The 60,948-nt window shown below is 54.3% G+C and overlaps 3 protein-coding genes across 7 annotated transcripts; 1 reads left to right on the plus strand and 2 right to left on the minus strand.

Moving 5' to 3' along the window:
- The first annotated feature begins 9,497 nt into the window (after positions 1-9,497).
- Positions 9,498-22,411, plus strand: Zfp92 (ZFP92 zinc finger protein). Of its 3 annotated transcripts, XM_004875027.3 has the most exons (5): positions 9,501-9,746; positions 14,561-14,608; positions 14,750-14,876; positions 16,505-16,588; positions 16,774-22,408. In XM_004875027.3, the coding sequence occupies exons 2-5, from the start codon at positions 14,576-14,578 to the stop codon at positions 17,907-17,909; spliced, it is 1,380 nt and encodes a 459-aa protein (XP_004875084.1). In that variant the 5' UTR covers positions 9,501-9,746; positions 14,561-14,575; the 3' UTR covers positions 17,910-22,408. The 3 variants fall into 3 exon arrangements, with proteins under 3 accessions (XP_021107990.1, XP_004875084.1, XP_087060173.1); XM_021252331.2 differs by lacking the exon at positions 16,505-16,588 and having other exon boundaries at positions 9,498-9,746; positions 16,774-22,411; XM_087204047.1 differs by lacking the exon at positions 9,501-9,746 and having other exon boundaries at positions 9,766-14,608.
- An 8,884-nt stretch (positions 22,412-31,295) lies between these two features.
- Positions 31,296-32,232, minus strand: Trex2 (three prime repair exonuclease 2). Its single transcript, XM_087204116.1, has one exon. It carries the CDS (start codon positions 32,230-32,232, stop codon positions 31,522-31,524), a length of 711 nt encoding a protein of 236 aa, XP_087060242.1. The 3' UTR covers positions 31,296-31,521.
- Haus7 (HAUS augmin like complex subunit 7) lies at positions 31,296-54,116 on the minus strand. 3 transcript variants are annotated; one of them, XM_013069352.3, is made up of 11 exons: positions 53,986-54,116; positions 53,232-53,347; positions 52,560-52,627; positions 51,483-51,544; positions 46,461-46,552; positions 45,839-45,997; positions 45,661-45,757; positions 44,873-45,097; positions 43,733-43,847; positions 32,764-34,343; positions 31,296-32,266 (listed from the first exon to the last, which is right to left on the minus strand). In XM_013069352.3, exons 1-10 carry the CDS (start codon positions 53,992-53,994, stop codon positions 34,273-34,275), a joined length of 1,014 nt encoding a protein of 337 aa, XP_012924806.1. In that variant the 5' UTR covers positions 53,995-54,116; the 3' UTR covers positions 31,296-32,266; positions 32,764-34,272. The 3 variants fall into 3 exon arrangements, with proteins under 3 accessions (XP_012924806.1, XP_004874974.1, XP_012924807.1); XM_004874917.4 differs by having other exon boundaries at positions 53,884-54,116; XM_013069353.3 differs by lacking the exons at positions 53,232-53,347; positions 53,986-54,116 and adding an exon at positions 52,747-52,928.
- Between the last annotated feature and the right edge of the window lie 6,832 nt (positions 54,117-60,948).

A 60,948-nucleotide genomic window follows, 5' to 3' on the forward strand; every position in this document is an offset into this window, starting at 1 on the left:
AAGAAGAGCTATTCATGCTCCAACCCTTTTGCAGGGTCAGGGGGCAACCTGGGTGGCCTCGGACATTGCCACATCCCATCCACTGCCCCCCCCACTGTCTCCTGCGCCCAGTGCTTTGACGTCCCCCCCCCCACTTCTCCAGTCCAGCCACACAGCCTGTCCACGTAGGTGCTGCGCTAGTAACTCTCACTGCTGGAACACATTACCCAACACCCATAACTGTAAGGAGGAAAGCTTCATTTTGGCTCCTCATTTTTCATTAGTCCATCTTTGCAGTACATAATGATTACATTTATGGTGAGGAGTTGGTACATAACACATCATCTTAATTCTTCTTCTTTTTTATTTATTTATTGGGGGGGTCGGGGGTTACCGGGGATCGAACTCAGGACCTCGCGCTTGTGAGGCAGGCGCCGGAACCGCTGAGCTAAATCCCCGGCCCTCTTCTTCTTTAATTCACCCTTGCCATTCCCCTCCCTTCCCAGTCCCTCCAACTCTTGGTCCCCTTCCCATTCAAAAAACTTTATTTTTATCATTGTTCCCTTCAATTCCTTTTTCTCATCCCCTTTCCCTACCTTCTCTCACCTCTCTCCCCCTCTTGTTCCCTTGTTCCGTTGAAAAAAATATCCCTACTTCCTATTTATCTGTCTTCTATTTTACCCTTCCTTATATAAGGGAGTTTACAGCAGTGCTCCACTGTGTGTAATACCACACTTTCCTTCTCCATCCATCTGCTGATGGGCATATAGGCCGCTTCCAAGATGTAGCTATTGTGAGCTGTGCTTGGCTCACAGTGTGTAGAGCTTTCAGTCCATAGCCAACTGGCTCCAAGGCAGGACAGCATGGCAGAGGAGAAACAGCTCATGGCAAGGCAATGGGAAACAGAGAGATCAGGGAGGAAGGAGGGAGAGAGACCCTTCCAGGCCTCACCCTAAAGACCCACCTCCTCCAACCAGGCTCCATTCCCAACATCCGATTTAGCAATAAGTTCATCAGTGGACTAATCCACTGATGGATATCAGACACCCATGACCCAATCAGCTCCCAAAAGCCCCACCTATGAGCACTTGAGGCTTTGGGAGAACATCCAAATACAAATCGTAACATTCCCCACTGTGGCCCCTAAGAGATTCATGGGAATTCCTTTACGCAAAAGGCATTTGGTCCATCTCTAAGAGTTGCCAAAGTCCTAAAGTTTCAGTATTGCTAAGAAGTCCAAGTTCAAATTCTCCTCTGAGATTTAAACAAACTCTTAGCTGTGACCCCTGTGAAAATGAAAAGAAAGCTAAACACTACCGACATACAGACGCAAGGTAAACCTTCCCATTCCAAAAGGGAGAAATAGGAGGATAGAAAGAAATAGGGCCAAAGGAAGACCAAAACCCAACAGGGCAAACATTAAATCCTGCATTTCCATGTCCAGCACCCAGGGCCAATTGTGGAGAGATTTGAATTCCAGAAGCCTTGGGCAGCCCCGTCTTCTATGGCTCCACAGGTGGTTGTGACCCTTGTGTCCTCTCTTGGGCCAGCCTTGCCCACTCCTTAGGGGTTTCCTCAGACATCCCATGTTCCTGGCTTTTCTTACATCCTGGGGTCTCCACTGCACCTTCGGCTTCATACTCACAGCTTCACATACCACCTGGCCTCCCAGGCTTTCTGAAGGCTGGATAGAAGCCTTCCTGACCCCACAACTCTAGCATTCTGCATGTGCTTAAAACCAGCACCACATGAATGACACCAAGGTCTGCCGCCAGCGGGCACAGTAGCCAGGCTTCCTTCTATTGTGGCTGTAGGAGACTCTGAGTGCTTGGATGACTGACTGCTATGAACCATATCTGGAGAAACGAATGCCCCAGGAAGCTGCCATTCTGGAGCATGGTGCCCTGGGGCTCTCTTCTCAGAGCAAAGTCTTTCACTTTTTCCATTTTGAGCCTATGGGGCTGGGGGGGACTTACTAGTTCCTCACATACCCTCAGGTGTCCTTTCTATTTTCCTGTTGTAAAGTGCTTGTCTTCTTTTTAATGCTAATCTTTTTAGCAACCAACTTCTCCTCTCTTCCACCTTTACAAGCTCCAAATTTACCAGAGCTTCCTTTCTGGCAAAACTCAAAACTTTTAAAATCATTCTGTAGGGTAGTTTGCTCTTGATTCTCAGTGTGGAGCTGACTAAAAGCCCCCAACAGTGTAACAGGAATTAGTGAGCAAGAGTTAGGATTCTATTAGGCAGTAAGGACAGCAGCCTCAAATGTTGAGTCTCTGCCTCCAGGGATCTCACACAAACAAGCCAAGCCAGAAGGTAAAAAAGAACCCTATATCTTCCTGTCTCATCTTAATTGTCTGATTACACTCTTTCGGGGACAGTCAGATAGTTAAAGGCCATTAGGGCATCAGGGAGTCTTTGTCACATGATCTTTTCCTACACCCTGAATGTTTTTCCCTGGTTGCTTCTGAGTTCGAGGGCCTCGCCTATAATTCTTCATCCCTCTTCTGAGTCATGTTCTTCATGTCACTCAAACTCTTCTCCTATCACTCCCACCTGCTAAATTACTCTCCTAGCCTCCTGAATGTGAGATAAACTGATGCTTTTAGACAAAGGGTATGGCTTTTATTTCTGAGGTTCCATGAGGCCAATTTACAAAGCTAGGTATTGGACTGGGAAAATGGCTCTTCAACAGTAGCAATGTGCAGTGGGTCCTAATGGATAACAAGGTTAAGACTGATTCCCCTCCAGGGTTACCAAAGGGAGGAACAAGCCTTCATGGCAACCTTTGAGGAGTTAACAAGAATCTACTGGGACAAATCTTGGCTGATTAATAAAGTTGCTTTTAGATTCCAATTTAAATTGATATTTTTGTCTAATTGGCATGTTTAAAGCATTTCTTGTACATTGGGATAGTTCTTAGGCTACAATAACATGGTTTACTTGCTCTTCTGCTGCTTTCTGTTCTGGCTAAGATAAAGACACTACTGAAGGCCACTTGGAGGTCTGTTGGACAGCCAGTCCTAAGTGGAATGTTAATACCTATAAACTCACTCTGAGACCAAAGGAGGGAAAAAGTGCCCTAGGGACATTTTAAAATCCAAGCAGCTACTAGGCTTGTTACAAAAAGAAACCAGTAAGTAGAACAGAGAAGGAAATATAAAGTTATAAGTCTGAAGATATATTTTTGTATGAGAGGATTTTATATGATAAGGTTTTACCCTACCAGGATGAAAAAAAAAAAAAACAAGAAAGATCGTGGCAAAAGTAGGAGTCCCAAGTATGTTGAGGAAGGTTTGGAAAGGATGAGTTAGGAGAGGAAATGTGTATGTTTGGTTATCTTCAGTTGGGCTCTTATTGGGTTGGTTGAACCTAGGCTATTCCTTCTAACCCTGCTTGGTGCTCAAAGGTGGCCAAAGGGCCACAGGACTAGCTCTTAAATCGTCAGTCGCTCCTCCCCAGTCTCAACTCCCTCCCGGTCTGAGTGTTAGCAGTGGTCCTTCTTTACTGTCTCTTGTGCTGAAGATACGAGAACAAGGGACACCACTACTGGGCAAGATTCTCTGTCTTCTTAGATGGAGATAATGTAAGGGGTACGTAAGGGGGTGGCAATGGCCACCTAGATCTAGTTGAGATCTCCACTTTAAATTCAGGTCTGATGCCAATATGGCCCTAAAAAATGTTTAAGCAACTATTTTTCCCAGCTTCATGGATGCCAGGACCCTGCCCCACATTAGCCTTGATTGCCCTTCACCACACAACAGAGTGTCTGGCAGTCGATGTTCGGCTTCACTTCCAGAGGTATTTTAGTTGTTTGGGTGAAGGAAGTCCAACTTCCGGTCACAACCAAAGGGCTTTAGGGACACAAGAGAGGGTGAAGGGCACACTGGTCAGAGTGACTAATCCAGTAGCCTTGCCCCCTCTTGGTCCTAGTTTGTGGTCACTAGCAACCAGGACCTCACAGGCAGCCAAGGGATGTGTTGGACCGGGAATACCTCAGTAGGGAAAGCAAGAAGTGCCCTCTCTCCCTTTGATGATTTTTCAGAAAAATGGGAAGCTCTGTCTCAGGTTCCATTACCCCTTTGGATTGCATCCTCAAAACCTGGGCCCCAGGCCCAAAAGGCACTGTCTGACCTTCTTTTACACTCATGCCTGGCCCATGTACCCCTGGGGAGCCTAAATTAGAGCACCACCTCAGCCTCAATTCCCCAGTTGGAAATATACTCACATGGGGCAAAACTATCCGTCTGTGGGTCAGGTTACATCTGTACTTCTTAAGTCTTCTCATTGCTTCTCTGACCCTAATGATACAAGAGCAGTGTGAGGTTCCTTGGACTCTCTGTCTGTAATGTCTCCTTCCAACATGTTTGGGACTATGATAAAAAAGATGGCAGCCCTCACTGGGAATGCAAAAGAGAGCAGAGTGATGGGTACTACCGAGCACCTCAACTTCTCTTACCCCTCCTTTTGGTGGGGAAACAAACAAGGTAACTATTCAGGAACATGGACAGGATCCATGTTAAAAGTAAATGACCCCGGGGGTGATCTTTCCCAGTGTTTGGGCCTTGTACTCAATGAGACAGGACATTACCTTGTCTCTAGGTTTTCTCTTTTCACTCTCCTCAACCCAACACGTTACATGTGTAGTCCCCCACCCACAACCATACCACTGGCGAACCCCCTCTGGGCATAAATGGCTGGTTTTCTGCAGCCAGACCTTCCTCCACAGGCCCATGGTCACCCTGAGACCCTGGAATCTCCGCACTGGCTTAGGCTGACAGTCTACCTTGAAGTCTGCCTGGCTACGGGCCAAAACCACCCCTGTCTCCCTTGCAGGAACTGGCCTCTACTTCCCTATGGGAAACTCAGGCTGTGCCTCCCTCACAGAGGGGAGATAAACTGTTGCCAGTGCCCTCCCTGACTTCTGATTCTTTAACCAAACCACCTTCCCAACATCGAAATCCATCCCTAATCTGGACTTCATAGAACCATCTCTCACCCAGCCTAGGCTCAGAAGGTCTCTGAAGGGGTCCCAGTTAAGTCTCCCTCTTTAAATCCCTATGGGTGTGGCCTGGACCCTTTGGGGACCCTTCATACCAGCCACTGCTCTCGCTCCTCCCTACATTGTCAGACCCTGCTTACTCAGCCTCCTCATTGACTATCCTCTCACCTAGAGTCTACCAGCACGTTCCCGCTGCCTTAGACCATTAGTGCCACATGCATGTCTGTCCCATCGGGTGGTTTGTCCCACTAATGGTACAAACAGATCTAATCACTTTTTGGGGGGGGGGGGGCGTACCAGGGATTGAACTTGGGTCCTTGCACTTGTGCAGCAGGTGGCAAAACCACTGAGCTAAATCCCCAGCCCCTCTAATCACTTTTATAGTTCTTTTGACTACTAAAATTAATACGAAATCTATAAATGGGCCGAATCTAATTAGTTGCTTGAATTTAAATAATTATTGCCCAAATATAAATATTAATTAATACTATTCATAGCAATTTAAAAATTATTACAATACTCAACAAATTTATTTCATTAAATTCAAAGAAATTCATTTATATTTGTCAATTTCTTTAAAACATCATTTACATAAAGGCAGCTTATTTGAGCAGAGTGCGCAGAATGTCATTACACACTTGGCTTTTTTGTGGCCACAGTGGCACCCATTTTTTCTGACAGTCATGCCCCATCTCTGGTGGTTCAAGGTGGTGGGACATTCAAATTCAAATCAGATCTGCCTGGCAGCGGGACACATGAACTATGATGGCCCTGTCTTGCACATGCGAAACTTCAGATGGCCGTGAAGATAAGGCCCACCCAGGAGCTCCCACCTGCCATCTATCACAGGCCACTGGGCAAGCCTCCGGAGGCTGCTCCTGGCTGCTGACCCATTCTCACCACCAGCAGCTAGATTATTCATTGTCCCTTTTCCCTGATGGCAGGTAGTATCACCTCTTCAGAGGCGGGAATGTAACGAGAACTAGTGAATCAGGAGTTAGGGCTCTATTAGGCAGTGAGGACCGCAACCCCAAAATGGAGTCTGCTGAATCCCAACCTCCAGGGACCTCACATAAACATCTTCCACTGTCCTTAGCTGTCTGGAACACACACACACACACACACACACCACACCGGCCCCTGGCCCCCACAGCATGCTCAGGCGACAATGGACTCCAAGACACGTAGGCCACACGTGGACACTGCATAAACAGTGCATAGATTGGACCTGAAAAGTGCGTAGTCTCCTCTAGGGCAGAGACTCTATTTCTTACGCAAAAGCCCAAGCTCCCCTTAAAAGCTCCTAGACAAAGAGCAAAGACTTACCTCCCTGTTTCCTTCCAGGAGTCCTTCGTTTTGCTCTTTGTTTATACTTTGCCCTACTCAAATGAGAGATACCACACGGTATTTAGGCTTGTGTATCTGATTTGTTTCACTTAATATTATATTTTCAGGTGCATCCATTTTCCTACAAATGTCTCAAATTTATCCTTCTTTATAGCCAAGTAGTATCCCATTATGTATGGATACCACATTTTTTCATCCATTCATTTGTTGATGGTCATACAGGCTGCTTCCAGAATTTAGCCATTATGGATTGTGCTGCTATAAACACTGCTATGCATGTATTGGTGTAATATGATGTCTTTAGCTCTTTTGGGAAGATACTTAGAAGGGGAACAGCTGGGTCAATGGAATTTCTAATTTTAGTTCTTTGAGAAATCTCCATATTGATTTCCATAATGGATGTACTAGGCTACATTTCCACCAACAGGGAGGTGTTCCTTTCTCACCACAGCTAAGTCAAACTATAGCACTCTGAAAAAAGAGACTGAAGAGGAGAACAGAAAATGGAAAGATGTCCCCTGTTCCTGGATAGGCAGAACAAATATTGTCAAAATGGCCATACTCTCAAAACTGTTATATAAATTCAAGACAATCACAATCAAAATACCACAGCATTCCTTACAGAACTAGAAAAAGGAATCCTAAAATTACATGGACACCCAGAATAGTACAAGGCATCCTGGGCAACAAGGGCAAGGCAGGGGACATCACATTCCTGGACTTTAAGTTATACTACAATGCTACAGTGATAAAAACAGTATGGTACTGCCACAAAATAGACTTGTCTTAGTTACTTTCTCGTCTCTGACACAAGACCTGACACCCACAATTTAAAGAAGTCTAGTTTGGCTTATAGTTTGTAGAGGTGTCAGTCCATAGTCAGCTGGTTCCAAGGCAGGGCACCATGGCAAAGGAGCAAGGTGGGCAGGAAGCAGCAGCCAGCAAGGGAAGAGGGATCATCGCTCCCAGATATAAACCCATCAGTGGACTAATCCAGTATCACACACCTACGATCCAGTCACCTCCCAAAAGCACCACCTATGAGCTCATGAATGAGGCTTTAGGGGGACATCTAGACATAAACCATAACTCATGTGGATCAGTGGAACAGAACAGAGGATACAGAAACATTCTCTGACATATTCTGCTATCTGACCTTTGACAGGGATTAAAAACATACGCTGAAGGAAAGATAGTCTATTTAACAAATGGTGCTGGGAAAACTGACTGTCTATATGCAGAAGATTAAAGCTGGGAGTTTATCTCTTTAAATTTTATTTTTATTAGTCCACGTTTGCAGCACATAACAATTACATTCATCATGAAGACTCAGTACATGTAAACAACACATCTTCATTCTTTTATGTCTCCTCTCCCTCCCCTCCCTCTCCTCACCCTGTATCTCTTGGTCCCCTTCCTTCTGGCAAATGATCTGTCCTGCCTTGCCTATAGGGGTGAGGCCATCTCTCTCAGAGAAGGTCCTGGGCTTCTTGACCAAAGTAAGGGCAGGAGGCCCACAAGAGAGGTGAGGCGAGGTGGCCACACCAGGGTCACGGTGGGAGGTGACAGTGGGTCCTGGGCACTCCTCCAAAGATAGCCACAGGTTGGAATTTCTCCCTGCTCAAACACTGAACAGCTTCTAGAAAGAGCCTATTCACTCCATACAGCTATGGCTTTGTCCACGTCCCCTTGGTTTGGCTTCAGTTGTGACAGGTGCTGATAGGCACTGCAGGCTGGCTACCGCAGATCCACAGGGTCACCCCAAGTGGCTGCAGATGGTGGCACACACGGGCTCCTGCTCCCCCACTTTCAGAGTTGTGCTAGATGAGAGCCCCGGCCACAACCAGCCCGCACAGTGGATGCAGACAGGGAGCGCCCGGTCCCCGGGTTGAAGGGGCTGGCCTTGCCAAGATCCGTCCCCCAACCTTGGTCTGCGTGTCTCTCTCCTGTCCTTAGGGGAGCCTGTCCTTGGGGCTAGGGCCACCCAGACAAGGTCGGGCATCTTCTCCATATCCTTCACTCTGCTACAACCCCTGTCCTATAAGGGCCCTTTCACAGGGGCTGGGTGTGAGGATGCAGATGTACCTTTCAGAGGCCCCCTCACCCCACTACATCCAGGAGCCCAGGCCTGGGCCTGCCCAGCCAAGGCCCCAACAAGGGGACCCCTCAGGCACCAGGGTCCACAGCTCAGGGTCCCCGGGGGCCTCCCTGCCTCTGCTGCAGGGCAGGGCCGAAGCTGAGACCTGTGCTCCCCACAGCTGGAAAGAAGCCCACTGAAGGGCGTCCAGGCCCCCCTCACCCGCCCCATTACCTGGGCCAGGCAGGAACAGGCTGCTTTGTCCTGGGAGCGTAGGCCAGCACTAGCTCCATGCTGAAGGCCAGGCTGTGCTGCTCAGGCCCAGGGTCCCCTGAGGACCAGACAGGAGCCTGGGGAGTCTTGTAAGGGAAGGTCTGGCTCAGAGCCCACCTGGCACAGCCAAGCCTGGGAGGGCAGGGTGGGGACAGGCAAGACAGCTGTTTCTCCTTGTTATCCTCCTTGGAAGTTTCTTCCTCCTCCTCGATTTTCCTCAAGGAGCTCATCATTGTCAAGACAGCCCTGGGAGTCCAGCCTGGATCCACCTCGGATCACTACCTGTCAGAAAGTGGCAACCCAGTGCCCTCTCTGGGGCCGGCTTCCACGTCCCTGCGTCTCGAACCCACGTCTTTTCTTCTTGCACTTCCTGCCCCCTTGTCCCCTCCAGCTGTATCTATCCCCCATGTCCCGTCTCACATCCCCCACTTGCTGAGCCTTGCCCTCCCGGTGTATGCAAGCTGGTGCTTTACTAGGTGACCATGGCCCTGCCACTTGGTGCTAACACCCCACAGGGTCCCCAAGGGCCTCCGGGGGATGGGCAGATGCAAGGATGGACGTAACGCCCAGGGGCATGGCCCAAGGGAAGTGCTCAGCCAACCCTGGCCCCTCCCCTGTCCTCTTCAGGGACTGCAGCCCCGAGACCACTGAGACCCAAGTCCAAGTCCTCGGAGCAGCGCAGACGGGAAGCGGAAGTGCCCCGGGGTCCGTGGTGAGCGAGGCCAGAAGCCCCAGTGGGGCTGGCGCGGGCCGGGCCGCCCTCCGGCCGCGCCGCGCATGCTCCGTGCTCCCCCCCTCGCGCCCCGTTCCCACGCCGCAGCCGCCCCAGCCCCGCCCGCTCGCTCGCGGTCCCGCTCCGCAGCGCGGCCCGCGGGATCGACGACAGCCGCGCAGCACGGCCTCCAAGCCAGCGGTGCCGGACGCAAGGCCGGACAGGCTGGGAACCCCACCCGGCCTGCCTCCTGGGGACGCCGCCCCCGAGGGCTTCTCGGAGGCGGTGGCCTTGGCCTCAGGCCTGCCAGAGGGCGGGAGGGGAGGCCGGCAGCACCGGCCGCCTGAGGAGCCCAGGTACACCGGCCCCGGTGGGGACGCGGGGAGCCCCTCTCGGCAGGGGTGCGGAAGGGCGGGCACAGGTGGCCCAGAGGGTCCATGGGGCAGGGACAGTGGCAACAGTTGAGGACGCCCTGGGAGGCAGGCAAGCAGGGAGAGCAGCTGGGCTGGCTGTAGGGGCGCCACGGAAAGGGGCCTCCTGGGCTGGGCACGAGCTTCCTGGTTGCTCTCGTCTGGTTGCTTTCAGCCGCTAGTCCTGGCGCTGGCACGGAGTGGCCCATCCTGATGCCCCCGGGAAGTTGGGAATGGAAACGCCAGGCAAGCTGCCGTTGTGAGGTCATGGCACTGTTCTCAGGGGGGCCCTAGCAGACTTCCACAGGCTCAGGCCCTGGTCGTGCCCCACATTGTGCCCCTGCAGCTGTGATCGGGGTTAGGGTGGTGGCCCTCTGAGGCACATGTTGATACAAGGCGAAGCTCAACCAAGGCTGGGAAGAGGAGGGGAAGGGCTGGATGGAAGATGGGGAAGGGACAAGAGGGAACAAGCCTTCCCTACAGGGCTAGTTCTGCCTGCTTCAGTCCACCCAGTATCTGCTGGGTGCCCTCTAGGCACTGGGTTGCTGCTGACATCCAAGATCTATTTGGGAAGAGGCAGCAAAAAATGTGCTCTGTGGTTCTAGCTCAAGTGGCAAAGCACAGGCAATAAACAGTGTTTTAAATGAGAAATTAGAGAATATGTCAAACAATGAGAAGAGGCAGGGAAGGGAGGTCCAGTTCCAAGTCAAGTAGTACGCTTAGAATAGATCTCATTTCAAAGGCTCGGTTTCTGCAAACACTGGAAGTTGGCAAAAGAGCACAGCATGTGCTAATGTTTTGGAAGTGCACTCCAGGCAGAGGGAACAGCTGTGCCAAGGTGCTGAGGCAGGAGCAGCCTGGCTCTGTGGAAGCCAGCACTTCAGGAGCAGAGGGCAGGGCAGGGCTGGGCGAGGTCAGGAAGGGCCCGTGGCTTTACTCCCAGTGATGAGGGAAGAAGGATCCCTTGGCCGACAGCCTGGGCGGCCCTCTGGATATCCAGGTCAGCCTCTGTCCCCTCAGGAAAGGCCTGGAGAAAGCAGTTTGCAGGGGGCCTACCCAGTCCTGGGTGGGCTGAGGGGCCCCCTGGGGATCCCCCTCCCAGGCCATCCACCAGGAGATGGCAGGTAATAGGGCCTCTGGGCCGGAGCAGCTGGGCCTCAGGCTGCTGGACCCCACAGGAAGTTCCACCCAAAGTGTCCCTGCCTGTCCGTCCTTTTGAGGGAAAGGCCCCCAATTCCTGATCCCCAAGGCTAGCCAGGGTCCTGAAGGCTGTGTGACTTTGTTTGGTTTCTGGGTTGTTTTTTCTTCCGGGGAATGCACCCCACCTAGTGGTCCCCAAGCAGGACGGCACCGAGGCGTGGGCAGGCTCCCCCTTTGCTTCGCTCCCTGGGAGGGCTCCCCCCCCACACCTCTTCCCCTCCACACCCCTGCTGAGGCTGCCTGGCGCCCCCAGGCCCACTGTGAGCTGGGCCCACCGCGACACAGGCTGCTGGGCCTTCCTGGCTTCTCCTCGAGTGCAGGTCTCATGACCTTTTGCCCCTCGTGCCCAGAGGCAGGTTGCTGCCAGCCTGAGCTTCAGGCCCAGCTCACCCTTCAGCTTGCCCTGGGCTGTGGCGGCCCACGAGGGCCAGGGAGTCTTGGCAGGAGTTGCCATAAGGCTGACTTTCGGGGGGTCAGTCTCAGGACAGACCCTGCGGCGTGGCCCCTGCACCTCCGCTGGGTCTTCTGCTCTCCGACTCCAGCCCATGCCTGCAGGCCGACTGTTTGGGGATCCCACGGGGGATGGGAGACAAGACCGTCCCAGCCACCACGGCCTCCATCCAGCTCCGGAACACTCCATCCCCTCAGCAGTCACTTGATGTCCACCAGCCCCTCCCCTACTGGTGGGCTTTTGACATGATGGATTTACTTCTTCCGGACATGCCATGTATTTTCTAAGATTTAAAGGGCTTTTTTGAATGGCCACTCAGCACACAGTGATGCTGAGATGCCCGAAAGACAGAACTCTTGTTACTTGTAGCTCTGAGCATGGGAAGAGTGCCCTGTGGGGCCACACAAGGAGTTACGCTTGGGGACAGGATGGCAGCAAGCTGGAGCTGTAAGGACAGATTATGCAGAGCCAGTGAGTGGGGTGGCAAATGTGAACAATGACATGGGCTCTGGGTCTTCGGGGCTGTCCCTCATCTGTCAGCTGGCCTTGGAGTGTGGGACCCAGTAAGGAGTCAAGTGGCTGTGTGTTTAGTAGGCTGAGGACTGTGACCCTGACGAAAGAAGTAGGGGAATGGGGGCCCAGCAAACTGCCTATGAAGGACAGGGACAAGGGACGTTCAGCCACAACTGGAAAACTAGGTCAAAACAGCTCTTGTGAAACATGATGTTACATCATAGAAGTGGAATCCTACATCCTACAAGATGTGGCCTTTTGTGTCTGTGTCTGGCTTTTTCACTTGAGTGAAAAGTCCCTAGGGTTCATGCACACTGTAGCCTGTGTCGCAATTTCCTTCCTTTTTATGGCCAAGTAATATTCCATCGTTTATATAGATCACACTTGGTTTCTCTGTTCATCTGAGATGGACATTTGGGCTGTTTCCACCTCTTGACTATTACGACCATGAGTGTGCACATGTTTGTGTGAACACCTATTTTCAATTCTTCCTGAGTGTATACTCAGGAGTAGAACTGCTGTGTCATGTTGAAGTCTATGCTTGACTCACTGAGGAATCACCCAAATGGTTTCCACCATTTTTTCCTTTTCATTATGAACACTGTTAGTCAGCTTTCTGTTACTATAGCAAAATATCTGAGATAATCAACCTGTAAAGAGGATTGGAGCACCCAGCCTGTGCCTTGTCGGCCCTGCAGCTTGGGCCTGTGGCCGGACACCAGAGAACAGGCAAACATTGGGACATGGTGGAGGGATGGCAGAAAGAAAGGAAGGGCCATCCTCGGGGACCTGAAAACCTCTCCACCACCCTGGGGACCAAGCCTTTGAGTGGGGGACATTTGGGATCCACACCATAGCAACTACTGCTGGGGTGCAGACAGGTAAAGACCCAGGTCGCTTCCGCCTGTGGTCTCTTCCTCCTGGTATAGTGTCTGGGTTTTCCTGGAACATTTCAAGAGAGTTGCAGACCCTTTCCTGCTAGTGTGCTTCAGTGTGCATTTTAAGGGGACATGTTCTTCCATGAGCCAGTGCCATCCTCCACCTCGCCCATCCACACCAGCAGTACCCTGCTGGCCACATAGTTGCCATCCTCCTGTCATCTGTCCCACCCTCTGCTCCATGGTCAGCATGGGCTCCTTGAGTATGACCAGCAAAGGACCAGTGCATGACACTGTGATGTGTGATGTCCTGCTCTCCCTTGGTCTTTCACCTAATGGTTCTAGGATCCATTCCACCACTCGGGGATCCTTTTTTCTGCTTCATATAAACTTCTCCACCAGAAGCATGACTCCATTCTTGGTCACCATAGCCGACAAGGGATTTGAGGTGATTTAAATCCCGGGTGAATATGACAGCTGTCTCCATGCTCCCAGGGCCCTGTCCCCCTCACTCTCTCCTGCAGCCTTGGCCTTGACACAAACGAGGTGTAATGCCCCATCAAAACAAGAGTCAGCACTCCCTTGAGCCACTTCCCCTAGCAGCTGTTGCCTGCTGCTCTGTTCCTCCATCAGGGACTTCCCTGTCGTTGGTCTCCTGTTGGACAGAAATGGCATTCTTGGAGTCAATGTTCCTTCCCCTGTCAATGTTCCTGGCATTGAAAAAGGACATGGGGAAGTCTGAGGCCAAGATGGTTTTGTCCACTTTGTCTATGCCATGCTCTTTCTGCCCTTCGTGTGAGGCCGATTCCCTGCTGTCCCCACTTGGTCCCATCTTCTGGGCCCATCCTCCCATCTTTAGCATCATGAGCATCAAGCTCAGCCTGACCGAAGGCCAGGGCATGTGCCCTTGGCCTGCCCCTCAACCAGAGTGCCACCCTATGAGAGAGCACTCTGCACCCTCCTGTAGATCCCTCCTACCCTGGGCACCACACCAACCAATCCTCTGCACATGCATGCTTGGACTCTTCTATAGGAACTCACCCCCGAGGGGAGTGAAAGGCTGGAAAGCTGGGGTCCGGGGTGCTGGGCAGATGGAAAGAGAGCTAAGAAAAGAAGGAAATGGGGAGTGGAGACAAGAAAGAACAGGCTCCCTGGAAAGGCGGGTCAGGCAGGCCCTGGTGGGAAAAGTGGATGTAGGATCCTGGCTGATTTCACGGACAGAAGAGGGCTCAGGAGCCCTCAGTGCTGGGGGCTGCAATGCAGCCCCCAAGGCTACACTGAAGCCCCACCCCACAGGAGCCCGGGTCTCCGCAGGTGCTGCAGGTAAGATGAAGTCCGGCCTCACCCAAGCACTGGTGTTCTGCGAGGCGAGGTGAGGGAAACCTGGAGCCAGGCACACGGAGGGCAGGCAGCGAGTGCCAGGAGCCAGAAGGGCCAGGGAGGGGGCCCCAGGCTCTGACCGGAAGCAGAGAGGATGGGTGTGAGGATCCGAGCCCCCCAGCAGGCTCTGTTCCTCCCCGCAGGCCCAGGAAAGCACACAGGAGGAGGGACGGTCTGTGGCCTCAGGGAGGCCACAGGAAGGACAGAGCCCATCAGCTGGCCCTACACGGAGGCCTGGGCTCTGGGGGACGCAGGGCGCTGAGCCTGAGCCCCCAGGGAAAGGCCACTCGCCGACACTGGCCTTCCTGGCTGCTTTTGACTCTTGCCTGCTTCCCCAGGGTGCCCGACTGGTGATGGCGGGGATCCTCCTGTGGGCGAGGCCCAAGGTGAGCAGCCCCAGACTCCTCTGCCCTGCTAGTGCGCGGCTGGCTCTCCTGGGGGTGGGGGGACCCTGTGACTCATGGCTGCTACCCCTCTGGGAACCCGGGGCTCAAATCCGTGACAGCCACAGGAATGGCATATTGCAGGTACAGATATCTTTCGAGGATGTGTCTGTGTACTTCACGAAGGCAGAATGGAAGTTTCTGGACTTCAAACAAAAAGCTCTCTACAAACAGGTGATGCTGGAGAACTACAGTAACTTGGCATCACTGGGTAAGTGACCCACTGAGCGCACACCCAGGCCCACCTGCTAAGTCTGGGCTCCATTTATTTCTGACTTTCCTGGTTTGTTGGTTACACTGAGCGCAAGCATAGCTGTGTCCCTCCAGCAGCAATCCCTTGTGGGGCCGCCATTGTGTCAGTGGGAGTTTTCAGCTGATGTCAAATGGTTGGGATCTGTAAACGTTGAGGTAAATGCGTGAGTCTGTACTAATTTTGCATATGAATTTGTAGGCTGACCAAACATCTTTCTACTTAAAAGTGTCAATTATAGTGGGACACACACACACATACACACACACACAGTCTGCCCAAAAAATGTATACAAGCTTCAGGAAAAGAAAAACTTGTATAAATATTTTGATACTTTTATCTGTGGGCCCCTAGAAGACTTCATCAAGCATCACAGACAATCCACTGCCCTGCCAGCCCTCAGAGAAGAAACTGAAAGTGCAGGTGCAGTAACCTCAGTGTCCAAGGCTACCCAGGCAGCAGTGTGCCATACTCATAACTGTCTGGAAGCCGATGGCCACCACTCTGAGCACCTCTTGTCATTGTAGAGGCCAAAGGTAACTTGGATGAATCTCATGAGGCCTCAATAAATTTAGTATTAAAATATGTATACAAGTTTTTCTTTTCCTGAAATGTGGCGAATACATTTTGATTATATATATATATATGTGTGTGTGTGTGTGTGTGTGTGGAGAGAGAGAGAGAGAGCCTCCTCGAACTCACAGTACCCTCCTGCCTCAGCCTCCTATGTGCCAGAATGACAGGCATGCACCACCATGCCCAGGTATACTAGAATATTTAAATGCACTATTTCAGACCTAGGTTGTACTTACAACACTTGTGTTTTATAGTTGTGCACCATGATGCACACCTATCACCCCAGCGCTCAGGAGGCTGAGGCAGGAGGATTGCCATGAGTTCAAGGCCAGCCTAGGCTACATAGTGAGTTCAAGGCCAGCCCAGACTACAGAGCAAGATCCTGCCTCAGAACAAACAAACAAACAAAAACCACTTGAGTTTTCTATGCATCTCACTTGACAGAATTTAGCAGTGTCTCTTCCCTGCACCAGATATACTGGGATGGGGCAGGCAGCTTTTTGCTTCCCTCACCAACGCATGCCCAGCCTCCCATCTTTTGGACACCCAGAAGGGGAGCCTGTCCTGCCACTTAAAGGGCAAAGCTGAGGGCCGGGAATGTAGCTCAGTGGTGCCGCCACCTGCCTCACAAGTGCAAGGTCCTGAGTTTGATCCCTGGTACCAGAAAAAAAGGACAAAGCTGAGAGTCACAGGCTAGAGCTCTGGAACGCCTGTGATGTGCCTGCCTCCACTCTCCGAGCATGGGTGCTGAGGACTCTGGTGTGGTGCCCACTGCCAGGTTCAGGCTTCCTGGGAGTGAGTGTCGCCTCTGTGACCCAGCCCATCGCAGAGGACTAGCTCTTCCTGGGCTCTTGCTGACCCTCTCCAGGCAGCTTCGGGAATTCCCCAGCTCGCGGGCATGCGGCTGGGGGTGGCCTTTCCCTGCACCTGTGCATGATGCCCTGTTACCTGAGGCTGTCAGGACTGCAGTGTGCTCGGTGGTGACTCTGTCCCTGCTTCATTTCCCGGCACAGGACTCGCCTCTGCCAAGCCGCACTTGGTGTCCCAGCTTGAGCGAGGGGAAGGGCCCTGGGTGGCCGATGTGCACTCGAAGGCGGGTGAGTGAGCCACCACCTGGCCTCCTGTGCCCCTTCTTTCCGGGTCATGCTGCCTGCCCCATGCTTTTCTGCTTGGCATCACCTTGCTCCTGGCGGCCCTCAGGTCTGGTTCATCTCACTTCGGCCTCGGCGTCCCCTGGAGCCCCAGGAAGCAGTGACACGGGTTTCCTTCTCTGTCTTTGCAGATGCCAAGATCGAGAGACCAGGGGCGGCCAGGAGGGCCAGGCAGCAGGGAGACACCACGGCGGCAGGAGCTTTGGCGCACAGAGGTCCTCAGGGACGCGGTCTCGCTCCAAGGCCACAGCATCCCAAGGGTGCTGAGAAGCGGTACCTGTGCCACCAGTGCGGGAAGTCATTCAGCCGCAGCTCCAACCTCATCAAGCACCGCATCATCCACAGCGGCGAGAAGCCCTATGCTTGCCGGGAGTGCGGAAAGCTGTTCCGCCGCAACTTCGCGCTGCTGGAGCACCAGCGCATCCACAGCGGCGAGAAGCCTTTCGCGTGCGAGGAGTGCGGCAAGACCTTCACACGCAGCTCCAATCTCATCAAGCACCAGATCATCCACAGCGGCGAAAAGCCCTTCTCCTGCGCCGAGTGCGGGAAGCTGTTCCGGCGCAGCTTCGCCCTGGTCGAGCACGTGCGCATCCACAGCGGCGAGCGGCCCTACGTGTGCATCCACTGCGGCAAGGCCTTCAGCCGCAGCTCCAATCTCATCGAGCACGAGCGCACGCACAGCGGCTTCAAGCCCTACGCGTGCGACCAGTGCCCCAAGGCCTTCACGGGCATCTCGCAGCTCATCCACCACCAGCTTAGCCACAGCGGCGAGAAGCCCTTCACGTGCCGGGAGTGCGGCAAGGCATTCCGCGGCCGCTCCGGCCTCAGCCAGCACCTGCGGGTGCACAGCGGCGAGAAGCCCTACGAGTGCAGTGAGTGCGGCAAGGCCTTCGGCCGCCGGGCCAACCTCTTCAAGCACCAGGCGGTGCACGGCGATGTGCAGCCCTCCCGGCGCCGCGGCCGCAACAGGGGGCCCAGGCGAGGCTGCGTGCTCCTGCTCAAGCGCCGGCGGGGGCCCGGGCGGCGGTCCCAGGAGGGCGGCGAGGGCGGCGAGGGCAGCGAGGGCAGCTCGGGAAGCCACGGGGGCCAGGCGCCCCACGCGTGTGAGCACTGCGACCAGGCCTCCGAGAGCAAGGCGCAGCTGGACAGTGGGAAATCGTCGCTCAGCCACTGTCCCCAAGCTCAGCCCGTCGGAGGGGGCGACAGCGGAGGCCCCCATGCCAGCGTCCCGAGGCCAGTGAAGCCGCAGGATCCAGCCTCGCCCTGAGGCCGAGAAACAGGGCAGCGACTCCGGTGGGGAGCACACGCCCTTTCCGGGTCCCCCTATGGGCAGTGCTGGCTGCAGACCGAGCAGCCTTCCCGCTCCTTCTAAACCCTTGGAGACATGACTGGCGGAGAGCTGCTGCTCCTCCTCCGCCAGCCCCGTCGTCCCTTGGCCAGCACAGGGCACTCGCATGTGCGTCTGGCGGGTGCGGGCAGAGCTGTGGGAAGGGTTGCTGGCCACGCCCTCTCTCACGGGGTGGGCGCCTTTGCCTCCCTGAAGAGTTTAGTGTTTCTGGGTAGAAGATATACTAAAAGCACTTTAATCCTTTCAGAGCTGACAGGTGGAAGGAAGGGGCTCTGGAATCACCCCGCTGCTCCTGGGAAGGCACTGGGCACCCTGCTGTCCTGCGCAAGAAGCAGCCGGTGGTGCAGGGAGGGGAACGGCTGAAAACTCTCGCCCTTCCGGGGCGCCCCCTGCTGATTGTTTGAGGCGCTGTGCCCGATCTCGTGGGAGCCGAGGAGAGACGCCCTTTTTCTCTGGTCTCACAGGAGTGGGCTCTGGGCCAGACGTGGCAACATGGGCACCCCCGCCACCCTGCCAGCTTCAGTCTCCTTCCTACACCTGGCGCCCTCTGCCCCCTCCCGCCCCTTAGTGCCTGAAGCTTTAAAATTACCTGCTCCTCCCCTTCGGGAAGTGCCCCCTTGTGGCAATGACAGGTAGGAGGCAAGCAAGCCAGGTTAGAATTTGTGCTTGTGTGGCCCTGAATTGAATGTGAGCTACTGGGCAGCTGCTTTCCGTGTGATATTTCTTAGAATACTGAAAGTGCCATTGCTTTGAATGTCTTTGTATTCAGGAGTAACGTAGTGGAGATGTTTTCCATATGTCAGGGAATGACTCCTTAAATAAGAATCCCCCCATCTGCTGAAGGGACCTCAGGTGGCAAAAAGGGGCCATCCCAGGCCCACGTTTGAGAAGCTGTCCCCTCCTGTCCCTGCTACAATGCAATGCCCCCTTCCCCTCAGCCCTTCAAATGGCACTTTACAAAAACCCCAGGATGTTCTCCTGGGAAAAGCTCACAGCTAGCTGGTGCCACTGTTCGCAGAGGACCAGGAGATCTGTCCCCTAGTCCTTTCAGCCCAGCGTCCCGGCCTACTGGCCACCTCCCTTCAGCCCTCTCCACTACCAAGGGAGAGCAGGGCTTTGTCACCCATGCCACCCCGAGGGCAGGCAGGTGATAGATGTCATTGAGACGCCCCCTGGGGACACATGCTCCACCAGGAGAGTGTGGGGAGACTGGGAATCCAGGCTTCCTTCTAAGGATGATGCTTGGAGCTCCAGGCATTTCATACACAGCTACCCACGCGCACGCGCGTGCATGCACACACACACAGATACACTTAAACACACATATACATGTTATATATAAAAGTTAGCCAATGGAACATTCCAGTGTTTTTGTAACTTGCTCTTGACTCAGCCGCTTCTAGTGGATCCCTGTCCCCGTGCCCTGTGGTCGACTTCATGCCCATCAGCCTGCCCTGTAGCCTGCAGCTGTGTGTAATGTGTGGCTCTGTGTGCTATGCCAAGCCCAGTGTTGCCACTGGCAAGTACATGTGAAAGGGTTGTCGCCCACTGGACTCTGGCTCTGTTGGAGTCAATTCTGGACGTACCTGGAGGCAATGCGAAGTATCTGCAAGTTGGGGTTTTCTCCTCAAAAAGAAAGCATTAAGAATGCTATCTTTGGAGTCCCTGGTGAGGTCATTAGGAAGCTTGGGGTTTCTGAGGCTCCGACCATCTCTGCTAGGGCTGCCACGAATGCAGGAAGCCCGTCCTCATGTGGGGCAGATGCATGAACCAGGAGGCTGTTATGGCCTCCTCCCCAGCCACTCTTGGGTCCCTTTCATCACTGGGAAGTGAATGACTCCATTCCTCTAAGCCAGGCAGTCAGCAGCTCTCCCGAGTGTGTGCCGTTCCCTTGGTGCCAGTGTAGACACTAACTCTTGCTTTAACCCTCGAACCTTTATTCCCCATCCTGTACCCCCAGGGGCCTTGTGTGCAGGCACATTCAGCACGAAGTGGTCAGCAGGGGAGATGTGGGCCCCCGCACCCATATGTCACTGAAGTGCCCTGAAAAGCTTCAGCATTGCCAGCATTTGTCTGGGTAAATGACACTGAAAGGAGCAACAGCAGATCTTTTTGTTTGTCAGTTCTCAGTGTAATTTAGCACCTGTCAATTCAGTGTTTGCTAAAAAGTGATCAGGAGCTGCATTTTCTTTCAGGTATGCAGCATGGACAGCGGGTTTTGCATGGACCCAGGCGGAGTGCCTGGGAAGGACACTTGTCTCTTGCTTCTGTGCTGCCCACAAGTGGGGCTCTGTGCCTCCTGCTGCGTGGACCTTTTGAGGGACAACTAGCTCACAAAGCTTAAGCTACCAGTGGGGTCTGTGGAAAACTGCGTGGGCTGGGCCATGTGGGGAAAGAAGGGAGGATGTGTGGTGTGCTGGGGGAAGCAGTTCCAGGTTAAAAAGTCAATAAGAAGCAGAGTGGAGAGCCTGGAATCTCGCACACAAAATCTGGATTCTAGTTGGTTCCAGATGAGGAGCAGTTTTTCAGAATGTGAAAAAATTGGCCTATGAGTGAGGAAAGGAAGTTATTGTAAATGATTGCATTTGAATTTGACAATCGCCAGCATCACAGTGTAGTCATCTAATACCGATCTGATGTCTCGGAGTGTCAGCATCCGGCCCATAAGGCCGCCGCATGAGAAGGAGCTTGGGAGTCCCACCTGCTTTCATCGTGAGCTCCACTCACCGTGCTGTTGGAGCTGGTTTCATCTTTTGCCAGCCCCAGCGCACCTTCGACTTCACAAAGCGAGGCCTCCAGGGTTCCCGGACAGCTGCTCTGCAGAGGTTTCTACCCTCACTCTGGAACACCTTCAAGTTCAAGCAAGGCCTTGGGCCTTCCCAGTGGCCCCAGGGCCTCCTTGGTGTTCAGGAAAGTTCCCCTTGGTCCTCTCCCACCTGGCAACTTTCAGGCCGGAAATGAAGGCCTGCTGCGGGTCTGGAGCTCCTGATGGTTTTGACCTTTCTTTGATAGCTTTACGGAGATGTAATAGAAATATAACAGCCGGCATGCATGTAAGCTGTGTAATTGGCAAGTTCTGACAGGAGTGTACACCTGTAAAACCACCCCACTATCAAGCCAGTGAATATATCCATCACCTCCCAAAGTGGCCTTGTGTCCCCCATCCCCACAACCGCTGCTCCACTTTCTGTCACTATAGGTAAACTTGCATTTTCTAGAGCTCTGTGTAAATGAGTCTGCCCACTACCCGTGTGACCGCTTTCCTGCCATAGCTCTTTTGAGGCTCACCCTGCAGTTCACTCTCTCCCAGCAGTAGTGGCCACAGTACTGCCAAATACCTGGTGATGGTATCTGCATTGTTTCCAGGTGGGACAGTGACAAATAAAGCTGCTATGAACATTTGTGTCCGAGTTTCAATGTGGTCCTATGTTCTCATTTCTCTTGCGTACAGAGCTAGGAGTGGCATTTCTGGGCCAAAAGGTGCCACACTGCTTAACTCTTCTGTTTTTCTTTTTTGACAGCTGGCCTTGAACTCATAGTGATCCTCTTGCCTCAGCCATCTGAGTGACACCTGGCTAAAGGGTGGCTGCCTCCCTGTTGGGGAATCAAACCCCAGTGCCCCAAGTGACAGGTGGGAATACTCACCACTGCACCAACAAGGACGGCCTCACTTCTTGAGGAACCACCAAACTGTCTTCCAAAGCAGTTGCCCTGCTGTATGTTCCTGCCAGCAGTGTTTGTCCAGGTTCTCCAAACCTCACTGATGCTTGTGATTGGCTGTCTTTTCACTCGGCCATCCAGTGGGCGTGGAGTGGTAGCCTTTCCCTAGTGACTAACGATGCTGAGCATTTGTCCATGGGCTGTCTGCTGGGATGAAGTGCGTTCATCCCTTGCCTGATTTCCTTATAAACTTGGGACAAGTTCCAGGCACGAGTGCTTTGTCAGAGAGGGGCGTTTCCCTCTTCATAATAGTGGCTTTTGATGAGCAGAAGTTGTCTATCTTGATGAAGTCCATTTTGTGGACTTGAGATTTTTATAGGCTGTGCTTTGTGTGTCATAGCTAAGAAATCTTTACGAAACTCAAGCCACCAAGACTTTATCTGGTGTTTTCTCATAGAAGTTTGGCAGTTTCTCTCCTACCTGTGGATCCGTGGCCCAATTTGTGCATGCTGTGAGGCAGATCCAAAATTCGCTTTTGCTTAGCTAGGTCTCCCATGTGCCCAGCGCCAGTTGTCCCAAATCCCCAGGCACCTTGCAGAGTCTCCATGTGACTACACAATGCCACATCAGTAAGTGCTACGGACCGAATATCTGTGTCTCCCAAAGTCGAGTGGAGAAGCCCTGGCCTCCCCTGGGCTAAGTACTAGGAGGCAGGGCCGCATCTGTGGCTTAAGAGGCCCGGGCCTGTGGTGTTTTGTTATTGTAGTCCATGGTGACTGAGACAGCTTGTCTGTCTTCATGGCAGTGCCAACTCTCGGTTTCCAGTGTCAGGAGCCTGGAGACGGGGCAATATGAGTTCTCTGTTGTTGCTCCATCCACGTTGTTTTGTCTGCTCTGGGTCGATAGATTTGCACACGAGTTGGAGAATATCTTTGTCCTCGGGAACTCTCTTGTTGCCAGGACACAATACTCGATACCCACACATCAAAGGAGAGGTTGATTTGGGCTCACAGTTGTAAGCCTCGCTGAGTGCCCTGGGCAGAAAAGCCCGCTGAGCTTGTGGCTGGTCTCTGTCAGATCTAGGAATCATTTGGGGGAGGACTGACCCCTTGGAACCCATCACTGTGCCAGGCCCCCTCGTGTTGAGTTGCCCGGGTCTCTTATGTGTGTTGTCACACTTGTCCCTACGTGTGCTCATTGATTTTGAGTTTATAAGTTTAACCATCCTTAGGAACCCGGCATCCTCGTTTGTCATTCAGGCGAGAGGGTACCCTGAACAGTGTCACTCACACACAAGTGTCCTGATGCCTCCAACACCACAAAGGTGACCTTGGCAAATAGCAGCCTTGCAGGTGTAACAAGTTAAGAAGAGGTCCTGGTGCAGCAGAATGGGACCTTAGTATCATCTGCCTGCTGTCTTTACAAAGCAAGGAGCAGCCGGGTGTGGTGGTGCACACCTGTCATCCCAGAACTTGGGAGGCTGAGGCAGGAGGATCACCACAAGTTCAAAGCCAGCCTGGGCTACAAAGCAAGACTTTGTCAAAAGAAAGAAAGAAAGAGAAGAACAGAAAGAGGAGGATGCCATATGAAGCACAGAGACCTAGAGGAGGAGATGTGAGCTCAGGTACAGGGGTTGGAGGGACGCAGGGATCTGCACAGGCACGCCGGAGGGTCCTCCCTAGGTGGCTGGACAGAAGTGGTCCTGCAGGTTCCTGGTCCCTCCCCTCAGCAGAGTGCTTCACACACCACCTCTTCCTCTCACACTTGGTTAGGGCTGAGGAAACAGGAATGGCCTCCTCCCCACAACCGGGAAGCAGCAGCAAATCCGTGCCCAGGCTGGGCTCCAGCACAGGCCGTCTCGCCCCTCCAGCCACCAGAGCCCAGTCGGCTTCCCTAGTGTCCTAACTCTGCCCATCTGGGAACAGCTCTGACAGGAGGCAGAGAGGCCTAGTGGCTGGAATACTACATACTGGGAAGGAAAAGAAAGCAGGGAAGTGGCGTGTGGGAACGGAGGGGCTCCCACAGCATCCCTTTGCGGGAGAAGAGCAATCCCTGCCACGGGCTCAGCCAGTGCAAAGGCACTCAGGTAGCGTCACAAACCACCCAAGTGGGGTAGGGGATTTTGCTCTAAACAAGAGAAACTTAGCCTCTCGTTATCCTGGAGGCTGGAAGTCCAAGTTCCAGGTGTGGGCAGCTGCGCTCTTTCCAAAGTCTCCAGGAGAGACTCTTTCCTTACCTCGTCCAGCATCTGGTAACCAGAGCAACTCTTGGCTTGTGGCCATTTCACTACAAGCCCTCATCCCTGTCCCCTTGGGGACTCTTTCAAAGTCATTTGTCACCGGACGTGGGACTCACCCGGGTAACCCGGATTCATCCCGAGCTCTTTCATGTAATTCTACCCCTTTTTCTCCATGAGGATGCAGAGTGATCCAGGGTCCCCCACTCATCTGTGACTGGATGGGATCTGAGGAGGTCCCCAAAGAGCAGGGGACCTCAACTCACCCTCACAGAACAGCTCTGGCAACGCCCGTCACAGGAAAAGACTTTCAGGACACATCCGGGAGAGGCAGGGGACAGATGCACCTCCGAGGGGACTGTGAGGCCATGGCACAGGAGAAGGACACAGGCCAGCATATTCCATTTGTGCTGGCTCAATTGCCCAGGCTAGGTTCGAACTTGCAATCTCCTGTCTTAGCCTCCCAGAGTGCTGGGATTACAGGTGTGTGCCACCACACCTGGCTCTATTTTTTTTTTTTTAATTTAAGAATTTAGAAGTGAAGAGCCTGGGAGGGAAAAATAATTCTCACTTTGGGTAACTTTGATGGTGCCCTGAAGCTGTAAGGCTTTTCTCTTGTCTCCTTTCTACCTATTTCCTTCCCATCTCCAGTCTACTACAGGCAGGTACAGGCTTGGTGTGTTGGAGGCCTGTGTAGCTGGAGCCCAGCGAGCCAGGGGCAGTGAGGAAGGGTGGGAATGGCAGGATCCAGGCAGCCCTCTAGGGCTCAGAGGCAGTGGCAAGAAGAGTACAATGCCTTGTGTCTAGTACAAGGGCTCAAAAGGAAGATAGCTACAGGCCCAAGCAGTGGTCACTGCACTTCACCGTGTTCTGGGCCCTCCCACCAACTGTGTTGTTACCATTTCACAGAGGAGGTAACTGCCATTGGTCAGAGTTGAGGGACAGAGGCTGGGCCTGGCACCCACCTCTCACTACAAAGCCCGTGCACATACCAGCCACTAGCTGAGCCTTCCCAACTGCCAGGTCCCTCCCGGCCCTGGTGCTGGCCTCCCACAAGCAGAGTTTGCACTGCTCCCGGCAATGGCAGTGCTGCTACCCGTACCCACGCTGCCAGGCTCAGAGGCCAGATGGGACCTTTGCTGTCCTCCCCGCTGCCGCCATTCTGCATGGCTGGGCTCTGGGGTGGCCGTGTGCTCTTCCTCACTGGGGCTGAGGCCAGGCCTCGACCAAACCACCACCCCTGCGCCCCAGGTGCACGCCCCACATGCTCATGAGGTCCCCAAATAGCCCACAGGACTGCTGTCACTTGCTGCCTCAGGTGACAGACAGCTTTGTTGTTGTTGTTGTTGTTGTTGCTGTTGAGACAGGATCTCCCTGTGCAGCCCAGGCTGCCCTTGAACTCGCTGCAATCCTCCTGCCTCAGCCTCCTGAGTACTGGGATGGCAGGCGTGTGCTTCCACACCCAGCAAGGCCAAGGTGGCAGTACCACCCAGCAGGGATGCTGAGCACACTTGCCAGGAGCCCTGGTGTCATCCAGGCTCACAGCAGTGGGTGGGGCTGGGGGACCAGGCAGGCAAGGCAGAGCATGCTGGGCAGGGGAGACCCTGGTTCTATCCAGCCACATCTTGGGGTCTGGGGGTGCAGGGGAAGATCACTCCTCGTGCAGCCGATAGCTGCCCCAGCACGAGCCCAGGCAGTTTCCAGGGCACGAGTGTGCCCCGAGGCATGAGAAGCAGGCACCCTGCCTCCAGCCATCCACCTCTGCCAAGAGCATTTCCCAGAGAGCCCGTGAGCCTCTGCACATCGCTGCTGTGCGCTCCCATGGCCCTGCCATGCAGGACGCATTCCCCAAGTACCCAGTTCCCCAGGTTCAGGGCTTTGAAACAAGACATCGGGGAGAGGCCTCTGCCCCCTTCCCAGGCACACTCAGACCAACAGGGCAGTTTCCCTGGGGTGCTCACTGCACGTGGACCCACCCTAGCTGCTGCACCCTCGATGCCTGACTGGGCTGCCTGAGATCATAGCAGTTTGGTTCACTGTTGTCTTTTCAACGTCCCTGGGGAGGACTCTGGGTCACAGGCAAAGAGGCAAAGACTGCTGGTTCCATCACACATATCAACTCGGCCAAGCGATAGCACCTGTTTTCAGTCAGATGCCAATCTAGAGAACATATTTTTACGGGAGATAAACACTTAAACCAGTAGTTTCTCAGTAGAGTAGATTTCTCTCCAGAGTAGGGGTGGGCCTCATCTAATCAGTTGAAGGCCCTGCAAAGGAAAGACTGAAAAGTTCTGTTCTGCGGAGCCTGTGGACTTGGATTGCCATTCCTCCCCTTGGTCCCTGGCCTGCCAGACCACCCTGCAGCCTCCACAGCACATGACCCAGTGCCTTAAAGTCTCCCCATAGCTGAATGTGTTGCCTGGGATTCCAGCTACTTGAGACGCTGAGGCAGGAGGATGGTAAATTTGAGACCAATCTGGGCAACTTAGCAAGGCATGGTTTGAAAATAAAAAGGGTTAGGGATGTAAACAGGCACTTGCCTAACACATGTGAAGCCATGAGTTCAACTCCCAATACAAAAATAAAACAAAGCCGCTCAGCCAGGCATGCTGGTGCACATCTGTATTCCCAGTGCTTTTGGAGGTTCAGGCAGGAGGGTTGCAAGAAATTGAAGACCAGCCAGGGCAACTCAGCCAACCATGTCTGGGAGGTAAACAAAATAGGGCTGGGATGTAGTTCAGTATGAAGGCGGTGGATTCAATCCCAGAATGATAAAAAAAAATTTTTCTTCACTTGATTTTAGCCAAAAGGCCGAGAAGCAATAAAAAATTTTTTTTTCTTGATAGATGGATGTCACTAGAATCCTAATTAATGCAGGCATAAAGCAGTAAACACAAATATATAGCAACTAAGCGCGTAACAAAGACTACTAGATTAAAGACCTTGATAAAATGTAATTATAACAGAATATTTTCCTATATTATCATAGAATTGGACAGACATCAGATTTTGAAAAGTGAGCAAGTATGAAAAGGAACTGAATAGTTACACAATTGTCAAACTAGATTTTAGAACTATATAGAAAAGCCCACATCCCTTAAGAAGATACAATCTTTCAGCTATCTTGTGGCTGAAACACAATACCCAGCACCCATGACTTTGAGGAGGAGAGGTTTATTCGGCTCATGGTTTTAGCGGACACAGTCTCTAGTTGATTGGGTGCAAAGCAGGAAGAGCATGGTGGGAGGGTGGGGTGGGGTGGGGCGAAGCTGCTTAGCTCTAGCTCCAGAAAATGGGGCAGGGAAACACAGCCAGAAGGGAAGGGGTGAAGACTGAACACACCTCCATGGCCACCCAGGCCCACCCAGGTGTCCCTTAGTCTCATAAAGCTGACATACCAGAATTAACGTAACAGTTCCCAAACAATGTTCATTCAAAAAAGAGGTCTGTTAAGCAGCACATCCTCAGACCATTATCCATCAGCTCAAAACTCCATACTGACAGATGACCACCCAACCCTCACCACTGAGAAATTGAGATAAGCTCTATTATACTAGCATTAGGCCGGAAGGAAGTGAAGAGCGTGATCATGCGTAATCTCTGAAAAGAAGACACTGAATGGGAAACCCAGGGGCACAGTCAAACCCACCCTCGGTTAGTCCACAAGTCAGACAACAAAGGAGGCGCATCTTCGTCTCAGGAAATCAGAAACAAGAACCAAACCTAAGCCAGAGAAAAAGATGGAATTAATCAACACAAAAGCTCAAGTTAAGGAAGCAGAAAATTTTAAAGACAGAAATGATAAGCCCAAATCACGGCTTCTCTGCAAAGACAGTGTGATGTGTCGCCCTCCCACCCAGTGAGAGCAAGGTGGCTGTCACTAGAGACACCGGGCGAACAGCACTGTGTCAACGCACTTGAAGACCTACAGGAAACTGCCTATAAAGCAACCCAAGCTGCAAAGGTGTCTGGGGTTTTTAAAGAGCAATTATCTAGTAAAATCCTGTTTATGCAAAATCATTAGTGAGTATGTGGGAGTGAGCTGTATGCAGACGTATGTGTGTGTGTGCACGTGCGTGTGAATGGGTGTGGGGCGGGTGAGGGTGTGTGGTTTCAGGGTACTTGTGTGTGCAGGAAGTGGAGACTTGTATGTGTCTGTGTGTGTTAGTGTGCCATGGCCTGAGTATTTGTACTCACCAGTCAGGTGTGGTGCTGGATGCCTGTAATTCCAGCACCCTGGGAGGCTGAGGCAGGAGGACTGCAGTTTGAGCCCAGCCTGGGCAATTTAGCAATTTAGCAAGACTCTGTCTCAAGATAAAAAATAAAAAGGACCAGGGATGTAATTCAGTGCAAAGGCCCTGGGTTCAACCTCCAGTACCGACACAAAACAAACAAGAAACCCAGTCACCAAGGCAGTAGTACTGAGGCACAGCCTGTGGAAGGTGAATAGGTCAGAATGAGCATGAGCTGGTGCCCCCCCCACCCCCGCACGCAGGAAGGTACCGTGAATGAGGAGGAGCCTGCTTCCCAGGCGCTGAGCCTGCTGGCGCCTTGATCCGGGACCTCTGGGCTGCAGAATCAGGAGCAATTCGTGTGTGGCATTTCTTTTTATGATTAGTGTGTTTCTGACAATGGGAACTGGTTCTTCACCATTTTCCACGCCTTTATTCCCTCCCTCCCCTCTCCCGTCCCCCATCCCTTTCCCCACATCTAAAACTCCACCTCTTTGTTTCCTGCCATCTCTCCTTTGCTTTAGCTGTATTCTGGGCTTCTCACATGAGGGAAACCATGTTATATTTAACTTTCTGTGTCTCACTTACTTGCAAGCCATGTGGCCTGTGGCACTTTCTTTACAAACTGAGACAAGACACAAGTAACACTTCCCAGGCCCTCGTTCCAAGTGAACCCTTAGGAAATGGGAATGTTCAAGAAACTCAAAGGGAAATGAAGCCAGGTGTGGTGGTGCACATCTGTATCCCAGTACTCGGAAGGCTGAGACAGGAGGATGGAAAGTTTGAAGTCAACCTGGACCACATAGTTCAAGGCCAGTCTGGACTACACAGCCAGACCCTGTCTCAAAAACACACCCAAAAAAGAGGGGAAAAGGCAAATCAAGGGGCTGGGAGTGTAGGCCCTGAGTTCAATCCCCACCATAACAAAGAAAGGAAGAATGGAAGGATAAAAGGAAAGAGGGGAAGGAAGGTGGGAGGGTGGAAGGAAGGAATGAAGAAGAAAGGAAGGAAAGGAAAAAGGAAAGAAGGAAGAGGAAGGAAGGAAGGGAGGGAGGGAGCGAGGGAGGGGAAAGGCAAATTAAGTCCCAAAGAAGTAAGACAGTCTTCGTGTGTGAGCGTGCATGGAAGCATGTGTGCGCTTGGGTGCCACGGGAGGAGTGTGAAGGGTCTACACCATGCTGATGCCGCTACCGGGGTGGGGAGCCCCATATGAACGCCCTGCTCCCCACGATGGAAGGCCTCGATCTCCAGTGACGCTGGGTCTCCCTGTGGTGACAGGCCACGAGGGCAGCCTCCCTCACACCTGACCGCCTCCTGGGCAAGGACAAGCAGGAAACGCTAGCGGCCCTTGGGTTTCAGCATCTATGCCCATGGGTGGTTCTGTTCTCAAGTGCCTCAAGTTCAATGTCTCCCAGGGATGTTCCTGTGATCATGGCGACGTCCCCATTGACTGCACTCCCCATGGCCCGGTGGCTCTCAGTGATGTGGCTTGCCCAGGGCTGGCTGGGTGGCCAGGGACGAGCCGGAACTCTAGAGCTGCCACTTGGGACGGTGGTGCTGCCAAGTCGCTCTCCTCCACGCTGGGGCACACACCAAGTGTCCCCAGCACAGATGTGCTGCGGGATGGTTGGCACTGGAAGTGAAGCCATGGCGAGCGTTCTGGCGTGAGCCCGTATGGTCACCAGAGCGCATTTGTCATGGGTGTGTCACCTGGGAGTAGAAGCATGGCTTTTTTATTGTTGTTCTCGTGATTCTGAGGTGTGAAACATTTAAGAATGTTTAGAACTGACTGGCAAAAACTACCATTTATTAAAAATTAAATTATAGGGCCAGGGATTTAGTTCAGTGGTTCTGCTGCCTGCCCCATAAGTGCAAGGTCCTGAGTTTGATCCCCGGTACCAAAATAAATAAAGGAGAAACTCAAAACCATCCTATGTTCACTGACCACATTTCACTGTCACTGGGGGTTGACACACATCCAGAGGATGTGCATGGCAGAGACCAACGTTGGAGTGTCTCGAATCTCTCACGCAGTCACCTGTGGTGACACAGTTGGCAGCTTGAGCCTGGCCACAGTGGGTACACAGCAGTTGGCTTGAGCATCCACTGATTGTCCAGACCTAAGCAAATGGCAGGCGGCGGAAATGACTGTGACGTAGGTTAGACTTGTGAGGACCATGACACACCAGGTTCTAACACAGACCTCTGTCACTCAGCTCCCACCTGACTCCTCACGATAAGCAAGAGAACCACATTTCTGCGTGTGAGTCGTGTGAGCACGCACCCCTGCTTGCACCGTGTTCCTGGAAAGCCATGGGGCTGCGGGGAGGCAGGTCACACCCTGTCCCTACCCAGGATGGCCTTCCGGTCCCTCCCCCACCCCAGGGTGGTCTGATGTGGCCTTGCCTCATCACCCTGCCACCTCACACGGCAGCTCTAGTCACTGTGACCTATTTTGGGTTCCCTGAACAGGCCTGGGTGGCACAAGGCTGGAGGCTTTGCTCCATGAGTCACTTGGGCGTGGCCACCCACCCCTTACCTGCTGCAGGGTTTGGTGGCACAAGCGGCCCCACGAGACAAGAGTACCTCAGGGAGGAGCCTGTGACAGGCTCCCCACCAACCAGAAGCCCAGAGAGGTGGCTGGCAAGAGACTGCCTTCCCCACCGAGGCCTCCAGCACTCCCTCCAGGTCACGGGCCCAAGGCAGGCTCCTACTTCTCCCGGAGCCTCGGGTCAGTACCCTCTGAATGCCCCATGCACACACCCTTCTCTTCCCAGCGCCCTGTATCTATCAGTCCACTCTGTTGCCACTTCACAGGGGCCCTGGGTGAGCCCCCAGCAGGTAAGGGCTGGAGTGAGCTTCACACCTGGGCAGGTGCCAGCCCTGCAGACCCAGCCCCCTCCCTGCTGTCCTGGGCAAACTCAGCTCATGAACCCCAAGGCCCAGCTCATCCATTTCTTGGGCCTCAGGGTGACAGTAAGGGGCCAGCCAGGCAGGTGGCCGGTGGCTCAGGGTGTACAGTCCCAGCCCCTCACCCCTCAGAGCAGCCGAGCAGTGCTGTCTCCCCACCCATGCATCCACAGGGATGGGTCACAGTGGGGTGACCCAGGGGGCTCTGCTCAAGCCTGACACGGCTCTCTGACCCCCCCACAAGGCTCTGGCCAGTGAGTCAGCTGGTGAGAAACTGGTGATATTTATTGAGAAATGGGGAAGGGGAACCCTGGAAGAACACGTTGCTGGGGTCTACGGGCAGTCGAGACAGGGCAGGCCAGCAGCCTGGCAGGTGCACGGGCCCGGGGCTCCCCACTGGGCAGGGCCAGGCAGAGGTGCAGCAAGGCCCCAGTCTGTGCCAGCTACCGGCCTGAGCTGGGCCAGGCAGGTGAGCAAGTGAACAAGCAGGTGCTCAGGCCTCAATACTCGGGCCATCAGGTGGCGCGTACATGGGCTCGATATGTGCCCAGCTGCGGGCCTGCTCGTCAGCCCAGGCAAGCAGCTCGGCAGCACGGTGCAGGAAGATGAGCAGCAGCGTGTGCACGTCACCCTCGGCAGAGTGCGCCGCACTGGGTTCAGCCTGGAAGTAGCGATGGAATAGGCTGCCCAGGCTGTAGCCCTTGCGGCCCTGAGCCCGGGTACCGTGGCTGTGGGCACGGTCCAGGCCCCGCAGTGCCAGCAGTGTGTCCAGGCAGACAGTGTCCTGGGGCAGGTGGGCACCCAGGCGCTGCAGCTCCGTGCACAGCAGAGGGAAGTCATAATCAAAGCCATTGTGGGCCACGAGGCAGATGGGGCCCTCCTGACGGCTCAGGAAGGCCTGCAGCGTCCGCACCACTGCACCGTTGAAGCCCGCCTTCCGGCACCGCGCCAGGCCCTCACTGCTCAGGCCGGTGATCTCGCTGGCCTTAGCGGTGAAGGGGCGCTGCGGGCTCATGCACAGTGTGAGCTTGTCCAGGACGCGGGGGAGCACAGGGGCCCCGGACTCATCTCGCTCCGGGTTCTCCAGGGAGGAGCGGTCCACAGCAAAGAGGGAGATCTCGGCGATCTCAGGGTCCATGTTGGGGAGCCCAGTGGCTTCCAGGTCCAGGAAGACAAAGGTCTCAGCCCGGGGCGGCTTGGACATGGCGATCTTCTCACAGAGGTGACAAGGCCTGAAACTGCCAAAGCCAGCAGGAGGAAGCTAAAGAGACACGGACACCACCCCCCACCCCACTCCGTGCAGCCTTTGCCTCTAGCAGTGGCTTCATCTAGGGGTCTCCAAAGCACTGGGACCAGGGACCAGGGCCTGTCACTGTCCCTTCTGTCCCGGATGGAGTCTCCTAGGGACCCACTGCCCCCTTTCTGTCCCTCAACCCCACTCTCGCCACATAGCAAGGAGCAAAAGGCAGGCCCGCCGTGCCCAGAGCCCTCTGCCTTGCGCTGCCGGGCCCGTGCTTGGCACAAGCCCCAGCAGAGTTCTGGGGAGGCAGGCAGCCCACCAGCGGCACTGAAGCTGGGAGGCCCAGGGACAGTGCCCCAAGCCTCTGCCCCTGGGTGGGCTACAGGAAGCCTGCAGTGGGCCAGCCTTCCTGGCAGTGAAGTGCTGCCCTAGCCGGCCTCTGCCTGCCTCGGGAGCCTGGTGGCCGTTCTCACCAACCCCACCGCGCTGCCTTACCTGGGGCAGGTGCTGGCTGGCGTCCTGGGCTGCTGGCTGCTGGCACCTGTCTCCACATGGGCTGCTCCAGGCAGCCTTTAATCAGCGGCTGCGGCCCTCCCCCGGTGCGTGTTGGGCAACCAGGAGGCCCGAGGCCGCAGGACCTGCGCAGCCGGCTTGTTCGCACCACCTTGCCAGTGCACAGCCACGGGATACACGCCCATGTTTACACATCAGAGCAGACTCCGCACATGCCCACGCACACGAACACGCACACACAGGGCTGCCTGCCAATGAGCGATGCCCCCACCTTGGGCAGGAGGAATGCGTCCTCACAAGCATGAGGAAGCCGAGGAAGCCAGGCAGGCGAAGGCTATACCCTCCACCTAGCACTGCCTTCTGCTGATGGGGACCCGGCTGCAGCTGCCAGGCCTGGCAGACCCAGGCTCCATGCTGGGATATCACTGAAGGCAAAAGGTGCCCTACTTGAGGCCCTGGCTTCCCCTTGAAGTGAGAGAGGCGCTGCCAACCCATATCCGCCTACGAAGGGGAAGGGGTACTCTCTAAGGACAGCCTGGTAGGGATGCTGCCCAGCTGTGGGCCCATCTGCCCCCAGAAGGGGGATGGATCTGCTTCAGGCATGTGGTGACCCGAGATGTCTGAGAGGCACTTCGCAGAGGCTGTGGTAAAGACGAGAGCACTGGCAGGTGCGGGCACAAGGGGACAGGCCAGCTGGGAGGCCTGGGAGCCCAGGAACAAGGATGACACTCTTGGGCCTCCACTGCCCACCTGGCTCCAGGTGAAGGGCACCATCAAGATGGAGGGTGGCTACAAGACCATCCCCGGTTCAGAAGGCATGTGGCACCCAAGGACCTCATTCTGGAGCACGAGGTAGCAGCACTTGACAGTGGGGGCACGGGGCGGCCCTCGTGGGCCTGTCTTGTAGTTGGCTCACCTGGAAGTGGTGACTGGGCCAGAGGAGCCCTCCTGGCCTTGAATGTCCATAAGGGACTTGGGGGAGCAAGGAAGGGCGAGTCCCTGCCAGTCCTGCCCGTTCCCAGGCTCCACAGGAGGGAGGTGGCGGTGACAGGTGCAATGCTCAGGAAGATACTGGCTCACCCAGGAAGCCCAGGGAGCAGCTTCTGGGACAACCAGTCAGGCCACATCAAGAATTCCCCAGCGGATGCTGAGCACCTGGGCAGGCAGGAGGAGACAGGCCAGCTCCCGGGCACAGGGCTGAGAGGAGTGTGCCCTGGGACCCTGAGCTGTAGGGCCAAGGAGGGGCACCTGAGGGTGCAGCAAGACCGGGGCGGGGGCATGCCAAGCATCACAGGACAGCAGCGGGAAGGAGTGGGAGCAACAGGCAGAGGGGACAGAAAGGAGGCGGTGCAGCTCAGACCGCAGGAGAGAAGGGTGACATAGAGTGGCAGGGGCAAAGACCAAGCGAGAGGCAACATACTGGGGGAGCCTGAGGTTTTCTGTCCCTCCCACCCTTCCCACCCCCCGGGAGCTGAAGGCTGCAGCCCTACACTATCCCTCGCCCTCATGCAGGCTGTCGATGAAGACCTGGTATTTCTGTGTTAGTTCTTCTATTTTGGTGGCTGCAAAAGAAAGAAAAACACAAAAGCCAAGTGAAGTGAGACCTTCCAGGCCAGGAAAGGCGGGACATCATGCCGGGGCCCCTCAGGGATGGCAGGGAAGGCCCAACCTGGCCCTCGAGGAGCTCAGAGCCCAAGGGCCCAATGTCCACTGTGACCCACAGAGAGCTGCCAAGAGGGCCTCTGTGCATCCCAGGCTGTGTCACACGGACATCAAGGCCCAGGCCAGGCCATGTGTCCCCACCACTCCCTCCTGCCACTGCAGGAGCTGGAGGCTGCCCTGATTTTGATGGTGGCTTCTATTTGAATCACATGGGAACATCCTCAATGTCACGGGACAGTCCTGAGGCAACTCCTGTGGCCCAGCTTCCCAGGTGCACATGGTGCGCGCGGTACAGGTGCCCTACCTTCCATCACACCTATTTCTTCTGCTCCCCTCCCTCCTCCAGCCCCGGGCTCAGCTATGCTGCTTTTCACTGGCGAGGATATTAACACTGACCCGAGCTGCAGTGATGGCCCCAAGTCGTCAACCTCTGCCCACCCCAGAGGTGGCTCTGGAGCTCAGGACTCATGGGGTGTGCCCCAGAGTGAAGCCTGAGTGGGTGGACCTTGAACTGTGCCCTGGGACCACCCCACACGTCATCAGTGCCACCAGAGGTGTCCAGGGAGTAGACATCTCTCGATGGACGGTGCTTCCCCTTTATCACATCCGAGGTGCTCCCAGCTCCACAGGGGCCCTAGGCTCCTCGACCCCAGGCCATCCAGCTTTAGCCCTCCAGGTGCTGCCACCAGGCCAGTGCCACTCCCGAGGCCGAGTATGGCTTCCTCTTGCCAAGCTTCAGGCTGGCGCCCTGGCCCTGGCACCGCAGGTGGCAGCAGGCTGGGTCCGGGGCAGTATCCTTCAGGTTCGGATGCATTCTGGACTTGGAAGGCGGGGCCTGGCCCATTCAGCTCTGTTGGGCCAACGCTTCCCTTCCTCCCACCCGTGGGACTGTCTCCTCCCTCTGTTCTGAGAGACCGGCGGCAGCATTTTGCTTTCCTGGGCTTTCCCAGCTGTCTAGGAGTGGGCTCACGGGGTGTGTCTCCATGTTCCCGGGGTCACGCGTCCAGGTCTTCTCTCCCCCAGGTGGCAAGGGGAGCCTCTCCGAGAGGGGTTTGGAGGACAGGTGGCGTGGAGGCCAGGGCACAGAGTTAGCCCGCACAGTTTAGGGTTTGGATCCTCTGAGGCCAGGAAGACATTCGTATGCATCATTTTCTTCACAAAAAAGCAGGCGAGGGTTCCCTCCCAGAACACCTGCCAGGCCCTGTTCCCCACAGCAGACCAGCCCTCGACGCTCCCACCTTCCACTCCTGTCTACCTTACAGCAGCCGCCTACGCACAAGGAAAGGGAGGAAAACCCTAAGTTCCTCCGAAGTCAATCTGGGAAGCAGCCTACGCGTCCACTGACAGACAAAGAGATAAAGAAACTGCGATGCCTTTCTGGGGCCCAGGAATTTAGCTCAGTGGTTCTGTCGCCTGCCTCGCAAGCACAAGGTCCTGAGTTCGATCCCCGGTACCAAAAAAAGAAAGAAACTGCAGTCATACGCTCCACCACAAAGAAGGACATATTTGTATCATGGGTGCACCTTGAGACCTCAATGTTAAGTGGAAGAAATGAGACACTGAACCTTAAATATCACATGGTGTCTCTTAAATGAGAAACCCAAAGTATAAACCATCTAAAGAGCAAAATAAAAGACAGATGGTAGAAAACATGGAGGTAGATCTTTTGCAAAAGGGAAGGGGACTGAAGGATGAAGGGGAAGGGACATAAAAAGAATGAAGACGTGTCCTGTACATGTGTCACTCCCCACGAGGAATGCAATCAGTGTACACTGAAAATACGACTAAGAAAAAAATTTTAAACTCTTCACAGGAATTCCAGTTGAAGAGCTCCTCTGGCTGGGTGTGGTGGCCCATGCCTGTAAACCCGGTGCTCAGGAGGCTGAGGCAGGAGGATTGCCTGGAGTTTGAGGCCAGCCTGGGCTACACAGCAAGACCCTGTCTCAGAAAACCAAAGGGGAAAAAGTGCCTCCTTTGGTAGGCCACCGCGGCAAAGCTTCCAGTGGAGGCCCACGATTGCTTCCCAGAGGTTGGAGCCATCTTCTCTGAGAGATATGCATGGGTCTCCTCGCCAACTTCTCACCAAACCCTAAAGGCCTAGGGAAGTGGGCTTGGCAAAGCACAGCCATGAACAGCTGCCTCCCAAGGGTCTGCACGGATCCTTTCCATGTCCTCTACCCCTCAGGAAAAAGCCAACTGCTCACCCTGACTGTGTGAGTCCCCTCCAAAATGCACCTGCTGTTCCCCTTGGTAGCGTCCCTTGAGCTAAAGAAACTCGTCTTTCCCACATTCCTTATCCGTTGGGCAAAATTTTTTTCCACCACCTCTGTCACACGCCCTCCAAGGCAAACCTCTCCCCTGTGCCGGTGCCACCTGCACCCTCCCCCGCTCTCACAGGACAGACAGGGCTGCTTTGTCCTCTAAATGCGCCCACACGCCTGTGGGGCTTGGGACCCACGGGACCTAGGAATCTCACTGACACGTAGGAGGGCTCCAAGACGGCCTTCAGCATGGATTTTAAGTCAGGGCAACAGGGTGAAGGACGCTCCACATATGGTGACACCATCATCACAGTATACAGAACCAACTGGAAAGGTGCTACTTCCAATCCTTCATTTGAATCTGGGATGGTTCACAGGACCAATCAGAAGATGCTCTTTTTAATCCTTCCTTTGCATGTGAGCACAATCAAAGACACTGCTCCTGACCCTTCATTTACATATGCCAGGAAGCCAAGGTTTTCGACAGGACAGTTTGTATCAGGCGATGCCAAGTGAGTCGTTAATAGAACAACTGTTCCAATACCTTATTTGCATGAGAGGGAGATGACCCAGCAACTTTGGATATAAATGACCGCTTTCCCTGGCGCTCACTCGGGGTTCTGTGAGCCTTTTTCCCTGCCCACTCTTGCTCTGTAAAGCTTGCCTCTTTCCACCTTCAATAAATGTACACCTCCACTGCCTTTTCTGTGTATCTTGTCCAATTCTTTGTTCAGGATACCAAGGACTTGGAAAGAAGCCACATGGACTCTCTATCCAGGAATAATTTGACCCCGGTCCCTTTTTCTGGGTATGCAGAGAGCCTAAGGATTTGTCTCAAAGCAAATCAGGAAGCTGCACTGACTAGAGCGCAGGGGGCTCAAGGGCAGGCAGGGCTATCCCCAGAAAAGGTGCCTGTCTGAAAAGCCGGACCTGCTGCCAGCCCAACTGTGTGCTGGCCACCGTGACTTGAAACATGTTAAGAATATTAATGGTCATTATTATGATAACACGGGGTGGTTGATATACAGTTGATTCCCATCAATTACAGAGGATTCTGCTGCCGTCCCATCAGCAAGGCTCAGACTGCTGAGGCTGGTCTGCATGTGCCGAGCCATGTGAAAGCTGGCTGCCAAGGGACTTTGTCCAAAGACAGCCTCCCAAGGGAGGGGGCGCCAAGGCCCCACCACCTAGGCCACTACCCGGTGATGTGCTGGTGGAAAGCAGTTACAAGCAGGTGCTTTAGCTCCTTCTGCTTGAGGCAGTGGATAACAGTGTGACAAACAAGAGATTACCAAAAGGCTGAGGAGGCAACTATGAGGAAGGAGTGAGTTAGTCCCTAGCAAGTGAGAAGGCCACGTGCAAGACCCAGGAAGGCTCTGGGCTCTCACCTCTGGCTAACCTAGAAACTCTGAGCCAGCAAGTCAAGTAGAAGGAAGAGTTGGCAATTGCCTGGTTGAGTGTTGATGAGAAACAAGAATCGAAAAAGTCCAGAGAGCACCAATGAGATAAACTCAAAGATTCATTATAAGCAAACTGTCATAAGCCAGAGACCAACAGAAATATGAAAACAAGAAAGTGAAAACACTCATCCCATATAAGAATCCTCAGTAAGATTAAAAGCTAGTTCCATGGCAGAAGCTGTAAAAACCAAGTGAGAGTGGGATGACATATTAAAAGTACAAAAGAGGCCGGGGATTTAGCTCAGTGGTTTCGCCGCCTGCTGCACAAGCGCAAGGACCCAAGTTTGATCCCCGGTACCAAAAAAAAAAAAAAAATTAAAAGTACAAAAGAAAAGAACTGTTAACCAGGAATTCCATACCCAGCAAAACTATCCTTCAAAAAATAATGGCAAAATTAAGACATTCCCAGATTAACAAAAACCAAGAGAGTCTGTCACTGGTGGCCCTGCCCTGCAGAAAATACTAAAGGTGGTTCTCTAGGCTGAAATGAAAGAACACTAGATAATAATTCCAGTCCACAGGAAGAAATACAGAACCCCAATGAAGGTAACAATATAGGCAAATATAAAAGTGTGTATAAGTGTATTTTTGTGACTTTTCTACTCCTATTTTAAAGGCAATTGCATGAACCAATAATCATAAGTCTGTTTTAATGGGAATACAATTTATAAAGTTGTAATATGTAAAAAAGAATACTACAAAAAAGGAGAGAAGGAAAGAAGTTTTATTAGAGCAAAGCTTTTGTATACTATTGAAATTAACTGGGCACTAGGTTGTTCTAAGATGCTAGCTGTAATCCTGAAAGCAACTACTAAGAAAATAAACGATAAGGAAATTAACCACTTAACAGTTTACACCAAGTGTCACTCAGGCAGTGTGTTTGTCTCTATACTGACTATCCTGAGCGTCACTCGGGCACATGTCATTTCAACCAGTCAATTCCTATACTGAATAAATTTGATAAACTTGTCACTTTTATATTTCCCGTTATATTATCTTATAAAAATTAACCAAAAAATGCAATTTTTGGTCATCCTATATGTACACAATTGGACTGGTAAATGGTTAAAATGGTATACTAGAAAATAGCTATGTAATACTAAAGAAGCAATAGAGGAAGAGAGGATTAAATAAGAGTTAAGAATTACAGAAAACAAAGAACAAAATGGCAGATGTAAATTCTACCTCATCAGTAACTACATTAAATGTAAAATAATTTAAAACCCCTATCAAAAGGTACAGATTGGCAGAATGGATAAAACAGGCTAGCAGTCGTTCAGGAAGTTAAGCATGAAGTCACTATATGAGCCAGCAATTCTCCTAGGTGTAGACTTGAGAAGTGAAAACATTCACACACAGACTCACATGCAGTGCTCACAGCAGCATTACTCGGGACAGACATAAACAACCCACATGCCTATCAATCAAGGGGTGATAATCAATGTACTGTCAACCACACGATGGAGCTTATTCAGCCATGAAGTGGAATGCACCGTGTGAATGAACCTTGAAAGCGGTATGCTCAATAAGAGAGGCCAGATGCAGGTGGCCACATTATTTCATGTGTCTATTCATAGGGTGACCAGAAGAGGTTGGGGCTGGAGGAGCAGCAAGTGACTGCTAATCGTATGGGATTTCCTTTCGGGTGATAAAAAATATCATGGACTTGGGAGTGATGGTTGTACAATTCTGCAAATAGCCTAAAAAATTGGATTGCACACTTTTAAAAGGGTGAATTTATGTTATGTGAATTATAACTCAGTAAAAATATCACTAAAAATGGGGCTGGGCGGCTGGGGATTTAGCTCAGTGGTTCCACTGCCTGCCTCACAAGCACAAGGACCCAAGTTCGATCCCCAGTACCAAAAAATAAAAATAAAAATAAATAAAAATAGGGCTGGGGTGAGGCTCTGTGGTAGAGCAATTGCCTAGTGTGTGAAGGCCCTGGGCTGTATCTCCAACACAAGAGAGACAGAGACAGGGACAGAGATGTGAAGAACAAGCTAAAGAAACTATCTTTACCTTCTTTCTTTGACCTTATTTTGCCGTTTATTTTCTACTCTTCTAAAATACAGTGAAAGTGCGAGGATAGGGAAACAGAGAGAAACAGAATAGAGAACCCAGAGACCCACGTATGTATGCATACTTAACTTCAAGAGCTGACGGGATTTTAAACCGACGAGGCAAAGAATAGATTCCCATTAAATGGTGCTAGGGCACGGTATCTGTACAGGATAAGCTGAAGTTGGATCCCCATACCACATCATACACAAAAATCAACTCTGGAAAGATTACTAACCCAGCCACAGACAGTAATGCTCTAAAGGATTTGGAACATTGTATCACTGGAGTAGGAAAGTCTACATTTTAATTAAAATCTACTAGCTGTGCATTGCTAGCACATGCCTATAATCCCAGCACTCAGGAGGCTGAGGCAGGAGGATCACCAAGAGTTTGATGTCAGTCAGCCTGGGCTACATAGTGAGTTCAAGGCCAGTCTGAACTACATAGCGAGACCCTGTCTCAAAAAAAAATTTTTTTTAATAAATTAAAATCTCCTAGATATACAATGGAGTACTACTCTGCCATAAAGAAGGATGAGCTTCAGACATTTACAGCTAAATAGATGGAACTTGAGACCATACTCTTAAGTGAAGTAAATCAGACACCCCTATTTAAATACCACATTGTTTCTCTGGTGGGAGAAACCTAAAGTGGAAATAAGGACTGAGACGTATAATGGATGCTGGGCAATGGGAAGGGGAACAAGGTGGAGGGACGGAGAAAAGAAGGGACAAGAAAAACTGCGAAAATAGAAGGACAAAATGGAAACAAAGCTCTTGTACATAGGGAGGGGAGGGGGCTTGAGGGGGGAATGGGATAAAATAAAATAAAATTTATCAAAAAAATCTACTATAGGCCAGGGATTTAGCTCAGAGGTTTCGCCCCCTGCTGCACAAGCGCAAGGACCCGAGTTCGATCCCTGATACCAAAAAAGTCTACTATATATGAAAACACCACATAAAAGGTCTTCAGGGATACCAGGGAAATATGAGCACCTCAGGGTTGTATACCCATGAGATAAGATGAGTAAGCCCAATAGAAAAACGAGAAAAACTCAAACAGGCAATCCATGAAAGAGAAAATTTCAATGGTCAGTAAGTGTATGAAAAGCTACAACCCCGTTAGAAATTAGAGAAATGCCAAAGATGGAATGAAATACCTTTTATGCCTACCCAATAGGCACCAATTAGAAAGAGGCCACAGCCAGGGTCACTGAGGGTGTGGCACCACGGCTGCCTGCTATCCTGCACAGCCAGGTGACAACACAGCAGGAGCAAGTGCTTCTACTCCCAGGAAGAACCCTAGAGAAGCTGGCCGCGCATGCACCAGGGCCTCGGCCAGCACGCTCACACAGCGGTCCCCGCAGACCACCCGCACATCCGGGCAGAGCAGCACAGAAAGCCAGCACCGCGCAGGCCAGTGGCAGAACACGACGGGCAGGAGGCGACACACAACAGCCAGCCCATCACCTGGTTCCACACTCCTTCACTTACATTCCTCTGCCCATTGCCACAGTCGGGCTGCGTAGTGCCAAAGACGCCGCCGCATGGCCCTCCGGGCTAAAATACTTACTGCCTAATCCTTGGCTTAAAAAGCTGGCTGACCTGTGCCACGTGGCAATGGAATGAGCGAATTACAAACAGTGCACAGAAACAATGACTGTCAGGTAGGACAGCAGAGCCCCAGGGCAGGAACAGTAGCCGTGTTCCGTTCCCCGCCTGGGTTGTGGTGACCCAAATAACCACTTTGAAATCACCTGATTGGGAATAAAGGGGTTTGACACAGCACCAGGCAAAGATCCAAACCAACTGGTCCGCAGAGCCCTGCCAGTTGATGCTCTCTTAAAATGCTGTTTTTCTTCTTCAAAAAGAACAAACTTTTAAAATGTACATTTCCAGAATTATAGAAGACGGGAAAATAAGCTGAATTAAAATTAAGTTCAGAGACAATTTTGCTTCAATCCAATAGCAGAAATGAAAGGCTCAAACCCTGTGCCAAGTAAGATGGCAATCGTGTGGCCGAATTACCTGGCCTCGCTAACATGGCGGGGGGACACATGCCAAGGTAGGGTTCTAAAATGAGGAAAGCACACTACGTCTAAACATGTTCACTGTGACCTTTTGTCAAAGATGGATAAGCAAGAGCAAAACAGCCTCAGCCACACATGCTCACTGCCGAATATCCACAGACCAGAGAGAGAAGGCTAAAGAAATAAACCCAGTCACCTCTGATTCCAGCACAGAGAAAATCAAAGTCCATACGCTGGCTCATGTCCTTCAGGGATTTCATCCACTTATTTGTTCCTTTAGAAAGGTGAGGTCATACTGCTATTTTGTTTCTCAACCTGTAGTTTTCCTTTAACATTTTACAACATGTCATCGTAACCAATGCTTTAAACAGTGACCACTGTCCCACCACAGTAAACCATTACTTATTGAGCATTGCTAATGCAGGACTTAGGGTTGTTTCTACTTTTTCACTATTATAAGCCCTGCAATGGTATTATGCACGTCTTGGTCACTTTCCTGTCACTAGGACAAAACACCCAGCACCCACAACTTAAAGGAGAGATTTGGTTCACGGTTTCAATCCACAGTCGGCCGGCTCCGAGGCAGAAACATCACGGCAGAAGGGCATGGAGGAGGAGAGCTGCTTCCCCGAAGGCAGCCAGGAAGCAGAGAGAATGAGGGAGACAGGGACGGAAACACTCCCGTTAAATGCACACTCCCCGGGGCCCGCCAGCCAGACCCCTCCAGCAGCATGCTCAGCCCTGAACTCATCCAAGATCAATCCCCGGATGAGTACAGCACCCCATGAGCCAGTCACCTGCGTGAAGTCCCACCTCTGGACAGGGAGCCTTTGGGGAACATTACAGATCTAAACCATAACAATGTATAACAGCAAAAAACAGAACGACCTATAGATTCAGTAATGGAAACTCTAAAGCAAACTGCAGCAGATGCCTGAATGGAATCGTGCTTGACACTAGGGCCCTGGGAACGCTGATAATGAGCCCAAGGGAATGAACAAGATGGAAAAGCATATGTATGTTGGCCGGGGATTTAGCTCAACGGTGCCACCGCCTGCCTCAAAAGCGCAAGGTCCTGAGTTCGATCCCCAGTACCCCCCACAAAAAAAAAACATGTATGTTATGATTACACTTCGGAATAACACAGTGATAGGAAAAAGAGCAGGATTCAGACCACCATACCAACACCGACCACCTCTGGGCTGCGGGAGTGGGGGTCCCTTTTGTTCTCACTCTTGCACACCCCTGGGTCACTCTACCTTCCTACCAGGGATGTTTCGCTTTTGGAATCCACTGAAAGCATTTCTTCAGGAGAAGGAAAACAGCAATTAGAAAAAGAATACCCGAGGGACCAGTCCCCCCGATGCTCCCCCAGGGCCAGTGAGGCATCGAAAGATGAGGCCATGCCTGACCCAGGCCCTCAGCCAAGCGGGTACTTCGCTTTGCAATGCCGGCCACCAGCTGCAACCACATACCTAGGCTCATTACAGAGCTGCTGCTGTCCCAACAGATCGGCTCCCTCTCCTGCCTCTGCACCACATCCATGGCCTCCGCAGAGGCATCCATGAGCTCCACGACTGCTTTCAACAGCTGGTGGGGAGCAAGGGCATGTGTGGCACTTACCTGCAGGTAGCACCTCCCGCTTCCCACCCGACCTCACAATGTGTGTGTGGCAGAGAACCACAGGCGAGGGACAGAACCCACCACTGCCAACACAACTCAAGGCTTCCTCATCCTGGACACTGGGGTTGCCACACTATCATATCTCCCTGGCTATCCTCAGCGCCCAGTGACACGGCAGCACTCTGTGCTGTCCCAGCCCAAGCCAAGCAAATGGTAAGGCAGAAAAACTGTGCAAAGAAAAAAATGCCTTTGCGCTAGGAATGAGGACCATGCCCTAACCGTCCCTGTTGTGTGAGTGTCACAGATAGGCTGGCCTGAGCTTGGGACATCCTGGAGCCTTTCTGGTAAAAAACCCAAAATAAATGTACAGAACCCTTGAGCCAATGTCAGGGTGTGCACATGGCAACGCAGTGATCATAACCAAACCCAGCCCGGCCTGAGGACCTGAAGCATAGAACAAAACAAGCAAACATTTACTTAGTCAGCTTAGCCTGTCTCATCCAGGCTGGCCCCCAGGCACAGACCCACATGTGTCTTCCTGTCTGGCACAGTGTTCAGTCACGAGCAAGACAGGGGGTGCCCTGCTGTGCTTGGGCATGATGCAAAAACAGAGCAAGGCCAATTTAGGGACAGGAGCTGGAAGCCGGGTCTGGAATGCATCCTGGGTCAAGTAGGACCCGAGAGAGGCAGGGTCTGGGATCTGCAGTCTGGGCTCAGCTCAGCTGACGCCCCACAGTGACCTCTTGGGGACGGCATCTACATCAGCTCTCTTCCCTGCTACCACCTAGGCACCTCCCTCCAAGCCACAAGATGTGTCTGCCGCAAGCCACCAAGGGCCCTGGGACTGAAGCTCAAGGCCTGGCCGTGCCACACTGGCTCGAGGAGCCCAGGCTCATTCCAGACCTCAAGTCCCTGGGGTCCCCAGGCAGGTGTGGGCTCTCGGCATGGTGGACAGGGCACAAAGGGAGAGGAGAGGACAGGAGGGTCCTTACTTGGCTGCAGGAAGTGAGAGTCTGGCACACGGCCTGGACGATGGGGCCACACGGGTGGAGGTCTGGGGCCGGGCGCTGGCAGCACTCCCCCAGCTCATTGTCGTAGGCCTGGATGAAGGCCAGGACCAGCTGGTGGAAGTCAGAGATGACCAGGTGCAGCTTCTGCTCCAGCATGCTGGTGTCAGCACCACCCACAGCCTCCCCAGCCTTGTGTTGCTCCAAGCTCTGCAAAGCCAATAGTGACAGTGATGGGCCACCCTGCCTGGCCAGCACACATCTTATACAGTGGACAGGCTCGGCAGAGACAGGAAAGAGGACAGGGCAGATCAGAAATGATCAGGATATGATATACAGTGTATACCAATTCCCCCCAAACGAAGGTAACTACTAATGTCTTGCAAATGTGTACTAATAAAACCTTTTAACTTTGAAAGATGATAAGAAGACTTAGCAGGCAGGCAGGATGCCAAACAGCGGCCTCCATAAGCAAGAGACCGAGAGCCAGCCAGCTGAGCCTCCGCCCTGCTGCCTGCTCATGCACACACAGGCCGCAGTCTCTGTCCCCTAAAGAGCCCTGCCAAGGGCTGTCGGGAGCACTGCCTGTGACACTGCACATGACACATGGTGCTTGGGGCTGACCCCCCTCCCAGGAGAGCCTCCTAGCTCCCATCACAGGAAACACCCACCTCATGTAGCCCACCAGGCAGGGACAGGGGTGGCCCTGCCCCAGGACTCAAGAGTGGGGCCTGGGCCTCGAGGCCCACAACCCCAGAAGCCAACGGCCTCACCTCAGCCCTGAGTGCCCACAGCCTGGCTGCACCATCCTGCAGCTGCCTGGCCAGTTCTGCCACCTTCTCCTTCTCTGACCGGGCCAAGGGGTCAGGCCTGCAGGGAAAGAAGGGGCACTTTGCAGCGTTCTGCTGCAAGCACCAGCCCTAACCCTAGTGGGCCCTCTTCAACACCTACCCTTGCCAGTCGTCACCCTGGTTCTCAAGGACAGGCTGCATGTCCAGGGGCCATGGGTCTGACTTGGGGCTCAGAAGCATCTCCAGGTGCACGCCCGAGAACAGCTCCTCCAGCATTCCCTCGTTCTTCTCGGCGTTGTCCTCAAAGTCCTCCTTCACACTGCAAACACAGGCCCGGGCCCACCATCACAGCCCGGACACTGGCCCGGCAAGCCTGGGGTCCCATGCGCAAGACCCTCGAGGTAAAGGAGAGCCAGCAGAAGAGCAGGGTACCGGAACCCCACTGCTCAGCATTTCTCTCAGCCTCTGCTCGCTTTGGCACCTCATTTGCGCTCCTCCAATGTGCCCGGGCTCTCTTCTCTGAAGCCCCCAGTGCTGACGGCTCGGGACCTTGGGCAATGATCTGGGACCTCAGGACCCCAGCCACCAGGTCACACAGGGTGGGGGGGGTGTCCTGTCTCAACTTGCACCTCTAGCTCCCAGACCAGCATGTGGCTGCTGCCACCAGAGAGGAACAGTGAAACCCCAGCTGGAGATGTGTCCCGACCCCCAGACCCCTACCAGATCCATATCTAGGACACAGAACAGCCAGTCCGGGGCATGGAGTGGGCTGGGACCTTTACCTGGGGTAACTGGAGCGTCCGACGACCAGGCTCTGCACGGCGTCGAGCATCTGGCCCATGAACTGCAGCTGCTTCCGGGCACTGGCACAGCCCTGGGCAGGGAAGGCCACACACATTTGCCCCCAGAGCCAACCAGATCCCCTGCCCAGACTGCCCCCAGCTCCCCATCCACACCCAGCAGCCTATCCCATTGGCTTGGGACTGTGGCCTTGAGGACTGCTGCCACCAGCACTCCCTGCTAGCCCCCACCTCGGGCAGGCACAGTGATGCCCAGGACCACACTGGAATCCGCACAGTTTAATGGGTGGGTGTGTGGCACACAGCAGGGGCTGCTAAGGCAGAACACAGCCCACAGGGACCTGACGGTGGCTGTTCCCCTAGTAGATCGCCCACCCCGCCAGCGCGCAGAAGCAACCCAGCTAGCATGACAGGCCCCTGGAGGTGGCCTGCTAAGCAGCAGTGGACCAGAGGCCTGGTCGGGAGGACCCCTGGCTTCCAAGCAGCCACTCCGGAAGCCTGACCCGGTCTCCTACTGATCACCTGCCCAAAGGTATGCAGGGTTCCCGTGGGGCACTGCCAGGCCACAAGTGCAGGGCAGTCCTTCCAGAAAGTCACTGGTTCCAGGACCCAACATAGCCTGAGGAGCCATGCCCACCCCAGGAAGCCTAGGGTGACCAGGGCATCGGAGGTCCAGTTCTGCCGGCTCTCAACTTCACCTCCCCATCGGCTCTGCCCGGACAAGGCTGCTCAGAAGAACGCAACAGGAGGGAGTCGCTCAGCTGACGCCACTGGCAACTCCCAAGAAGGCCCTGCGAGAGGCCATTGCTCCAAAAGTGGGCACCAAAGGCATAGGCGGCTCCTGGGCAGAAGGAGACTAGGGGACAGCGTGTCGCCTTGTCTGCAGGTGCTGAGTCCACCAGCTGTAGCTGCTGCCACTCCCCGCAGGCCCAGCTCCTGCCTATGTGACCAGGTCCACCTCCATGAGCTCAGCCTGCCCTTGGCTGATCCACCCCAGGGACACACTCCCAGGGAAGCCATGGGCTGGAAGGTGGGACACTGTCTAGGCGGGAGACAGCCCACACAGAACCACGACAGTGACTTTCCCTGGGACCTCACAGAGCTCTGACCAGGGGTCCCGGGCGGGGACACCCCTACCCACTGTCACCTCCACAGCGGAGAGGTGGGACCCAGCTATAGCCACAGTGCTGATGCATAGGGCAGCCCCAGCCTGTCCCCGTCTCCCTGTGAGCTCTCCAACACCATGGGCCACTCCACCCAGGTTCCTTCTGCATCGCCAGGCCCCAACCTCGACACGTTCCAAGGGTCCGCTCTGTGCACTGGGCTCCCAACACAGTGCCGGGCGTCTGCAGACTGCCTCCTGTCCATCTCCTCTCTGCTCCCCAGCGAGGGCACGCCAGCACCCACTGAGGCATCCACCTGTGCCAGGCCCCACCATGCCTTCCCCGGCCCCCCAACCCGCCCACCTCTTCCCCCAGCACTAGCACTTGAGCCAGCAGCTAGGCCTGCCTGGGTGCTGCGCAGCTGGCCAGCAGGGTTCCCAACAGCCACCCCTGCCAACGAAGGGTCACATGATCCACCCACCTGCTCTCCACCCTGACCTGACCACTCCCTCCGCTGTGCCACTTGCTGGCCTCCAGATGGTCTCTTTTCACCTGGCTGCATGGGGCGGTGGCGGTTAGGGCGGTGCACGCTTTAGAACATCCCTAGCCTCTGAGAAGCAGCCCCAGGCCCATCAGCAGTGGCTCCATTACCCCTCCCACAGGCTGCCAAGCACCGCGCCCCTTCCTACCTCTGTGGACTGGCCACCTCTGGACATCTCCTGCAGGAGGACCCCTACACTCTGTGACCTTTTCTGTTTGGTCACTTTCACTTCACCTGCCCACGCAGCCACACACACCTGTCATTTTCTCTGCAGTGCTGAAAATTACTTTAGCCGTTCACCAGTTGAGGGACATCTGGGTTATTTCCACTTTTTGGCTATTATGTTAAAACATCTATGGACATTTATGTATAAGTTTTGGTGTGCACATGTTTTCTTTTTCTTTTATTCTTTGTGGTACTGAGCACTGAACTCAGGGGTGCTGATCTATACCCCCAACCCCCTTTCTGTAAAATTTTGAAACAGGGTCTCACTAAGTTGCCCAGGCTGGGCTCCAACGTGTGATCCTCCTGCCTCAGCCTCCCAGGTGCAGGGATTATAGGTGTGCGCCACCATCCCCAGCTTAGTGTCTAAACTTAATAAAGTCCAACTGACTTATTTTTCCTTTTGTTGCTTTGCTTTTGGTGTCAAATGATGACTTTTTTTTTTTTTTCGGTACCGGGGATCAAAAATGATGACTTTTAAAATATCTTTATAAACTCCTGCATTTCAGTACATGTGAAAGGCTGCAGTCCTCGGCAGCCATTGTGTCCTTGGTATCCACGTGAGCCCCTCTTTGGCCACTAAGGGCTCCTCCCGCTAGTTGGCTCCAGAGTCCCTCAGATGTCACCCTAGATTTCAGATGGCTGCCTTGCTCCCTGCTGGGACAAAGTGTTCCTGGCCCAACTTGCACATTCCCTCCTCTGGCCTGATAACAACCAGGCACCCTTGCTCTAGGCAAGGGAATGTGTGTTTCTTCTGTTATGAGTCTCACACTGATACTCCCGACTAAAATCTGGGACAACACAGTCAGAGCAAACCTAACACTCTGATATCTGTATCTATCTCCTTCCCACAATGTTGCAGAGTGCAGAACACCACTGGGTTGACACGGGGACAGGCCATGAAGGAAGGCCATCAGGGCCTGTGGGAAATAGGTAGAAGTAGCTACTTGACAGGTACAAGGTCTCCTTTGCGGGGAGAGGCAGGAACTAGTTACAATCAGCGACTGCTCGGCACTGGGAACGTACTAAATGCCGCTGAATTGACATTAAAACGAGTTAAGCACAGAGTATGGTTTCTGCCTGGAGACAGGCGGTGGTGATGGCAACACAGTGTGAACGTGCTCAATGCCACTGGACCACGCTAAAATGGCAGAGATGGTCAATTTTACCTTCTGTACATATCATGATTTAAAAAATCAAAGAATGGAGCCTGATGGGAAACTTTTAAGAGTTGAAATGGTAAAATTTACATTACATGCATTTCACCAAAATAAAAAATATAAAAAGACTACAGAGTAAGGAAAGGGTCCAGCTGCAGGTGGGGCAGAGGAAAGACACATCCTTTTCTCCCACTGAAGCCCAACTCCCAGAACTGGACAGAAGGCCCAGGGCAAAGCGAGTGCCAACAGGCAGGCGGCCAGCATGCCAGAGCCCCTAGCACTCGCTCAGCCCAGCAGGACACTTGCCACACTTCTCCTTCCAGTTTTCCCTGAGCAAACTCAGCCCAGGCAAAAGCCCAGAAGGCAGCACTGCAGAACAGACAAAAAGCTCCAGGACAGGTTCTCTAGTTCAGTTCTGCTTCAGGGAATAGAGAGGAGAACCTGGAAGGCGCAGAGACAATGGGGGGAATCCCCTGGCCTGGCCTCTTCTCTGTTCACTCAGAGCCTTGGAGGGGGTGGGGGGCAGCAACAAAAGGAGCCAGGGAGAGAAAACCACAGGAGCCCAACTCCAATTCAGGGGAACCCCTTCTCCACATGGGGGCCTACGAAGCCAGGCCGTGAAGGTGCGTGGTGTATGGCTGGTGGACGGAACTACAAAGTGTCAAAGAGCTAGCGGAGAAAAAAGAGCTCAGGAAGGTAGCCCCAAGGATCTGCCTGTGACAGCCTGGTATCAGCCCCAGGACCACTTGGCCCAATCCAATTCTGGCACAAGCGCCCCAGTCAGTTACTAAGGCATGGAGAGGCCATGGCCCAGGTCCCAGGCTGACCATGGGTGGTACACACAGGTGGCCCAGAAGAAGCTGAACTCGCACATGGGAAGCACAGGCAGGCAAGGAGCACTGGACTTCGCTGCCGAAACCACAGCAGATTCAGTGGCCCCAGGAATACTTCAGCACCATGTTCCACGCAAGCCAGCCAGAAACAGCCAGTGTCCAGGAAGCAATCCCAAATTACTTGGCGCACGAAAAAAAAATCACGGAACAAGCAACTTGTATGGGAAGAGACATCAACAGATGCCAAGGACAAGATCACACAGATGTTGGAGTGATGTGACAAGGATTTCAGAGCAGCCTTCCAAAAAATGCTCAAATTCGCAACTATGAACACAGAACAAAAGATAAAATAGAAAAAAAAAATCAGCAGAGAAACAGAAAAGAAAGTAACAATCAGGTAGCAACTATACACTGGCTGGAGGGGGACTTGGGAGAAAAGATGTGTCAGTGTCTTGGATGGGTTGTAACAAATGTGCAGCCCGGGGGGCACAATCCCACAGGAAGGGAGGCACCCTTAATGGGAGGCAGGAAGTAAGTGGAAAATCTCAGTACTTGGGGTTCAAATTTGCTGGGAACCTAAACCTGCTCTGAAATTTGAGATTATTTGAAAGAACAAAACCCCTCACTGGATGGACCCCCCAGAGAAATGGGGTGCAGCCACATTGGAAGACGAGTTCAGTGACCCTTCAAAAGGTGACGCACAGCGCTGCTGCAGAGCTCAGCTTTGAGGCCTGGCCTGGCTACTGCGTGACTTCTAGTGAGCACTGTGAAATGGGTTAAGACTGCCAAGGGGGTGCGACGATGAGTGGTCCATAAAGTACCTACCATAGTGCTGGGCAAGTGTGATATCATCCAGGGAGGGCAGAACGCTCTCCATTCCTTTGGTCATCAAAAGCCAGAGCTGGGCCTCCTGCTCCACCACTGCCCTCCCTGCCAGCCCAAGGAATGGCCAAAGTCTGTCAATGTGGGAGATGCCTAGCTGGCCCTTCCCCAAGGCTACTTAGAGAAATGATCTGCCCAGGCGGCAGGAACTTCAAAGGCAGCAGGGCAGAAAACCCGCCATCCCCACACCAGCACCCCAGATTCTGGTCCAGGGCAGAAAGCATGCACAGCCCCTGTCAGGCTAGGCGAAGACCCTCTCTTACCTTAACCAGCTCCTGGTCATCAGGCGCACACAGCATCAGCTCATAACCTAGTTTCACCATCTCTGTCAGAGCACAAAGACCTTGTTACTCCAGACACCCACCCAAACAGAGAACCCTGGCCATGTGCAGAGTGCTGAGGGGCCAGGCTGGGCACGGAAGCGCTGGTGCACATGGAAGCAGGTGGGAGTCATGCCCCGGTGCCAGGGCTGCCTACTGCTGTGTGACCTGCATCCATCACTGCCCCTTTTCAGGCCTTGGTTTCCTTGCTGGAAAACCACAGGTCACCCACCATGCTCTGGCATACATGGGACTTCAACTCGGACTTCTGGTGGGGTGCCAGCCTCTCAGAGATCTTGTAAGGCCAAAGCAAATGGAACCACTGCTTTTGTTTTGTTTTGTTTTGTTTCTTTTTTGAGCACTTGAGATTGAATCCAGGGCCTTGGCACTGAGCTACATCCCCAGCCCTGCTTTTATTTTTTATTTTGAGATAGGATCTCGCTAAGTCACTCAGTTGCCAAGGCTGGCAACTTCCCATCCTCTTGTCTCAGCCTCCCAAGTACTTGGGATAACAGATGTACACCACTGTGCCTGACTCCTTTGTCTAATTTTCATTACCAGGTTCAAGATAGTTTCTATCAAGAAATGATTTAAGAGCTGGGGATTTAGCTCAGTGGTGCCGCCGCCTGCCCCACAAGCGCAAGGACCCGAGTTTGAACCCCGGTATCAAAAAAAAAGTTACAAGATGAACCCTGCGGAGAGCAGTCAGAGTTCTCCTAGGAATGCCACAGGTAGACGGCACATCCACACAGCAGAGAGACAGACCATGGTGACACCTGCAGGAATGGCTATTCCCACCCGCAGCACCACAGAGGACCTGCATACTCTCAGTGCTTAGGAGAGCTCCCCAACTTGTGGACCTGGGGAGACCCTGACTGGAAGCATCTAGGCACATGCGCAGCGGGTACCGCCACAGGAGAAAGCACCAACAGAAAGCGCACCCCAGCTTGGCAGGAATGCTGTGCCAGAGCTCAGGACTGCCCAGAACATGCCCAGGTCACATACTGCCACCAGGCCTACCTTGGATCTTTGCCTCCACCGGGGCCCCCTTCAGTGTGCTGAACTTGTCTTGCATGGAGGGACAGACCCTGCAGGGAAACAGCAAAGCTCGTGAGGCTGAGGGGTCCAGAGAGGCCCCCACCACAACCTAGAGGGGCTTACTGTGCAGGTGCTAAATGCCACCAAATGTCACTTTCAAATGGCTCACTTCATGTCAGGTGCCTTTCATCTCTGTCCATTACTTGGGAAAAATACTTCAGAAATGTGAATGCTGAAAAAATCCTTCTCCCAAGAAAAAAGAAAGCTGACTGCCCAGGAGGGGAAAGACCACTGTGATTTCTGGAAGCGCTCAGGCCTGAGGAACTGGTCCCTGGTGCCCCTCTGCTCCTGGCAGCCTTCAGACCTCAGGGATGCTCAGTTTGGGGCATGCTGTTCCCAAAGAGCAGACATCCGGTAGGGTGTCAGGAGCTCTCCCTTTGCCTCGTGTGTAGGCTTTGCTTCCTGCACACACATTCAGACAGGACACACTCTGCCAACCCAACCGGAAGCACTGGAAAACGGGGTCACGGCACAGGTGCTGACAACCACTGCCACAAGAGCCACCTGGTAGGTGGACTGGCCCTGCACGCCCCCAGCCAGCATCTCTAACTGAGCAGCTGCTCTTCTAGGCTGGCGGGGGGCTGCGGGTGTTACCGTGTACACATCCACTCCAGGATCTCCAAGCGGTACTTTGAGGGCATGCACAGCAGCTCATGAATCCTGTCTGGTTCTGTGATGTACAGACCCTCCAGCAAGGGACACTTCAGGTCCTAAGCGAAGAAAAGGAAAGTCCGAAGCTTAATTAGGAAGCCAGTCACTGCAGGCCGGCAATGCCACTCTGCCAGCGTGTGCCTGGGACCCCTGCCCATGCACACATTTCCTGCCAGCCAGCCGGAGCAGGGTGCCCGCCGCAGCATCCCTCTGGCTTTCCCTCCATCTTGCCAAGCTGAGAGGTCCCTCATCTTCACCCCACAGGCCCTGCAGCCTGCTGCCTCCCTGCCTTTAAGTGGAGCCCTCTGGGCTCTGGTGGCAGCAGCGCCTTCAGGAGATTCAGACCCGGTCTCTAGGTGAGCAGAAAGGGAAGGAGGGCCAGAGAGGCCACCGAGCCCGGGGGCAGCGGGGAAGAGGGAGGGCGTAAGGGGAAGGGGAGATGGCGGATGCCGCCTGCTGCAGGGCAAGAGGGAGCGGCCGGACCCAGGACAGTGGCCGTGTGGAGTCGCCGGCTTGGGCAGCGAGCCCGTGCGTGTCTCTGACAGGGCCCTGCTCGCACCCCAGCCCTCTGGGTGGCTCCCTCAGCCCACGGCACCTTCAGCTTCCCGAACACCTCCAAGGCCGCTTTGCACACACGGTTGTCACCCTCGTCTTCCCAGGAGTCGCCACCGGAGCCCAGAGCGAAGACAGCACTCACCTCGGCCATCTTTCCCGCTTGGGGCTGATCTTTCCCGCTTGGGGCTGAGCCCCGCCCAGCCCCGGTCCTCACTGGCCCACCTGCCAATCACGCGCCAGCTTCGCGCTCTCTCCTTCCCCCTTGCAGCCGCGCGGCCGGCGGGACTGGGCTACCAAGGCGGCCGCGGCCCACCCCCTGGCCCACTGTACCTTCCGATTGGACAGCGCCTGGGCCGGCGGCCTGCGCACGCGCCTCGGCCCCACCCAGAGGGCTGTCGGCCGCGGGAGGCGCGGGACTGGAGGCGGGGAAGCGGTCGCCACGGGGCGGGTTCTCCGTCACCCGCCGCGCTGGCGGTGCCCCTACCGGCGACCGGGGAGCAAGACGTCGAGAAGCGAGGCTCCTCCGGGAGGGGGCGCTCCTGCCTGACCCACCTCCCAGCGAGGAGAGTCTCTCCCTGGATCAGCTGCGCTTGGAAGGAACTTCAGTTGTGTAACGCGGGACCAGCTCCCTAACTCTCTGTGGCCCTGGGGACAGTGAGAGCCTCCCTGGACGGTGCTGGCAGGTGAAAAGCACCAGTAAATGTTCACTGCTGTCACGCTAGACCCTGTCCCCCACCCCTGCCCCCGTCCCAGCCCTGGCCGCCGATGGCCCTGTGGCTCCTGGTCTCCCCCAACTCCAAAGCCCCCAACCCTAGGCCCCGCTGACTGGACAAGGCAGGAAGGAGCTAGAAGAGGCCTGTCCCTGTCCCTCTGCCCACTACCTCCTAGAGGCGACGAGCAGCCATGGTCATCCAGTTGACAGAGCGCTCTGCTGGGACCTGGGAGGCGGGCGTGGGCAGGAGTCCGGGGCTAACAGGAAGGGACCTCGGCCAGGCCTCGGGGCCCTGACACAGGCCCAGCTGGAGGGGCAGGGCCCGGCTCCCCATTGAAAGGTTTGGAATTTCAGTCTCTATTGAGGTCATGGAGCCTCCAAAGTTGAGCTAAAGGGAGCTAGGGAGAGGAAGGCCCCCTTTCTACCCTCCTGCGGTGGCCGCCTCGGGCCCTGCTGGAAGAAAAAGGCTGAAAGCACTTTGGATTACTGCTGGGGTTTTGTTTTTACTCTCTCTTGTTTTTCTTCTTTTCTTTGCAGAAAATTTCATTTCAGTCACAGCCCCAGCTCTGACATTCAAATTCTTGTGGGGTTTTTTGTGGATCTTTCCTAGGACTAGGGAATTTGGCGGGAGAAATCACAGCAGTGTGGCTGTCGTGCACCCCCCCCCCAATCTTTTCCTGAGGATGGGGAAGAAGCCAGCCACTGTGTATTCTGGAAGAAAATTCCGCTTCTCCACCCAGCTCCAAGGAACCGGTACACTGAGCACTCTTTCCCCTAACTCAGCAGCTCTGTCTATGGCACGGGGTGGGGCACAGAGGGACTAGCGGGGTCGAGAGGGGCAAACACCTTCTGGATAGGTCGTGGAGGTCATGCCCCCAGCTCTTGTGACGGCTGCTGAAGACTGGTGGCAGGCTGTAGCCTCCCTCCCCGAACGCCCAGGGTCCTGGCACCTCCCAGGCACCGTCCACTGGAAAGTCTGGAGGCTAGGGTGGGATGCAGAGGACAATGGGCCTCTCAGGGAGGGGAAACCCAGAGGCCCAGTGGTAGAAGCTACTGGAAACATAGACTCAAGCTCAACACAAGGAAGCACTTCTCCCAGAAAGCACTGTCTAAGCACCAGCTGGCTGCCTGAAGTGGGAGGGAGCTCCCCATCGTGGTAGGTGTGCGAGCCCAGGGAAGCAGGTAGGGATGTGGAGGGCTGGGTCTCTACAGTGCCGGAGGGAGTGGGCAGATCGCTAAGGGGCATTCCTGCGCTGAGAGTGTAAAGGAGGCCTGGGGGAGAGTCAAGAGCCACAAACTGGGGCTGAAGGACCCTTCAACTTGCAGGAGGCATTGGAGGGGAAGACTGGGGCCTTGGGCCAAACTGGGCATCACATGCAGCATGAGCCAACCTTCTGATCATGGGGGAAACTTGGCCACGGGTCCCAGCAGGGCCATAGCCACGTGTCAGAACTTGGCAAATGAGCTGGAAAATGAGAGCATGACAGGCACGGGCCCCACAGTGCCAGGGATGGGCTGGCGGGTGGTGGAGGCATGTGAGGCCCCTCAGTCTGTGTGACAGGCTCAGAAATGTACGGCCATGCAGTTGGACTCACAGAGTTGTCACCCTGCCTTACAGCAGGGGGCTGCCACAGGACCTTGCAGGGCACCAGGAGAAAGAGAAAGTCACAGAGCACTCCTGCTTGCCTTATGCAGCAGACCCCAGGCTGCAGCAGGAATCATAGCCAAGGTTCCTGGGTGGACAACACTGATCAGAGGAAGCCAAAGTCCAAGGGGTCCAGCTTCTACTGCATGTATCTTACCCCGTGCAGAGGGGACCCAGAGTGGTGGAGCTGAAGCCCCAGGAGGCCTTGCTCCATCCCATGTTCCTCAGCCCGGAAGCTCCCCAGTAATGGCAGGAAGCACCAAATGCAGGCTTTTGAAGAAAAGGCAAATGGAAGAAAGTGCGTGCATGTATGCGTGGATGCGTTTGAGAGAGGTTTCAGAGGGAGAATTCAATTATGTGGTGTCTTAGTCACTTTCTCATAGATGTGACACAATACCTGACACTCAAAGTTTACGGAAGGAGAGGCCTATTTTGGCTCATGTTCAGCCCATAGTCGGTGAGCCGCAAGGCAGCACAGTGCAGCAGAGGGCCCTGGCATGGCAGCAAGGAAGCAGAGAGCCCAGGGAGGAGCTGCTGGATGGAGATAAACCCTTCCGGACCACGCCTTGGAGAACACCTCTTCCGACCAGGCCCCGCCTCCCAGCCAGCTATGAGCCTGGTGATCCAACCATCTTCCACAGGCCCAGCCCATGATCTGATGAGGCAGTGGGGGACAGCTAGAAATGAGCCCTGACGTGGGGTAGGAAGCTCAGCACTGGCTATGGGGAGGAAATGAGGCAGACAACTGAGGTCCAGCTGACAGTGCCCTGAGTTCGGGCCTCTCCCCAAGCCCCTCCTCTTCCTTCCTCACTCTCTTCTTCCCTCCTCTGGTCCCTCCGGGGCCTCCTACTCCTTCCCCCTCCTTGGCTCCCTCTTCATGCAGATGGATGAACATGAAGAGGGCAGAGCTTGCAAACAAGACCAGAAAGTGCCTAGAGGCTGCAGGGACTGCACACTGACACTGACTTTCTGTCCTGTGACTGTCCCTCACCTACCCTGCGGCTGCTGTGGGACTCACAGATGTGGGCTTGCCACGGCTGTGGGCTTGGGGGCGTCTGGTGGCCCCAGGCCCAGCTCCAGATGGCTGAGGCCGCCGACCCAGGAGCTGACTGTGTGCACCTGGGAGGCTACTGGTACTTGAGGATGGGGACACTGCCCCCGGCCTCTTCCTGTCATTCCATCCCTGTGCTGGGCAAGGACACCCCCCAGGGGGAGCCCAAGGCAGGGTCACCCCTGTACCCCACGGCCCTCCTGCCTTAGGGCCCCAGTGACCTCACTCCCTGCAGTTGAGGGGTGCCCAGAGCCGAAGAGGTGCCGCCATCACCACCTCTACTGGCCACAAGGCCCTGCAAGAGCATACTGGGCAGGGCCGGGGATTTAGCTCAGTGGTTCCGGCGCCTGCCTCTCAAGTTCCTGAGTTCGATCCCCTCAGGGTCTAGCCAGCCCTTGCTGGGTGTGGACAGAGCTTGGCTTCGTGGGTGGCGTGGGCCCTGGGGAGCACCTGGTACCCATGGCCTGGGCGTGGGAACAGCCATAGGGCCAGGGAGAGACAATTGCTAAGGTCTTCATTTGTCCCCTTGCCCCAGGCTCTACCAATGCAGGGTGTGCTGGGCCCCTGGGGGCTTTTGTGTTCAGGGCAGCACATGTCCCCCCACCACCACTCAAGCTGGCACTCCTCGTCTGCCACGCTGCAGGCGACACTGCTTGGTGTGGCCGTCAGTGGAGGAAACAGCGGCGGGATCGCCCCTCCTCGGGGAGACTCTCGGGTCTAGACGGTTTGGCAGGGCCGCCCGGGCTGAGTCACATGTCTGGAGCTGGGGAGGCGGGCGCCAGTCCTGGAACTGGAACATGCCCGCTTGGGAGGCAGCCCGGCCGGGGGAGGGGGCCCGAGCTTGCCTTCGGCCCAGCAGCCCCTCCCCCGGGGAGCCTGAAGCCTTAGTACCTGGCTGGGTCTGTCCCCTGCCTGAGGCCTATCTGAAGGGGGTCCAATGGAGTTCCGGTTTGGGCAGGGACAAGGGGATCTGCAGCCCAGAAGGAAGATGGGAAAGGGGTCCCCAGTGCAGACTGGCCCTGCTCCTCCACCCAGCCCAGGGGAGCCTTTGCCCTCCTGACTATCCGAAGGCTACCTTTCACTGGCACCCCCAGGGGCGCCCCTCCGCCTGGTTCTTCCCTGGCCTTGGGCCCTCCTTGTCCCCGCAGAGGCCTCCTTGCTCTTCCTCACTCCTGCTCCGGATACTGGGTCTCAGGCGCGGAAGCCCCAGGCTGAGTCAGATCTGAATGGGCCAATGTCTCTGGGCTCACAAAGCATCTCCAAGAAGAGCCCTCTAATTGGGACCAGATCCTCGGAGGTTTCCACAGAACTAAAACAAGATGCATTTCCTCCAGGGAAGGGCTGCTGGCAACAGGACAGGGGGCACAGAAAGTTGGGCCATTTTCTTCTCGAATCTCAAAGGGGAAAATGCCCCTGCCCCTTTGCCGACACAGCGTTACTGTACACATACGTGCCCCAGCGCCGGGTGACACACACTCACTTCACCGTGGGAGGCTTCTCTTCCTGGGGAGTCCCCAGGGTGTGTCTCGGGCTACTGAAACAGGAGCCCGGCACATAGTAGGCCCGAAATAGGCTGGTAGTAGTGCTCCAGGTCCTGGGCAGAGGATGGGATGCCCTGGCCTTGGCCCTGAGCCCACGTGCTTCCATGGCACTGCCAGCTCCTGAGATGGGTCACTGTGAGGCTGGCTCATGCCCCGTGGTGTCCTTACTCCACCTCTCCACCTGGGGCCTGCCGTACTGGCTCTGTCCCTCTGTCCTTGTGCCCCCAATAACACTGTGTTCCACCCCACTGCCCAAGGATCCTTTTATAATATAGTAAATTGTACAACTAAAACTGGACCAAATCCTTTTCTGCCTCAGGGCCTTTGCATGGGCTGGCCCTCCTTTTTGAGGGCTCTGTACTGGAGCTCTTTTTGTACGGCCATCTCTTCCATTCACATCTCTGCTGGGCTCACTTCCTCAAGGTCCTCCTCAGATCCTCTGCCAAAGTGTCCCTCCCTCTAGCCACCATGGCCAGCCTCCTTGCTGATGGACTCCCTATGTTGCCACTAGCAAGAACCAAGAATCCAGTTCTCCTTTGATGAGAGAGGAGCTCTCAGCTGTACAGCTCAAAGGACACTTGAGGGGCAAAAAGCATTCCTTTGTCCTCCTTCCAGCTACCAACTAGAGTCCTGAGGCACAGAGGGTGTGTGAGTGGGAGTGTGCACACACGGGAGGTGGGCTGCACAGAAGGAAGGGGGAGGAGAGGAAGGGCCAAGAGTCCCTTCCTGGTCCTCAAGAGTCCAGAGAGTGGGCAGCTAGATGCGACCTTGATCATCTAGGGTGGCTTCTTCCGGCTGCCCTAGTGAGGATTCTAGAACTTTCTAAGGAGCACCATTTTGAGAAGGGAGCTTTGCTCGAAGATCGCACAGCCAGCCGGCCAGTCCATGGAAGAGCTCTTTCCAGCAAGCCCTAGGCCTCATCCTGGTTCCTGGAAAATCCCAGTGCCCCTCCCACCCTGCACTGCAAACACCGGCTCAGGATCAGTGCTGGCCAGGGGCCCTGCCTGGCTCTGAGTCCTTCTACTCCAGAGCTTTTGGGGAAGGGGAGAAGGAGGACAACACTGAAACTTGCTGGGAACCCCGGGTTCTGCTGAGCTTCCCACAGGCTGGCTCTTTGGCTCTTCCATGTCCCTGAGATGGCTGGGCACCCTGAGACTGGACAGAATGGGCAACAAGAGTGTCACTCACTCCCCAGGTGCCCACCCGGCTCGACAGCCTAGCCGAGCCCCACAGCTGGCAGAGGAGCAGCCAGGGTGGGGCTGGGTGAATCAGGGACCTGAGAGCAGCCCATGCCTTGCCCCTTCCTGCCTAGGTGGGCAGGAGCAGGGGTCCCTCCCTCCTCCAGGGTGGCTGTGCCAGAGAAACCTGGGAGCAGGCTTCCCCCCACCCCCAGCCCAGCTAATGGGAACCAGATGGCAGGATGTTTAGTCAGCGCCTGGGGAGCGGCAAGAACAGGGGAAATGGGTAGGGGGCCAGGATTCCAGAATCCATGGCGGGCAGGGGGAGGGGCATCTCCAGGCCCACCTCAGGCAGTGTCCTAGCCCCACCCCCTCTCTCCTCTTGTGTAAATCGGGGTGGGGTGGGGGGGCCTGTCTCCCTGGAGCAGCTCAGGCCTCTTGTGCCTAAGTGCTCCCCTCCCCCAGCTTGAGCAGTGCACATGCCCCCAGAAGAAAGCTGGAGCCGGGCCACCCTGTGTCACCCACAGGGTGCACAGTCAGACAGTGGCCTCATCCCTGGCTTCCAAGGCATTTGTTCATTCCCCAGACAGTCCCTGTCTCTGGTCTGTGTGTGGCACTGTCCCAAATTCAGGTCATAAACCAGAGCCCTGTGCGCCGGGGTGGGACCTTGCCTGGGGTGAGTGAGGACTCCTACGGTGCTCCCCACCATTCCCCACTCACAGTACCTCTGCTGCTCCCCAGATCCAAGGGATCCCCCAAGATGCACCTGGCAGAGTTCCTCCCCACCTTGACTTGGCCTAGCCCCCTCAGAGATGGAGGGGCCTGGGAGCCCCACCTCTCCCCCTCCCCTCCCCTCCACCCAAGCCTTGCCCACAATTAACTCATTTTTTCAGATCGTGTCCAAACATAAGTCAACACTGGACAGAGCTGTAGGAAAAGCTTCCTCAGCGCTGGCCCCAGGAGCCATGTGGGGAGCTC

Source organism: Heterocephalus glaber, unplaced genomic scaffold (assembly GCF_053883595.1).
Source record: "Heterocephalus glaber isolate CG9 unplaced genomic scaffold, H.glaber_assembly_v1.0 deba00001861, whole genome shotgun sequence".
Lineage (NCBI taxonomy): Eukaryota > Metazoa > Chordata > Mammalia > Rodentia > Bathyergidae > Heterocephalus > Heterocephalus glaber.

Excerpts from the sequence above, each read along its gene's own strand:
- Zfp92 (XM_004875027.3), top strand. The coding sequence starts at position 14,576 with ATGGCGGGGATCCTCCTGTGGGCGAGGCCCAAG. Across the intron at positions 14,609-14,749 it reads TCCTGTGGGCGAGGCCCAAG|GTACAGATATCTTTCGAGGA; the intron begins GTGAGCAGCCCC and ends GGCATATTGCAG. Across the intron at positions 16,589-16,773 it reads CGATGTGCACTCGAAGGCGG|ATGCCAAGATCGAGAGACCA; the intron begins GTGAGTGAGCCA and ends CTGTCTTTGCAG.
- Trex2 (XM_087204116.1), bottom strand. The coding sequence starts at position 32,232 with ATGTCCAAGCCGCCCCGGGCTGAGACCTTTGTCTTCCTGGACCTGGAA.
- Haus7 (XM_004874917.4), bottom strand. The coding sequence starts at position 53,994 with ATGGCCGAGGTGAGTGCTGTCTTCGCTCTGGGCTCCGGTGGCGACTCC. Across the intron at positions 51,545-52,559 it reads GGTGGAGGCAAAGATCCAAG|AGATGGTGAAACTAGGTTAT; the intron begins GTAGGCCTGGTG and ends GTGCTCTGACAG. Across the intron at positions 46,553-51,482 it reads ATGACCAGGAGCTGGTTAAG|GGCTGTGCCAGTGCCCGGAA; the intron begins GTAAGAGAGGGT and ends TTCCCTGCCCAG.